At 39.1% G+C, this 72,089-nt stretch overlaps 2 protein-coding genes across 6 annotated transcripts in view; one reads left to right on the top strand and one right to left on the bottom strand.

Annotated features, from left to right (window-relative positions):
* GUF1 (GTP binding elongation factor GUF1) overlaps nt 1-13,602 on the bottom strand; it is a 21,092-nt gene extending 7,490 nt beyond the window's left edge. Inside the window, exons 1-12 of one of the 2 annotated variants that reach the window (XM_076336191.1) lie at nt 13,399-13,602; nt 12,248-12,359; nt 10,516-10,664; nt 10,219-10,299; nt 8,203-8,280; nt 7,879-7,962; nt 7,319-7,383; nt 6,069-6,272; nt 4,339-4,478; nt 2,421-2,544; nt 1,922-2,054; nt 140-283 (exon numbers count right to left, since the gene is read on the bottom strand). In XM_076336191.1, the coding sequence (XP_076192306.1) occupies nt 140-283; nt 1,922-2,054; nt 2,421-2,544; nt 4,339-4,478; nt 6,069-6,272; nt 7,319-7,383; nt 7,879-7,962; nt 8,203-8,280; nt 10,219-10,299; nt 10,516-10,664; nt 12,248-12,359; nt 13,399-13,536 (1,452 nt within the window). In that variant the 5' untranslated portion in view covers nt 13,537-13,602. Of the gene's footprint in view, nt 1-139; nt 284-1,921; nt 2,055-2,420; nt 2,545-4,338; nt 4,479-6,068; nt 6,273-7,318; nt 7,384-7,878; nt 7,963-8,202; nt 8,281-10,218; nt 10,300-10,515; nt 10,665-12,247; nt 12,360-12,873; nt 12,940-13,398 lie in introns of those variants that run through there. The other variant, XM_076336192.1, reaches the window with a different exon arrangement.
* Nucleotides 13,603-35,424: 21,822 nt separating this feature from the next.
* Nucleotides 35,425-68,624, top strand: YIPF7 (Yip1 domain family member 7). 4 transcript variants are annotated; one of them, XM_076336190.1, is made up of 7 exons: nt 35,425-35,515; nt 37,732-37,848; nt 38,936-39,102; nt 40,801-40,946; nt 56,055-56,160; nt 56,634-56,681; nt 67,917-68,624. In XM_076336190.1, exons 1-7 carry the CDS (start codon nt 35,478-35,480, stop codon nt 67,955-67,957), a joined length of 663 nt encoding a protein of 220 aa, XP_076192305.1. In that variant the 5' UTR covers nt 35,425-35,477; the 3' UTR covers nt 67,958-68,624. The 4 variants fall into 4 exon arrangements, with proteins under 4 accessions (XP_076192305.1, XP_076192303.1, XP_076192304.1 ...); XM_076336188.1 differs by lacking the exon at nt 67,917-68,624 and having other exon boundaries at nt 56,634-56,802; XM_076336189.1 differs by lacking the exons at nt 56,634-56,681; nt 67,917-68,624 and adding an exon at nt 46,453-46,634 and having other exon boundaries at nt 56,055-56,109.
* The last annotated feature ends 3,465 nt before the right edge of the window (nt 68,625-72,089 follow it).

Genomic DNA, 72,089 nt, shown 5'->3' with positions numbered 1-72,089 from the left:
TTCTTTCAAAAATATTTAATAATTACTGTCAAAGATACTCTTCAATAGTATCTAGTATCTTACTATCTAGTATGTCCACTTTAAGTGTGATATAAAGAGCTTAAAAATGCAAATGACAAAACTAAAACTATATACCAACCTGACACAAAGCAATTATTTTCCCAATATATTCATGAGGTGTTACAATAGTACCAAGAACAGTTGGCTCCAAATATTCTGATACTGAAAGTTTATCAGGAAACTGCACAGGGTTGATAATAGTAATCTCTGCTTTACCATACTCCTGAAAACAAACAAACAAAGCAGATACTGTAATTTTACAAATAAGTAGACTGAATAGCAAAGGAGACAAATATAGCATTGAAAAAAAAAGCTAAGAAAACGTTTCAATTGCTTGGAAACACTTGTGAATTATGCAACCCAAATTCATACCAAGCACAATTTTGAAAGAGATTTCTACATCACATACAGAAGTCCCTGATCAGCATATCTTTAAATATTATTATATAGAAAGATTATAGGAATTACTTTTCACTAGGAAAATGGGTTTTTTAAGAATTTTATCCAGTGAATTTTAAAACAGAGGAAGTGCTTAGAACTAGGACTACAACCCAGAGTTATCCACAGAAATATAAAAGCCTTTCTGTCCATCTTTCCATTTCTCTCTCTTGCCTGTAGAGCAAGGATCTTCCTTCTTACTCCATCCTGATCCTATAAGGTATAAGGCACAACTTCAACAAAAGACCTGCTCCAAGTATTCTGGCGTTTGGTGATGGGGACATTCTTCTTTAAGTAAAACATTGGGTTCAGGCTCCCTTACCAGCTGACATGAGCTTAGAAATTAAGTTTTTGATTCCTGTGCAGGTGCTTTCATGACCTATTTTTTTTCTAGTCCAACATCCCGATAGGAGCTGGAGTTACCCTTCTGAAATAAGAATAAAAGGAAGGTCATGTTTCTTACCGTGTACATACAATCCCCCCACGCACCAAGGCAAGTGCTTATATCACTTTCCACTGACAAGGCAGCGTTCTTGAACAATGTCCCAACCTCCAGCACTGTTTGAAAACAGTGTCCCACATCAGCAATCCAGAATCACTTATGCACCAAAGGTGTCAACTACTTCATTCATGTTCTTGAACAATGTCCCAACCTCCAGCACTGTTTGAAAACAGTGTCCCACATCAGCAATCCAGAATCACTTATGCACCAAAGGTGTCAACTACTTCATTCATAGCTGCTACACTGCCTAAGCAAGAAACCAAAATAACTGGAGAGAAAAAGGATCTATGCCTTACACTTTTCAAGTACAGCAACCTTTCTTATACAAGCTGTTTGGAATTTACAGATTTTCTGTAGTGTTTAGAGGTACATGTTGGATAATAAGAAGCCAACCTATTTGCAGCCTCCTCTGTCAGCAGGTGCTTGTAACTCCAACTCTCTCTCTGAACTCACCGTTATTTTCTTTGCACCCAGTTCAACGAAGTTTGCACGTGCCTGTTTCACTGCGATCAAAAACTCACTTGTCTTCACCAGCCCCTGCCAGTCTACAGTAGCATTACAAGCTATTCCTAAAAACATTAATGTTTTCTGACTGATAAAGCCTGGGAGATTATTTCACCTGCTTTAAACTCAGTCCAGTCAGTATGCACTTAAAAGAATACAACAAGAAATGTGTCCTTTATTCCCATTTTCAAGGACAGGTGTAAGACATAAAAAGAAAATGCTTGAAGCAGAAGGGGGAAGGAAAGCTAACATTCTTAAAAAAAGTCCATTAAAAAAAAGTTTTAAATTAAATACTGGTGTTTCTAATGTTTACCATAAAATAAAGTACTAGTCTACATTAAAAAAAAAAGTGTAGATGTTTATTATAGGAGGCTTTTAAGCTGCTATTTACATAAAGCTGTAATAAATTTAACATACCTTTATCAACTTTGCAGAGGAAAGAATAGCTTTATAAGGAACCGTAGGTGCAGTTAAAATAACAGACATGTTATACTCTTGCTCCAAACGCTGATTAAAAACTTCCATATGTAAAAGACCAAGGAAACCCAACCTGGAAAAAAAATACCTGTTGGTAAAAGTATTTGTATATCCCCTGGAATTTCACAGTGGGCTTTTTTTCCCCTCCAGCACGTTCACACAATATCAGGCACAGCAAACAATCTCTGAAAGACCAAATGATCCTACAGTTGAATAGCACAAGTCTTTGAGAACAAAAACTATCAATCACAACAAACTGCATACTCTGCGCAAATACAGAATGTAAAAAAAAATCAAATGCTTTTGATCTTTACCTATCATTAATTTGAATTAAAGCTCCTAAATCTTGAATTAATTTTAATTCAACCTTCAGTTGACTTAAAACTGCATTCTCAACCTACAAACAGTTCCAAAAATGAAAGCAGTATAAAAGCCTCACCTCCATCCAGCTCCTAAGGCAAGGCTACTGTCACGATGAACAGTTACACTGGAGTCATTCAATGTCAGCCTTTCCAAAGCACTTTTGAGATTATTATATTCTGTTTGATCTACAGGATACATTCCTGTCAAAACATATTAGATAGAAGTGATGTGATAGAGAGCTTTATCTAGTGCATACTTAGCTTTCAAATATGCCTTTTATGGTGAACACGGTAATGAAATCAGAAATAGTTTACTTTCAACTTTTTTAAAATGTGAAAAACAATACAAGGATTTTTTTTTTCCCCAAAAAAATTAGTTAAAATGTAATAAAGTTTTAGATTACCTCAAAAAAAACCAAGAATTAACATTCAAGCCATAATGGTAGGGATACTGTACTCATCTAATCCTTCACAGTTGTGGAAGATGCACAACTAAGTATAACCATTGTTTTGCAGGGCTGCAGTGTAAACATAAATGAATAAGCAGACAAACTTCACTGAGATGTTCCTTCAAAGCTTAAGTGTGAACGGCAAAAAAAAAAATTTGCCATATCAAAGTTGTGAATGTTTCTATAATTTTTTGAAATTAATAAAAAGCAGCTGTCTGTAAAATTACTGCCTGAAATAGGTTCTATTGCACCACTTTTCACATCACCGTGTTCAGAAAATGAAGATTGCTCTACACCAAGAAGCAACACACATGCACACAAAAAAAAAATTTACAGGATTACGCTTTTCTACATTCACTGACAGACAGCATAATCTCCATGAGACAGTTCAAGTGAGTTTTACACATTCCATCACAACAAGTCTAGAAAGTGATTTACAGAATTTATTTCTTTCTAAAGCCATTTTCCGTAGCATTTGTAGTACTTACTGAAGCTGGTGGCAACAGCTCAACATAACCATTCAAGCTTAAAAGGTCAAATATTTTACAGAATCATTCTGAATATTAGCTTTGGTAGTTTACTATATTTAACAAAAATTAAATAGTTGCTAATTTTTTAAAAGAAAAAAAGATTTCACAATAATTATGGAAACCTGGTTATCAAGATAAAGAATTTCAATAAATGGACTTCATTTTTTAAAGTCTCAAATCTTCTTCTCCAGCTACCAAGAATTTACTGGCACTAGAAGCAATAACTATAGCTAAAAAATACATGTTAGTCTTTGTCCTGGTTTCGGCTGGGATAGAGTTAATTTCCTTCCTAGTAGCTGGCACAGTGCTGTGTTTTGGATTTAGTATGAGAACAATGTTGATAACACACCGATGTTTTAGTTGTTGCTAAGCAGTGCTTACACTAGTCAAGGACTTTTCAGTTTCTCATGCTCTACCGACTGAGAAGGCTGGAGGTGCCCAAGAAGCTGGGAGGGGGCACAGCCAAACTGGCCAAAGGGACATTCCATACCATGTGACGTCATGCTCAGTACATAAACTGGGGAAAGCTGGCCGGGGGGGCGCTGCTCGGGGACTGGCTGGGCATCAGTCAGCGGGTGGTGAGCAATTGCACTGTGCATCACTTGCTTTGTATGTTATTACTATTGTTGTTATTAGGATTTTATTCTATTTCAATTATTAAACTGTTTTTAATCTCAACCCACGAGTTTTCTCACTTTCACTCTTCTGATTCTCTCCCCCATCCCACCGGGGGTGGGGGGGAGTGAGCGAGCGGCTGTGTGGTGCTCAGTTGCCAACTGAGGTTAAACCACGACAGTCTTATATTCATCTAAAACCAGTCTGCAACTATTATGAATCTTGTCTGTTGAGTCACAGGGAAAGTTACACAAAGCTATATAAATGATGTACCTCTGTAGCTTAACTTTGCTAAAACTCTAATCCTCACAACTCTTAATATATTATTTTAGAAGCTCTAATAACTCTCTTACTCATCACTGGAAAAAAGTAATTCCACTTTATATCAGTTTACTCCTCACCTGCAAAAACCATTGGCTTCGCTGACTTAAAGCCAGGCAAAGGCTCCACTGGCTGTTTATACAAAAACAGCGTGTCTCCTATTTGGGCTTCTGTTACTTCTTTCATTCCAGCAATCAGGTAGCCCACCTGTCCAGCATATCTAAATAAAATTGGCATTATATGGACATGCTTCTTGGCATTATCAGTATTCCTGCTGTTTTCCCCACTTGACTTAGCCCAGTCAGAAATGCAAATAAATCACCCCCCTAAAAGCCCACACACAGTCCAAAAGCCAGATTTAAGTTGTTTCTCCTCTGAGCTGTGAACTTTATCCCAAGAGACAAACTATCTGTTGACTCAAGTAGCTCTATTTCTGTTACAGTTAAACAGTACATTTATAGTTCTGGATTTTTAATTCTGTGCTACTCCCAGTTTGAAAGCTGGAGCTAGAAGGAACTTCTCAAGGATCTAAGAAACAGAACCAGAACAGTTCCCAGCTGCCACCACAGCAAGTTTCATATACTAAGTGGAAGAAACAAAAAGACAAATGCCTTCCATCAGCACATAATGCTGTTGGAGAGGAACCCATGGTAGATAAAGAGTAAAACACAGCGTACCATTTTTGGTTGGGATGGAGTTAACTTTCTTCATAGCAGCCCCATATGGTGCTGTGCTTTGGATTTGTGAATAAAATGGTGTTAACAACACACCAGTGTTTTAGCTATTGCTGAATAGTGCTTGCACAGCATGAAGGCTTTCTCTGTTTCTCACTTTGTCCCCCCCCAGCAAACAGGCTAGGGCAAGAGGTTGGGAGGTGGCACAACCAGGACAGCAGACCCAAAATGACCAAAGGGATATTCCATGCCATAGAACGTCACACTTGGCAATAAAAAACAAGGAGCGTAGTCTCTCCAAGGTGGCTGTTGCTTGTACACTAACTTGTCTGCTAGTGGTCGGTCTGCTTGTGGGAGATGGTGAGTAACTGATTGTCTTTGCGTCACTTCCCCCCCCAACGTTTTTCTTTTTCCTTCACTTAGTTAACTGTCTTTATCTCGACCTACGAGTCTTTCCTCACTTTTGCTCTTCCAATTCTCTCCCTCATCCTGCTGCAGTTGGGGTAGTGAGCATGTGGCTGGTTGGGTGCTTAGTTCTGGCTGGGTTCAATCCACCACAGAGTCTCACTGAGAATCTCCCAAGAGAGTCATTGACACATACTTCGATGCAAACTGATAAAGCTTCTCCGCTAATCCTAAGTACCTGATTTTCTTCCCAATGCTGCCATGAGGAGCCAGTTTCTGGAAGCTGTTGCAGTCATGGATTTTAAGTTTTCCACCCTCAAAATATGCTGCAGCAATAACTAAGATGAAGCCCCATGCCCTTCCACTCTCAAACAAGGTAGTTCCTAGAAATAAATTGGACAGCTGAATAAGAATATCAAATGCTAGTCTTAAAAAAACTAGCTGTCCAGATGTTCCATGTACTATAGATGATAGAATGGCTTCCTCCCCCTAGCAGTGTCCAAGAAGTCCCCAAAAGCTTCTGCCTCAGCATGCCCAAAATGAAAAACACTGACATTGAGCATTAAATTACAGATAATAATCATAAAAAACCACCATCACCAAAGAACAAGAACAAAACACCCAGACATCTCCCAGCCTTTACCACTCAAAGCAAAAATCAAACAGAAATGCAGGATTTTGTATCTTATACCAATTTATGATTTGTTCCATTGAAAGAAATTTTTACTTACAGTTTATGCGTTGGCTGCTCATTTGGAGTAAGAATTCCCACTTCATTAACTTCGTATCTTTTCTTTGTGTGCGCAGACACAATTTTATGCCCTTTCTGAATCTCCCCACCAAAGAGTGCAATGTTGGCTATGACGCCTCGGTAATGGTCAAAGGTGGAGTCAAATACTAAGGCTTTCAATGGATCAGCAGTATTACAGTGGGGTCTGTCACAAAAAATTTAAAACAATATATTAAGCAGTGTGTTTTTCATTCAGTATCAAATGAGCAAGCACCAGCACCCCAAAAACTTCCATATTAAAACAGATAAAACTACTGAGTAATTTTCAGTAAACAAACACATACCAGACATCATTTCAGTGTTTCACTATTCTGCAGCAAATCTTTACTTTTTTTCTCCCATGTGCAATAGGAGTACAAATAGAACAAAACCAAATGCATATTCATCATACCCATTTCACAACAGGTGAAACTGATGCTTAAAATATCGTATTACGGGGAAAATAAAAATTCAACAGTTACATTCCAACAGCTGAGGTTTTTTTAAAAAAGAAAAAAGTCCACTGATATTTTGGTATATATATTCCATCCTTCATGGAAACCTACTCTCAAATTTTCATTGTGGTTTCTTTTAACTATCATTATTAACTAATATGATGACTACAATTATTAGCTAATAGTAGGAAAAAAGATTGAAAAGCAATACGCTGATTGAAACTGACCTGTAATTCAGCAGCTTTGTCATCAAGTTCCTAGGTAAAAGTCTATTTTAAAGGTTGGGTTCAGGATTTGAAACTCTAAGCACAACAGATTTCAATTACCTTTACCATTTTAACAATGCAATGTTCAAAAGGAGTAACAGCACACACAGATCCTCAAACACTAAGTTTCATGGAAGCTATATAAACATTCATAGAACTATCACCTTTAGTCACTCACCTCTCATCTTTCATTTCATACTGAATTCATTTTCCTCTCCCACTTCTTAAGCATAAAGAAATCTTCTCTGCTGACATTCACACATTCATTTTTTAAAAGGCATCTCAAATCTGAAGTGTCATTTTTTCTGATTTGCAATTTGAAACTGACTTAACCAGCTCAGACATTAGATTTCTCCCACATTTCTTTATAAAGTATTGACTTTAAATTAGATCAATATTAAGTGCAGAACTAGTGCCATTATACTGTATAAATGCAACTCATGGTTTCCTAATTAACCTTACAAGGTTTCATAACAAAATACAGAACTTACGGTGGAATCTTCTCAATGACCTTTTGAAGAACTTTCTCAACATTTGTTCCTTGTTTAGCAGAAATCTAAAACAAGTTCAACAACAATTTTATATGACGTGTCTTACATTCATTCAGTATCTATTAAACAGGGTCACATTTACTTAGACAGTTTTGGTGGCCACGGATAACACTACCCATAAAAGCACTCTGAAACACACTTTAGAACGCTATTACTATGAAATGCTTATTTGATTATAAATTATTCTGTAACATTTTTTTTTCTCTCCTGAATGGCAATTGTTGTTACAGTAAAAGTGAAAACAATTTACGGACCCACAATGAGAAATCATTTAAAATCTATCTGATGCCATTCATCAAGACATACTAGAATTTTTAACTAAGTATGTTCTCCACTCTTGTTTTCCAGGAGGCACTCTTTAAAGAAATTCATGAATGTCAGACAAAGACAGGCAGACAGATGACACCCTGTTGATTTACTGCGTGTACATGTCTTTCATTAGCTACAAAGAAGATACAGATATACAATCAGCCATGTTATAAAACTTCAAGAGATCTTACCCTTACACATTCATCTATAGGGATATCAAACAGCTTCTCAATTTGTTTTTCAACTCTTTCAGGGTCTGCATTCTTCAAGTCAATCTGAAAAACAACAAACTGCTAAATATACAGGCAATCACGTCTTCCATGTGATCCAGCACTGTAGTTTCCAAATATACAAGTCAAGGAACCTTTATGTATTTATGAGTAAAACACAGAATTCTTATTATATTCTAGCTATTTTTTCATTATATATTTCTATTTGAGGATACATTTCTTATAAATCTTCTATACATTTAAACAACCCAACTATTTAATATGAAACTCTAAAACCTTTATTACCTTATTTATGACAGGAATTATTGCAAGCTGTGCTTCAAAAGCAAGATAGAAGTTTGCCACTGTCTGAGCCTGAATACCCTAGAAAATAAGCATTAAAAGACTTTAACATGGAATCTTCCTTTTTTTTTTTTGGTTTTTTTTTTTTTGTTTTTAAGGCTTACTATACAATATAAGATTACTTTGCTATTCTATCCACTCCTTCATTTGGGGGATAAAATAAGTTATTAATTATACACATTGCTGAAAAAGAAAACAACATTCCTAAGTACCATTTCTCATAATCTGAATATAAGTAGACAAACTAATAATGCTGTGTGACCACATACATGCAATTATTTATAGATAACAGTATTATGCATACATTATGCACCAAGTACATATTTTTATATACGTTACTTATTTCTGAATAACCAAGATCGTAACAGGTACCTCAAAAAACAGATTCTTTGTCCACAACAAACTATTCACAAATGGACTAAGACAAAAAAAAGGGATGTTTATCATGGTAATAAGACTGTATGTAGCTACTCCAGAGGACAGGAACATACCTTCAACTTACCTTACAGTTATTTTCAAAAAAGAAAACAAATTCTAAGTTTTGTACCTCACATTTCTTTCAAAAGGATGGCAAAAGAACAGCTCTGATCAGAAGAAAAACGAAGATTACCTTCCAGATCCAAGTACCAGACAAGGAAAAACAAATAGAGAGAGAGACAGAGACGCTAATGAATGAGATTATAAAGCCTAATGTGACAATCGGACCAGAGAGGTCAAAAGTGGGTGGGAGGAGAGGAGGAAAAAAAGAGAAGCTACTTCTTGTCTTCCCCTTTGTTTACAACAGATCCAGTGGGAAGTTACTTATACGGGGATATTCACTATGGATATAGGGGCCTAACTTTTTAGGCAACATAAAGAAACAAACAAAAAATTATTAAAAAACAAAAAGAAAAAAAAGTAAGAAGTATGCAAGACCTAAATCTTGAAAATTACCTCCAGAATTCAGGCTGGCAGGAGAAACATTAGCAATTATAATGAAAAAGTTGAGTTCATGAGCATTCTGACTAAGAGGCAAATACAGAATACCAAGTAATCGCACAACATTTAAATATGATGTAAAAAAAGTTATACACATTAAATATAAAAACATCAGCACATTTAGAAAACATTTATTACTAAAGCTTACTTAAGAAGTCCACTTGCCCACCAAGCCAGGAAGGAACAAGTGTGCATAATCGTTGAAAGGAAGTTAGAATTTTTTTTTTTAATATAACAAGGAAAAAAGTAGCATTGATTTGACCCTTGTACAATCCAATCATAAATATGCCACAGAGAAAATTATCAAAATACTTTGTGAGCATGTGTCCTTATTTAAAATCATGTTCCCATAATACTCATCTTCTAGTCTGTTAACTGATTCTTCAGAATGTTCCTAGCACTGTACAAATAAAAGTACAACTAAGATCTCGAATTCCACTTCCCTCCTAGTATAGACTTTGTCTGTAAATTTATGAGTGTATCACCTTACAAACATTTTACTCCCTCACTCTTCTCCTTCTCCTGAAAGATCAGTCAAGAACCTGTTAATCCAGTGGATATAAAACTTCAAGTTTCCAGAGTAAGTTTATTCACATTCAGCTTATAGTGTCCTTTAGCTTTAACGTTGCCAGTATTGGTTTGTATTATTGACAATCAAAAACACAACAGCAATTAGTTATAACTAACAGTGTGGCTGGTTGAATCAATCATCAAGCTTCCCAACAAGAAACTGAAGGTACTCAAATGGGTATTATAGCTGATACAACAGCTAAGAGTTCTCCAGACTGCCATCTGCAAAGTTCATACTCTGTACAAAGTAGGATCTGATCCCATTACTCTTCTTCTGTAATGTAATACTTTTACGGAGATAAACCAGGGGCAAAAACCCAATGGAAAAATTAAAAACCCCTAATCTTCTCTCTAGCTTACTTAAAAAAATTCCTTAGATTCTAAGCAGAAAACAAGAATTAAAAACTCTACCTCATTTGCATCCACTACAAGTATGACACCTTGACAGGCAGACAGTGACCGTGATACTTCATAGCTGAAATCTACGTGGCCCTGTGGAGAAAATAAACGTTTACAATTCCAGGTATTTCTAGAGTCCTTTGCAAAGATTTCTGTATTATGATGTTTTCATTTGTCTATATGTTCATCCAAAACACAATTCTTACAAAAAAAGAAATTGAATAAACACAAGAAGCCAGATATCTCCTACTTTTAAATACAAAGACATTTAGCTTTGTGTGACTTAAACACTGTTTATACTTAACTTACTGGCGTGTCAATAAGATTTAAGAGGTAGTTTACACCTTCATGACTGTAAAAGAGAGATGCAGATTGTGCTTTAACTGTAATTCCTCTTTCGCGTTCCACTTGCAGTTTATCCAGCACTTGTTTATTACGGTCAGTTTTAGCAATTGTTCCTAAGATAAAAAACGGTTTTATTACCTCACTTAGTACATTAGCTCTCAAAAAAAAAAAATTCTTGAAAATGCCATTAATCAGGAGAGCATGGGACCTGCAGCTGCAAATGAAGCTCTTCCATCTGATTAAGCTAAACTTAGATTTTCATTTAGAAATAAAATTACACTTCAGCTCTTAACTTCTGTTAAATAAATTTTTACGTATGAAGTTATATTAAATACTTTCCTGAATAAGCAGGATACAAAACATCATGTAAGTCTAAATTAGAGATTAAAAAGTAGCAAAAATTCCATTCAGTGCTAAATAATTTTGATGTTTAAAGAAACTTCACCTCCTATCACTGCAGAGTAGCTCCATGGCCCACGGCTCCAACCAGTGCCAATCTCAATTGCAAAAAGAGCATTATCATAGAGCTTGACAGACCTGAATTCAAAACTCCATTCTATCACAGGCACCAGGTAAAATTGCCCAAAGCGACACGCAGGAGGTAATCATAAAGAATAACTTTGATCAAAAGCTTCTCTCCCAGGTTTTGTTTTGCTCACCCCTTAAATGAGAAAAGCAAGACTTTTCCAAAGGGTATTTCTGAGTAGCTAATTTAAGCTCCGCTCTGAAATTAGTCTCCTCTTGGGAGATACAGCAATTGCTTTACAGCTTACCTTAGAGAACCCTCTAAGGAAACCTCTGTCTCTCTCTTCCAAGGAAAGCCTAGTTTCAGAGTCACTTATAGTTATGAAGATCCCTTAGAACTTCTGCTTCTCACTTTCACTTTAAAGGGGGGTAGTTTTCCTTATCCTCAACAACACCACAGAAATAAAAACACTTAAGTCCAAGAAGCACTCCGATGAGGACAAAATAAAAACCTCTGAAGATGAAAGTAACACAACTTCACCAATACTTAGAGTGAAGGAAAAAGCAAGTCTATATAGCAGCTGAGAATCTATGGAATTTACACTTAATTACTAGCAGCTATTCTACACACTAAATCTAAATCAACACAGGGCTGCACATTTCTAAAACTTACTATGCAGCGTCATATCAGCTTCACTACCAGTGAGCTTCACCACCATGAAAGGCAGTTGTTTATGGTTTGGCTCACAAGAGGACATATCATTACTTTCATCTAAGTACAAGCAGCTGAAGTTCCTCTCTGTTTCAGTAACACTTTTGAAAACTACTCTGTCCAGAATTCCTAGGTCATGACAGTCCCCTTCTGTCTACCCCAAACACTAGCAGTAAACATCATAAACTTGCTGTGTACCGGTCTAATGGACGATTGGTCAGGAATGACAGGAGTAGCATCTTGAACAAGGAATTACACTCCTTTTCATCTCTTTCTACAACTTATACTTCCTTGAGTGAATTACACACTTCCTTACCCCTACTTGCAGGCAGATCTCAACCAGAAAGAAAGTCCATCATATTCGCATCTGTAACACTATACAACTGGCAGCCTAAAAGCACAAGCAACCTGGCACTAGAAGAGCAAAAATATTAGAAATCTTAGTAATAATCAAAGCTACAGAAACTTACACGTCATCTTACATGTCAAGAAAAGGTAGTATAAAATGAGAACGCTTACCTGTAATTTCCAACAATCTGTCTGCTAGTGTACTTTTGCCATGATCTACGTGAGCTATAATACTGAAGTTTCTAATGCTTTCAACAGGATACATCGACATATCTAATTTTTCCTGAAAAACAGAAATTTATTTTCATAAACCATGGTTACAGTCTCTACGTGCAATATGACCTGGCCTTTAAAAAAGAATTAACTCTTTTCTCTAGAAGAGGCATAAGTTGAATAGAAATACAAAAACTTAAATTGCCATCAGTGTTTAAAATACTAGCATTTCATTTTAGTCATACATACATATATATTTATTACTCTAAATAATCAGATTGCTGGAAAGTGTTGTGAAAGGTACTACGTTCTTATGAATATAGGGAGTTGGAAAACTTAAAACAGTTTCAAGTTTGTTAAACTACTAAACTTAAGGATTAAGAAAACTGGATTCAGTGGACCATTAGGACATCACTCTTCACAAGCATGTTAAGAATACAGCGACATTACCTAGCAGCTCAGGCGGCAGTAACCTTATCATAAGGAGCAAGCACACTTTGTGGAAAAGGAAGCTACAGGTAACACTTATCTTGGCTAAATTACAAAAATGCAAAAAAACAGCCTGACTTCCTTGGTTCACTCACTTGAAAGGTCCAACACTAAAAAACTTCTTTTTGTGTTATTCCTGCTCATTCCAAGTAGTACAACATTTTGAAGAAAGGTGGCTTCTTTGCTTTTCAAAGCCTTCAGCAACAGGAACCAGGAGACCCCTAATAGCAATCAGTAACACTTCACTGAAAAACTTTGGTCGCCGATTTGAGAGATGCACAAAGCTCATCTCTCTTACACAGACTACGTACGGCAGCTCCGGGCCAGGCAGAGAAGCAAGCCCGGAGTTCTTTGCTAGCATCAATACACAGCACTAAGTAGCATTATCCGCCGTGTCCTTCGCGGCATGCCTCGGCTTGGAACGGCAAGTCCTCCGACTGCCAAGGGGACGCAAACGCCCTTGCAGCGGGAAATTGCTACTCCGGGATGACATCGCCTGTCCGGAAAGACCACCTTCTACACACAGGACCACCGCCTTTGGGGACTCGTTGCAGGACAACCTCGGGCAGGCGAAACGCCTCCCCGCATCCCATCCCTCCCGGGCAGCCCTGCGGACTCACCTTGCCGCTGGAGCTGTACAGCCGCTCGCACGCCACGGGCCCCGCGGGCAGCCAGGGCGGAAGGCGGAGCGGGGCGGCAGCCCGCCAGGGGCTCCGCAGCCGGGCCCACCGCATCGCCGTCCTGCCGGCGAGAGCCATCGCGCTTGCGGCTAGGCTCACACCCTCACAGCGCGGAGGGGCGCTCGGCAGCCTCAGCCCCCATCGCAGCCCGCCTCCCCTCCGCTCCCCTCACCGCCGCGCCGGCCCGGCCCGAACGGTTCCCCAACGGCTCCCTAACGGCTCCCCAGCCGCCCCTCCCTCCCCTTCTCGCGCTGCCCGCGCAGGCCCGCTCCGGCGTGGCGTCGCCTCGCAACCCGCCCCCCGCGCGGGAGACCGGCGAGTTTCACGGCGCGAGGCGAACACGAGCGGCCGCCCCGCGCAACGCGGCGCCCCACGCGCCGGAAGCGCTCGCGGCAGGCGCGGAAGTGGTCAGAGCCCCGCCTCCTCCCTCCTCCTGCCGCGAAGGCGGTGCCGAGCGGGCGGCCGCGGTGTCCCGTCGTTCCGGTGTCCCGTCCCGTCCCGTCCGTCCCCGCTCCGCCCCGCCTCCCTCCCGCCTCTGGCCGGCGGCTCAGAAGCCTGCCGCTGTCGGGGTGCGCCGGGAGCTAATGTCAGCCTCGCCTCAATAGGCTGCGGGTGCCCGCGCCGCCCGCGGGGGCTGCTCGGGGCCTGCGGCCTGCTGGGCCGCGCCTTCGCCTGTAGGGGTGTGGCTGCTGCCCGCGCCTTTGATGTCGGCTCCCCGGCGGGGGCGGGCCTGGCTGAGGACCCAGCCGGGCGGGGTTCCTGCCTGGGTCCGAGCTGTGCCTGCAGAGTCTCCCGCAGCGGCCCCGTAGTGCTGCTTCGGAAGCGCGGACATCTCGGGAGAGCCTCCCCAGGGCTTTCCCCTTGGCTGTCTGTAAAAAAAAACACGCAAAACACAGCAGCTTGGTCCAGTTGCTGTTCTCTGATGTCCTGGCAACCGGTTCCTGGGGCATCTTCCCTGTATATTTTTTTCTAGGCGCCGTTAATGATTGACAGCACAAACGGCATTTTTACAAGTTTTTGGAACTTTGTTTTCCTTTTTGTTTTTTTTGTATGAAATGGCCCACAAGAACAGCTCGGTCTGTGATTGCAACATCTCGGCGCCACTGCAAGACATACAATACTGTTGCCTTGAAATACTTATTTACTGGCATAACAGAGGGTTCTGTTGCCTTGTATGTCTGCTGCTTTGCCAGCATGTGGCTGTTCTGGCCTTCACAGTAGTGCTTTGTAAAATTCGAGAAGCAGAAGAAGGTCATAGTCTCAGATCTGTTTTCCGTGTGTTACTCTTTGTGGGTTGACATTGTCTTTTCCAGATATTTTTGTAGCTTATATTTTTCCTAGTTTAACTTTTATTACTGCCTGCATGTTCCTCTGGTTTTTTCCTACTTGAAAATTTTGTGTTAAGGTTTCACAGACCTGGGAAAACATGCAGGCCTAGGGTCACTGCTCAGTTTACATGTATTGGCTTTATCTTTCTCATTTGCTCAAATCTAATCAGGATTTCAGCTGTAGCTACATAAAACATTTCAGAAATGCCAGCAGACCACTTAGCTAAGAAAACTGCAAATATTTTTGTCAGATTCACTATGTAGAGATGTGCCAAATAAAGCAAGACAGAGTATTTTTTGAGCGTAAAACTATTTAAAGGAGGTTTAATTTCAGGATATCGATATAAAATTCATACTCCATTTTAAGTTACAATGATTTGGTCTCAAAAGGCTGGACAGAAGTGTCTGATACGTAGTGCAGAGGGTGCAAGAGTTCTGCATGTAGCGGCTTGGGAGTGTGTGGTAGTGCATTTGCTAGCACAGTTCACCGTGCTGTGCTGATCACGTTGAATTTGGGTAGTAATGGGCAAAGAGAGTCCTTCCCCAAATTCATGAAAATACATAGGGAAAGAGAAGCGTGTCCTTCAATGGAGAATGAGCGTGACAGGAGCCATGAATCCAAAGACGTGATCCAGAGTATAGATACGAGTATAGCAGCCATATTTGGAGGAAAACATTGTTCCTGCTATACACAGATTAAGTTTGATGCACTGTAGATATTGGCTTATCCCTGTGCAATAACAGAGAACGTAAGTAAATACATAGCAATCCTGTAATTGCTAAAGGGATATTGTCTTCACTGTCCCAAGAGACAAGAATGCCAACAAATCTAAGAAGGCGCTCTATTAGCAGGAATTAAACTACTACGCTTTACAGAGTATCTTCAAATACCGCCACCGCAGAGCAATGTATATAGATAGCATATTTGAGCAGTTCCAAAAAAGCGACTGCAGAGGTAGCTAAATCGCACATTCGCACTAGCAACACACATTGTTCATTATGTGGCATGCGCAAAAGCGCGTAGTCACAAAAATACCTGCAAAAGCAAAAGTTGTTACAAACCAAATTGCGTGACTGAAGGTTGCACTTGCGCTCCATACCTACTCCTTAGAGAACCAAGGCTTGTATTTGCACCACCTGCACACCAAGCTGGCTGAATACAGCCAGGATTCAAGGAGGTGTGCTGCCATAGTTACTGAATGAGCTTATGCGCTGCGTCTTCATGCTGGAACTTGTTCCTGTCCCATTGGCATGGAGTGAACACCTATGGAGTGAGTGCTGGTCCACGCGGGGAGACAGCAGTCCTCAAGGTTAAGCTATTGGCAGGTCTATGTATTTTAGAATTCTGAAATAAATGAAGAAAAGCAGGAACGGAACGGCTTTTCAAGTATGACTCCTAGTCATGTGAACACAATATATAAGTTCAGATCGGTGGTCCATCAGTAAGCCGGAACAGAGCACAGTAAAAATGACAGTCATCTGTCTTTACCTTCTCTTTTCAGCTTGGATAAATATATGAAGCAGATGTTAAGATTTTTGATCAATTTGCTTTGAGCTCCGTATGCAATGGAACACGCTTACTAGAACAATTATGGAACGATGTCCAGTTGAGCAGAATAATAGATGTTAAAGTATTTACGGGACAGCAAATCAGTAGCATAAACATGAATTTTCAAGTGATCCATTTACGTGTCAAAATGTGACAGATGGATGTACACAATTAATATTTCCTGTACTTCAAAAGCCATTAGTTACAGTGAGGATAAATTAAATGTACCTATCATTAGCTATATTGAGTAACATTGAAGCCAACCACATAAAATGGTAAATTCAAATATTTACAGATTCATGACTGAAAATGTGGAAACAAAATAAAAGCATGAATCTCATGAATACCGATTCCCAAGTACCTTATTGTACCTACACATGAATGCAGCATTGAATGTCCTATCAATAGTTATTTCAGTTGAAGTCTTAATGTAATTCTGCCGTTATTTCAAATCACTCAGTGTTATGTGTTATTTCCTGGCAGTTGTGTTCAATGGAAACAAATATGTTCCCTAACTGACATGGTGTCATAGCCTGGGTTTTAACAGGAGTCGTATGTTTTCCATAAACTGACAAAATTGCAGAAGTAAGCATTTACACAGTCAGTGGTCTGAGTCATCCGCTAAACTTCTGTAAGTGTGACAGTCGCACAGAATGGCATGGCATACCATAATGCAGTGAATAATATAAAAGGTAAAGAAGCATTTCCCCGATAGTAAAATATGAGCTGATATGCTGCAGCTAAGATTTCTTAGCGTAATAGAGATTCCCGCATGCAGAAGGCCAGGCAGATCGATAATCAGTGGTATCTGTGAAACACAGCAGAGAGTGTACCACTTGCTATTCAATCAGCAGCGCACCTCATTTGGAAGCGATCTTTGGTAGCACTGTGAGACTCCGGAAATGTAGAAATAAAAACAGAACAAGATTCCATGGTGGTAGTGAAAAAAAAGCGGGGGGGCGGGGAGTATTTCTTTCTTTAATTTGTGAGGATTTCTGTAACAGAAGCTGGGTAAACGATATCACAGATTTCTATTCTCCACAAGTAGTTACTGTGCAGATGGAATAGCCGTGACAAAAACCTTTCCTGTCACTGGGAAGCGCTGCTGCCAGCTTCCCTGCTAAAAGGCAATGACTTCCTTAAAGATAACGTTAGCAGAAATTTCTCCCTTCTGTAAAACATATTCTACTAAGCCAAATTCACAGGCTTTACATTGCACAGTAATGAACTGAATTAAAAGGACAAAATTTACCCTGAAAAAACCACTAGACAAACAAGCAAACAAAACCAAGGTTAATGAATTTCAGCCTTGGAACTCCTAAACTAAAGACATTATAGAGCAGGTCACTAACACTCATCTTCTAAATATATGTCTATGTGGCAGAGTGAGGTGCCTGAACAGACACCTGAATTAACTAACCTCGTCTGCCAGTTTCTTTACCAGAAGAGGAGTCACCCAGTTTTCCTCAGGTTATCTATTTGAGTTTGACAGGCCCTTATTGATCTTGGGAGGACAGAAACTAGCAAATCCTTTTCCTTTCTTCCTTTCTTCCTTTCTTCCTTTCTTCCTTTCTTCCTTTTTCCCATTTTTCCCATTTTTCCCATTTTTTTCCTTTTGCAATCAAAAAATACCAAGTGCAATGTCCACATTGTACTTGCCATTGTATCTGCTATAGACCTTTCTTAACCAAAGTTATGACAAAGGGAGAAGAGCGTAAAGGGACAGCAGTGGCTGGACTTAGTATTTTGCTTCAGGCTGACAGTGAGTTTCTGTTTTGGAGCCTTTCCTTGACATTGACTTGTCACATTACCGCAGTATGTCAAGTTCTTCTCCAACTGTGCTTGAAAATGCAGCTTAAACTTTTCTTTCTTGGCACTTTGTGGTGATGATGGCCAAACCTTTCTGTTGTAGCCAAGCTGACAAAGGTAGAAGACACATATGTATTTCATCCCTTAACAATAAAGCAGAAAAGGTAGTTAGAATCTTCCTGTCTAATCTTCAAAAGTCACAGCAGAAACCAAGTGAAACAGCAGTGGTTTAGTCTGTGAATGAAAACACCTGAGATTATTGTAGTCTGTCTAAGAAAAAACAGAATGTTTCCTTTTTTCTGTAAGTGATGCCAAATTACATGCTTCTAGGCCATAGCCTACAAAGGAAAAAGAGTATACAGTGAAATACATAACAGAATAATTGCTATTTTTCTTTATATTGGAAACCTTTGTCATTTAAGACATTCATCTTCTATATTCTACTTGCTAGAAAGACAGTATTTTAGAATTATATTCTGTTTACTTTCCTGGGTTCATAATTCCAACGTATTTTAATAAGTAGTGATCAAGAATATTTCTTCCCCCTCCTCTCCCCCATATTAAGTTCTCAGTATATAGACTGTGATTAGCAGCTTTGCGTGAGTTTACCCATCTAATGGCAAATTGCCTACTTTAAGATTTTCTTGAGAAGGCTTAATGACTATTGGATGGATTCCTATTAGCTTGATTTGTGTTTACAAAATAGTTCAAACATGTTTAATAGGTTGCATCATTTGAACAAACTGCATATTGAGAAAAATGCTTGAACCTTGAACAGTAAAGATTACTGATGAGAGGAGTTTTATTTCTAATTAAATATTTTCTGCATAGAAACGTGGCATTTTAAAGTGTGTTTTCACCCTTATATTATCCAGTTAGTTTTACAGGAATCTTAGAGGATACTTTGTAAGTGATATACTATAGCATGCTGAATAGATAAAGCATATGTTTAATAAAGTAAATTGTCTTACGGGAGACATGATCCTGAACTGAAGTTCAGTCCAGACATTTCGAAATACTGAAAAAGTGTCGTATGCATCTGGATAAAAAGACCAAAAAAGGGAAGATGTCCTTTATGATTCACCTGTACATAATAAAGTGTCTAAGACTTTCTGGATTTAATTCTTCTTTGCACTAGAATATGATTATTAATAAAAAGCAAGGAGTCTTGATTTAGAAGGCTGTCAGTGATGCAGAATCTTTTTCCACATGGGACGATTACTCTAACAGCTGCCTAGTTTTAAATCTTTAAAAAAGTGGATTTATTTCTATTCTGAAATACTCTATTATCAGCTGCCTGTTGCCAAGACTGAAAAGACCATCATGAAAGTTTTTCTCCCATATAAGTTCTTATCTGACGAGTAGGCCTCCCTTAATCTCTTCTTTGTAAGCCAGGCTAAGTTCTCTGAGTTTTTGATGGAAGGAATTACATTTCTTTTATTGCTTTTCTTTCTTTATTTCCCAATTAATTGATTTTCCTATCATATTTTCATCATTCTCTACAAATGATGTTTTAATGAGAAAAGGCTAGTAGCATAGCCTTCCCTTTCTCATTATTGACCTATTTATGTGTTCAAGGATAATTGTTTTCCCACAAAGTTTCTGAAGCTGATGCTGCCACCATGTAAGTGGAGACCGCTTTCTTTGTTCCTAACTGTGTAACATTACCTTTGGCTACATCATAAATACCTGGTTTTATTATGGCCACCTTACAATACAATTCAGATTGCTTTGCATCAGTGACTTGTCCTTCTCATTATCTAAACAATCCTCAATCTTTGCCTTATTTTCAAGTCTATTAGAAATGACTTTGTTTCCCAGAGGTACTAGACAGAAATGTTAAAAAGTATAAGCCAAGGAAAAACTCTGCTAGACTTCTGCTGGGAACACAAGTACTTGACGATCATTTCCTCTCACCATACGTCTGAGACCTAACAAGTAGGCTAATCCATTTGATGTGCAGTGTAAAAGTTGTTTTGTTGCAATTTCTTAATTACATATTGCATGTTATCAAAGTCACGTACCGTATAGAAACTGACATATTTTATATTGAGAGTGTTATCTGCCACCTCTGTCAACCTAACTTGTAACCTCATTTTAAATAAGGAATCAAGGTACTTTGATGGGATATATTTTTCACAGATCCAGGTTGATTGGCATTAATTATGTTATCCTCCTTTAATTCTTAATTATAGTCCTGTAGCATCCATTCCATTATTTTGCATATGATTGACAACCAGCTGCCAGGTCTATAATTGCCCTCTTTAAAAGCTGAAACACGTTTGCTCTCTACCACTGTTCTGGAACTGACAGAGTGTTTCAGGAGTTACTGAAAAGCAATGTTAGTGGTGCACAGAGCTTGTCAGGCAGCACTTTTAAAAGTTTTGTATGCAAATTATCTGGAGACAGCGCTTTTAAAATTTAAGTCTGCAACATTTTCTGGTATTGCTATTAGAATGTAAAGAATTCAACCCTCGTTATCATGTGACATACCTATATAAATATTTCCGGTTTGTATTTTGACAGAAATTAAGTGTTCTGTATAATATGTATTATTTGTCATGTAATCACCTGATGGATCAATATGATTGGAGGTTTTTTCTCCTGCGGAATGGATTTCATTCCCCGAAAACATTAAAGAGTCAGCACTTACCATCTTTAACTCTGCTAAACAGCTCTCTTAAGTATCTATACTTCTTACCTCCTTATTTACAGTAATTATTATCAACTTGCATTTTTTTTTCATTTCTGGATTATTTTTTTCTTATAGCTTCTGTTCCCTTCTAAGACTAATGGTTTGTGTAACCAGCGTGGCCTCTGTCTTTCTTGAGTGCCCTGTGGCTCTTCGGGCAGCTGGCAAGATATTTGTCGCTGTTCTGGATTGCAGTCAGAGCTCTGTGTCCTAGGCCCATATTTTTGTTCTGTTACCGTTAATGGGTATTGAAGTCATAGTTCCCTACAAGTTACTTTGTTTTAAAATGTTTAGAGTAATCTTCTCTCAAAAACAGATCAAATCTATGAAATTGCCATGTCAAAGCAGCCCAGCCTTAGTGATTCTCCAAGGAATCCCGGTTTTAGGATGCCACCCTACATTTTTTCCCTTCCCTGTCCTTTCAAAAAAGGTACAAAAAGACTGTTCATTTCCCAAAAAGCCATTTGCTTTCTCCTCCAGGGAAGAGTAAGTGGCCCTGGCATAATTCAAGAGCCCAGATTCACCATGTGGGCCACTAGTAATCAGGTCATGCTGAAGACGATACAGTCTGATTAATTTTGTAGTTCTGGCTTCTGTTAGTGTAAAGAGATGAAGGGCAGCAAAGTACTTTTCAAGAACCTCTTAAAATGCCTCACAAAAGTAGTATCTTGTCTTTACACCTTGTTTTGTTTTTAAAAAGCCATTAATAGTTGCAAGGTCATGAGTTACATTGCCTGAAGATACGGTGAAAGAAAACTAGTTAAAAAGCCTAGCAGGCTGATGAGTAATTGTAGAATTGTTATGTTTTAGGAGGCCTTGACTAGGTAAATGATAAATCAATAAATGGAATATTATTTACCTTGTATTTTCTTCCATTTATATGATATGGACCAAAATATTGTCGCTTGTTTAGCACAGAAACCATTTTTGCTCTCTTTCCCTTTGTCAAAGGTGTTCTGTTTCAGCTGATGTTTTGCTCTTTCTATAATTCAGCGAGTGTTTTTCTGAGCTAATACTTAATAGGAATACTGGAAGAGACATTCTGTAATTAGGTATGAGTAAACAGTTAGGAAAGGCAACAGACTGGCTTGTTACTATAGAAGATTGTTTTTCTGTGCTTGGGTTCCTAGCTTGTAGAACATAAAAATGAGCTTTTGTCTATCACCTCCATTTATTTTAACCATTTAACAAATATGTTGCCTAAATGTTTAAAAAATAATAACAACCTCTTTTAAGGATGGGACCTCATAAACATAAAAAACCCGCTCTCTTATCTTTTTCATACTGCACATATTTTCCTTATCTTCCACCAAGGTGGAGAAAGTATATAGCTTTTGTAGACTACTTACAAGTTGACCTGATTTTTTCCAAATTAGTGGCTCTGATTCTGCTTTGTCATAGGGACATTCAACCAATATAAGTCAGTGTGAACTGACTTTCAGGACAAAATTTAGTTCTTTCTGTGAAAACACCATGTTATTTTACATCTATATCATCACAATAGTTGCCTGGAAAACAGGTGATTCAATCGTTAATAGAAAACAGCAAAAAAGAGAGCACAGATTATTTTTTTAAAAAAAATCAATGCTGTATGTATGAAAAGATCAATTAAATAAATAATTTTATTTTAAAATATTAGCTCAGTCAGGCAAAGAGTGGATAAGTCACTGAAGCAGCAATACTTTTCAGCTACCAGCAGTACGTGAGAATGAGTACCTACTAGTTATAGATGTTTTGAACAGTACAGAACATGCAACATCAAAGTGATAATAAATTCCACATTTTTTGTCTTATTTTGTACTAAACCTGTTTTTTTTTCCCAAGTTTGCCATTGATATAAACCTGTAAGTGCCTCTGTACATGGTGTGATTTTAATTTCCTCTGCTTTAGTGAGAATAAACATTGCTGCTAAACTATATTATGCTGTATGCTCTGTCTGTAATATGCAAGGCCTGGAGATGCATTTTCAGGATGCCAGAGGTCTACTCAGGGATGCGTTGATCAGTCTATTTTACCCATTCCTAAAGCACCTTTTCCATGGCACTAAAAGAATTAGATTATGAAGAGTGAGTCTACAGAGGAGATAGTTCATTTGCATTATTGTTTATCTTTGAGATGTCGTGGAAGACAGATAGGTCTCATTAGAGAAGGACAGACCTAAAAGGGAGAAGAGGAAGACCTGATAATCACTCACTATGATACCCAGAAAAACATTAGTGTTATTTAATTTGTAATGTCTATAAAAAAATAAGAAAACAGATGGGATGGATTCATGGAGAAAATTATATCAAGTCAGATAGCTATCTTTTCACAGGCTGCTTGGACTGATGAATATGGAGGGGAAGTCAGAGGATGCAGCTCACTTTCAACTTTAGCAGGGTTTTTGATAATCCCAGCTTCTTATAGGAAGCTACAGCTACATCGTCAAAATCATCAATTCCCACGTTCAGGTTTGAAGGCAGGTGGGGAACTTACTTCCCCAGTTTCCATGAGCCTGCATATTTATAGTTAATATTGACAACCATACTGTGAAGTGCTCCTGGTCTAGTTCCTCCTTCAAAAGACAATTTCTGAGCTACTCCAGCCTATCGAGCGTTTGGTATCTTTTCAGTTTCTCTAAGGCATTGGCCTTTTGGCCCGACTTGCATTTGAAGTCTGAGCAATTCCTGTGTTACTAAGCTTCCCAGGGAAATGGGTATTTCCTTTTGTGTCGCTGTAAATAAGTCAGTCACTGTGTGCTGCAGCTCCTAGACCATTAGGCTTCCTTCCACGACACACATCTGCTCTCTGTCCCCGTTTCAGGGATTCCTTGACTGTGTGCTGTAGGAACAAAATCTCTGTGTGCCATGTGTAGTGTGGCATGCTGTGGCATATTGTCACCTCCCCACTTCTCCACACCCCAAGGTCTTTTGTCTTCTATGGTTGGATCCATTCCCTTCTGCTGCCCAACTGCTACCTGAGGTTAACCCTTCCTTCGTATTTGGTAGTTATAAAAACAGTCAGAGTCACAATTGCATTAACCAGGAGTATTGTAGGAATGCAATACTGCAGTCGTTCTGCTTCCCTCAATATGGATGTCTCAAGGACTCAGTACTTTCCCATGACAGGCCTAGAAAAGAAATAACATTTTCTCAAAACTAGTGTTCAGTTTGGAGCAGCACAGCTTGTGGTTTAACCCGGCAGGCAGCTAAACACCACACAGCCGTTCTCTCACTCCCCCCCAGTGGGATGGGGGAGAGAATTGCCGGGAAAAAAAAGAGCAAAATTAGTGGGTTGAGATAAAGACAGTTTAATAGGACAGAAAAGGAAGGGATAATAATAATAACAATAATAATAATATACAAAATAAGTGATGCACAATGCCATTGCTCACCACCTGCTGACCGATGCCCAGCCAGTTCCTGAGCCGCGGTCACCGCCCCCCAGCCAACTCCCCCCAGTTTATATACTGAGCATGATGTCATATGGTATGGGGTATCCCTTTGGCCAGTTTGGGTCAGCTGTCCTGGCTGTGCCCCCTCCCAGCTTCTCCCTGGCAAGGCATAAGAAGCTGAAAAGTCCTCGACTAGTGTAAGCACTGCTTAGCAACAGCTAAAACATCAGTGCGTTATCAACATTATTCTCATCCTAAATCCAAAACACAGCACTGTACCAGCTACTAGGAAGACAATTAACTCTATCCCAGCTGAAACCAGGACACGCTTCAAAAGGTTTCTGACCAAATGTAGGAACTCCAGAGGACAGGAACAATAATACTAAGAGGTTTAGAAAATGCCTTTGGAAAAATGTTAAAAGAATGAGTTTAGATTCTTCTAGAAAAGGGAAAGCTAGCCAGCCTGTGTTTGCATGGCCTGTGCACTTGGCAATACGGTTGCCCATGCAGAACATATCTGATGGGTTTCTGTAGTGCAAATCTTAAGTTTTATCATTGCCTTCCCGCCATCTCAGCCACCTTCACAAACATAGGATGCCTCTCAACACTTTAGTGAACCGGGAGCTGCTAGGTGTTTCTCTCAAAAAAGCATCTGTCAAATCTTGCAGCCTCATGCCTACTTTGTAAATACAGCATACAGCGGTAGTAGGAAGCTGGGGATTGATGGGAACACTAGCGTTTCTTAAAGTCGAGAAAATCAAAGAGGACATATATATGGGTTAATATATCTAATGTCATTATCCACAAAAAATGACCTCACTTTAATTTCCGCATACATCTAATAGAACAAAACCTTTCATAACTCGATAGACCTAAATCGCCACTATCTTTCCATTGATTAAATGTATACTTTAAGATAACTTACCACAGTAGCTGAAAGCAGTAAGAACATAAGAAACACCTCATTGGGTGAGATGAATGGTTTGCCCAGCCCAGTATTTTTCCTTCAGCAGCAGTAGCAGGGGGTACTGTTTATTGGGAGCATGCAGGCTTGGGGAAAGACTCCAGTGCATTCCCCTTGCCCTTGGTCGTGCCCCTGCTTTGCCTTCTCTCCAGCGTGAACAATCCCAGCCTCCGTCTCTTTCATCGTTTTTCTTGCCATTTCTTACATCCTCTTTAACTCTAGTTCTCACCATCTCTTCTTAACTTCTTATTTTCTGCAAGCAAAAAAGATGATTTAGCACTTTATACTTGTTTAAACATGAGGTCCCAATGTATGGGACAGCCCTGAGAATGACAACATTAATTCAGCAGGGCATATGAACCATATCTGGAGGAACAAAATCCATGTTCCTTGCTATTTCTATTCAGTTCCCTCCAGGCATAGATCAGGCCAAGGTCATTAATCCCAATTTTAATTGCTTTTCTCTCTCATTAAGTTGTCTGTGTTAGAAAGCTAGACCCACCCAGCTATGGAGAAGGGACAATTAAAATCTTTTTGACTGTTATTGCCTAAGAAGAGTTGCAAGTAAAGAAAATGTTTCTGAGCAGAAGAGAAAGGATTGCTCATGTTAGACATAAGTAGTAAAGGTATCCCAAAAGGACAGCTTTGAGGATTTGATTTTTAAAACACGGTATCTTGTGAATGACAGTTGTATCCCTGCTTTTTATTTTCAATGACAATAGAAGGATATGTGCCTTCTGTACCATTGTACTTAATTTTTTGGTCTATATAAGTTTCCCATGAACTAGCAGTATCTATGTTGTATGACTTGTCCAGCCAGATAAATGAATGTCTCTGTTTGAAAATTACGTTATATATTTCTGGGTACTTCTTCAATCTGTAGCGATAAATAAGAACTGCTTAATAATACAATTCATGACAGGCTTTTCTTTTTTGTCTTTCAGAAAGGAGTTTTAAAAGGAATAAACTGGTATACAGCAAGCACTCTAATAAACCTTGCCATAAAACTTTTACATTTTTTCCTTTCTTGGTTATCCTAGCAAAACTGTTTTGATTTTTTTTTTTCTCCTTAGTGTAATGCTAAAATAAAGTTAATAGCAGTGATCATTTTAGTAAGCACTTCCAAAAGCAATTCACCCGTTAGAATTTTGGCTCTGATATTTGTACACCTATAGTTGTAGTATTTATTTGTTGTTTATTTATTCTGCTGTGGATCTTTTCTACGTTGAGAGGAAAAAAAATACCTTGGCCCCATGTTTGCTGAACTTCTGCTGTTGGCTTTTAGCCAATAAATTTTATCTTGTTTCTATATCCATCTCTTATAATGGCTACTATGATATAGAGTAACAACACATAAAACCTGTGCTAAGCACATGTTAACTATGAAGTCTGAAAAGTTTGAAAGCATTGGGAGTGAGATTCTCTTTACAAATAGGATTTGAATTAATTCTGCTCATTCATTTTCATACTTGATCAAATACTTTTTCTTTCATAAACCATATCTTTTTATTCCTAAAATGATTCTCAGAAAACAGCGAGCATTTTTTTCACTGAATCTTCTTCACCTTGAAAATAAAAGGCATGGAGAGTCTAAGCCCAAATACTTAAGATTTTACAAATTTATAAGCAACAAGGTTTTTATATAAAGCCTTTAATTACAGCGTGGGCTACGGCACTAATCTATTGCTTGGATTACGACTGAGTGTACGCTCTGTGTCACGACAAGCTTGTACCCTGGATGACCTTGGCTGGGATGAATCCTGAATTCACAGATCCCTGTCGCTCCATTTTGGCATGCAATATTGTGTCAGTGTGTGGAATTTGCTTCTGGACAAATGTGACCTGTATATCTTTTCCTATTCAAATTGGGCTGGGCCCAGAAAGGGCTCGTTTGCGATGGCGGATTTTGCTGCGCAAGGGAATAGACTGTGCCACTATCCCCTTTCTTCCTAGTAGTAACTTGCAGGATCCGTGTGGCATCTGTCTGACTTTTGGCAAGGTCAGGATATACTCAGCTAAATAGAAATTCATTAGGAGGCCAAGATTAATTATTAGTAAAGGCTTTCTCTGGTGATTTAGGTTTATTTCCAAGATTTGGATTTATTTCCTCTTCCCTTCCCTCCTGTGGGAGCAAAATGGCGACAACCAACAAAGGCTTTTACTGTATGCTTTTCTCTTAGTTTAACATTTCTGTCCTATGCAACCCCTGTGTATGTAAAATAATACAAGCAAAGCAGCATATATCTCCAGAGGTCTATTGCATGTTTTGCAAATCACCAACACCTTTTTTCTGCTCTTTATCTGGTTCCAAGCCTGGCTACACTCCTCTGTACATAATTACTCTGGGCACAGAAAGGAAGCTGAAATTTTGCCTGAGAAGCCCTTTAAGGATGCCAAACTCATCTATGTGTTTTTCCAAACAGTGAAACTCACTTTCTGGAGTTAACATTCCCTTTAGGCAACTTGTGATCCATAGATTATTGACACAAAATGCTGTAGCTGCTCTTTTGAAACCTTTATAGCTTACAGAACCTGTGTGTGCTTATTCTAAAGAAATAATTACAGTTTGTCCTTAGGAGCTTTGTGACCTCCACACAGAAGAAACTGTCACAAAATGAGTGATTTAGATTGCCTAAAGAATCACTGTCAAAGGTATTAGCAAATATGGTTTCAGTATGATGTTGTAAAACTGTGACTTAACAAAGTTCAATGGCAAGGTTCACTCTATTAATTACTGCATGGAAGAAACATACAAAGGAAAATTGAGTTACACTCAAGTTAGAATGATTCACAGAGAGACTGGAGACACAGAGGGTAAGGAAGACCCTCCTGTTGAGTCACGAAGTTCAGAGTGGACCCCCTTGCTTTCTAAACTCCTTCTCAGAGAGGAGTCTAGGTGTGGCTAGGTCCAAACCTAGTCTCAGACATGGTCAACAGTTTATGCCTAAGGGACTGTATATGCAAAGTTTCATTAACATCAATTCAGCATGCAATCAAAGTTACCAAGACAAAATCAAAGTTACCATACTACAAGGATATGCATGATATCGGTCGCTTACCAAAGATCTACTGTTGGTAAAAGGTCTCTCCACGTTGAGGAGCAACCTTGAGAGGTGTCCCAGCTCAAGGGCAAATTACCGCCATGCAGCCACGCTGCCTAGCAGGGAGAACTCAAAGAAGGCTCACCTAGGCTGTCATATTTATGGGATAAAGTGGTTGGCTCATAGTCAAATTACCTGCGATGGAAAAGGTACGCATGAGACTTCTTGTACCCACAACATTCTTTGTTCCTTGGCAAATGAGTCTTGGAAAAGCCACCCGCTATTCACGTGTTAATTGCGTGATCGGTGGTCCAAGCTCATACGCATGGATGCTCACTGTGTCACTCTGCTCCTTTGTGGGTTTTCAGACAACAGATTGGAACTAGCGGAGTTCCTGGCCCGGCTGCAGCTCAGGCCTTTACCTCCTTTGGAGCCTGTACCAAACTACCGCCGGTCTGGTCAGGGGTCGAGCACATCCGTCACAGAAACTTTTTTGCTGAAATGTTACCACCTCTCCTGTTCCCAGTCCAATTTCAGAAGAATCATGATGATGCGGGATGCAGTGTTGCAGTTTTGTTATTCTGCTAAGAGCCCTGTGAAAAGTAGATATTGTGCAACACACTTCTCAAATGTTGAATATCTTTATTGTGTTTGTTTAAATAATGTTATATTTTATTTTAAAGCTTGTCTGTAGTCTTATATAAGGCTTGCCACAGAACCAACATTTCTGTAAATAGTAGAAAAAATTCTGTCCTAGGTCTCAGAAGTGTAAAATTAATTCACAGCTATATTGCTGGCTCAATGAGTTTAAAAAGGTTGCCTAAACTCTCTTTTCAATTGTATAACAGCAACAACACTGACTTTCTGCATAAAACACTTCACAATCTATTGAGCAAACACCCTACGAAACAGTAAAAAATGATTGTATTTTCTATATGTAAACTATTGTTTCAGTGTTCCTGGAAATTATGTTATATTATTTTAATGCAAGGATAAGCCGATATAATTACATACCTACACTTCAAACAAGTATACCTCAAGAAACAAGTTTTCTTTATCATGATTTATTTTTATTTCAAAATGAGCTCTCCTGGACTGTAAATACATATTGTACTTTACATGCCTCTATATTTTAATCTCTCCACAAGAAGAAAATTGGAAAGAGACTGCACTAGACTGACACAAGAGAAAGGATACAGCAAAAAATGAAAATAAAACTAAAATTAAGATGCTACTGTCTTTCCTATTACATAAAAATCTTTATTTCCTATAGCAAAAAGGCTGCTGCACCGTGCTGCTTATCTACCTGTTTTCAATTTTTGAATCTGTTGGCTAATTTTGAACATGTTGAACAGAGAGGCAGAGCTCTTAATGCTAATTAAGTTTCTACAAATTTCATGAGAATAGGCAACTACTAGGAGGTAAGAAATCTTGTTAGTACCTCCACTGAGAAAAAGAGTAAAACACATCTCAGGCTTATTAGACACCGAAGAATCAACCTGAGAACAAGCTATTATGTGTTATTCAGCCATAAAAAAAAGCTTCAACTGAAGTTTCTGTCTAGGTGGGTATTAAATAGCAAAGAATTCAACCACAAGATATTAATCTATTGTCAGTCAGGCTCTGTTAGTTCTGATACCATAGAACTAAGGTTTCTCTCAAAATTATCTTTCCTCTCATAAGAAACATCAACAACATAAGCAGACTTGTAATGTTTTTTTGGCATATCCATATTCAGGCAGTGTCTCCAAGGAATAGAAACTGAACTCTTCAAGATATTTTGTACATAAGGCAAAGAAGCACATAAGTTGTGGAGTTTTTTCCCAGCAATCCTAGTACAGAAGTGTTATTCAGGAAAGAGATTATTTAAGTTGAGAAACTCTGGAAAAATCAGTAAAATTTCCTTCCACTTTTTTGGAAGTCATTAATCTGAGCAGGTCAGTAAACCCAATTTTAGATTTTTTTTCTGCTGCTTCCAGCAGAAAAAAAGCTGGATGGGGAAGATATGTATTATGAGTCAGAAGCGGAAAGGTAGCTAACTCAGAACAGAGACATGAGAACAAGGACTCCAATCTGAAGTAAAAAGCTGTGTGGAAGGAGAGGTATAGTTGAAGGCATACAAAGCAGTAGTTTTGGTAACCTGGAAGTCAACAAATCCATCCCACACAGAATTAAGGACGTTATGGTCTCATGCAGTGGGTTTCTGCCCTTTTCTTAGATTTGAATCTATGTTCTTTTGGGTCGCTTTCCTCCTTCACAAACATAAAGTATATGAATGGCCATATAAGTCAAAACAGAAAGTCTTCTCTTCAGCAATGACAGGGATTGAATGCATGGGGAAGAATATGAATGCTTCCCCCAAATATTTTCCTAGTCTTCTACTATTACTAGTTTATGGACTTCTTGAGCTGCATACTGTTTCTATGCATTTAGTAATTCTTGGTGGATTTATCTTTCATGGACTTCTTCCAGATCCACGTCAATATTCAACATGCATAACTTCCTTTGGCGAGGAGTTCCACAGGTCTGTCACCCATGAACCTTTTGTTTCTTTGCTTTGAACCTAATACCAACACTGTGGGTTTTCTTCTTCTTTCAGGAGAAAGAGTCAATAGTTTATCCCTGCCCACCAGTCCATGCCACTGATAATTTTCTAAACCACTACTAATTGTTGCTCTCCCAGCCCAAGCACCCTTCTGATGTGCCCCTCTCTCCGCACATCACCATTCTGCTAAACACTTTCTGAGGTAGGAGAGCTAGAACTGCTCACAGTATTCAAGCCATCAGATTTATACAGTGATATAGTAATGATCTCTGTTTTATTGTCTTTTCCTTTGTTAATGATTCAGCGGAATCATGTTTTTGACTGCGAGTGGGTATTGATAAGTAAAACTATTTGTGCAGGAACCTGTAACTTCTCCCTTGTTTGTTCAAGTCTAACAAACTTGTTCAGCAGAAAAAAGCAAAATGCTAATAGCTTTGGATTTCACTTTCTTTTTGGCCTCTTACCCGCCCTCTGAAGACCCGTCATAGGAAAGAATTAGGGTGTTACAGTAGATGTGTCTGAGGCTTGTATGCATAAAATTCATTTAGTAGACACTTTATATAATGTAAATAATTAATTTGGTAAAAAATTATTTCGTAGAAGTAGTAAATATATTTCATTGCAATTAAATTTTCTTCTCTTCTTTAGTGACATATTTTAATAATGTCCCACTTATAAAATTATTAATGGGGCCTGTAAATGTAAGTAGTTAAGCTTAAGGCTTACTGAATTAATCCCTAATGTGATTAATTTTTACATTTGAAAAAAACCTATAGAATAATTGAATAACTACTATAATGGATTTGTTGTATTCATCAGTTAACTTTGAGTAATAAATACAGGGTTATATAGCTGATTCTATAGCCAGAATTCTATAGTCTTTTCTATCTTACCCCATTTAATCTTGTGCTATCTATTTTTTAAAAAAAAGGTTTATTACAAATTTTTAAAATATTTTAATGACCGCATTTTGTCAAAAAATATGAAAATGAAAATGCAAGCTTATGAAAACTGATGATATTTCATTTTTTCCTGCTTTGTCTATTTTCCTTTTCAGGAAAGATGGAAAAAGTAGGTAAAAGAAACCCTAGCAGTTTAGTTTAGAAAAAAGTTTTTAATTTCTTGTAGAAATTCTCACATTTTTCATCAACTCTGTTCATCTTTTTTATACTCATCAGCTTCAAGTCTCATTTTCATTTTTGATGATTAGACCTCATTCAAATGATTTTTTCCCTAAATTATTAACATCCTCTGTACCTGTCAATCAAAGAAAGTGAGGTTACATTCTGTTCTAAAGCCTTGAGGTGCAACGATTTGTTTTTTCCTGATGTTAACGCATGCGTGACAGCCTTCTCTAATGTGGTGTGTCAATGACGGACTGAACATCAGGTACCTGAAGAAAAGCTCAGCTCAGGCGTGCCTTTGCTCAGTCTACTGACTTGTACCAGTAAATATCGAGTGTGTGCTGCTTCCACACCAAACTTCACCATTTAATATTGGCTATAGCTATTGTGATCATGGACACATCCATTTTTCCTAGCCCCTCTCTAATCCTTTTCAGCCTTATAATTTTTTTCACCTCAGAATGGTTTGTTTAGTCTTCAAGCCTGCCCCCGAGTAAATTAATTTCCTATTCGTAGATTTAAAGACTAGAAAGGACCAGTGCTATGTAGTTTGTAGTCCTGGATAAACAAAGGTCATGGAGCATTACTGAATTAATTCCTTACCTGAACTAAAATATAATTTCTCGTCTGATCATCAGAGGTCCTATTACAGGAAACTTGCTAGCAGTGTTGGGAAACTGCTCGTGTGGTCAATTGCTGCTGTCACTGTGAAAGTTTGCAAGCTCTTCTGCTCTGAGTTTTATTTTACTGTTGACTAAGAGCTTCAAGGATCTTTTTGTTATTTGCTGTCTGTTTTGTCCTAACAGCTTGTGGTCAAATCACCCTGTGACTGGCTCTGGTTGGTAGATTTTGCTTCAAAGTGTCTGCTGGATAAGGTTTATAAAGCTTCTGTCCTGTAAGGCATTAGAAATCCTCCCCTCTTTTACAATTACATTTGAGATACATCAGATAGCACTTATTTAATCAGTATAATGGTTGTCCCATTAAGCAGTGATGGTTCGATATTTATTGAAGCAAAATCAAGTAAAATGCCTTGTATAAATATAGGTCATCAGTGGTTACCTTTCCCAACTACAAATCTTGTTAGAAAATAAATTAGTTTGAAATGAGCTAGTTTCCAAAAGCCCACGTTGATTGCATTCATCAATTCAGTTATTTATTATTTGAGCACATAATTTGCTAGGATTAATCTCATGGTGACGGGCCAGTAATTACTCAGGGCATCTCATTTAGCCTTTTACAAAATGGCGTATGTCCTTAGTTTTGATCTTCTCAGACTTTCCTGTTGTTTCGCAACTCAAGCGTGTAGAAAGTTTTTGACCAGTTCTTCTAAAAATTTTAGATGCAGAATTTTAAAATGTTGATTTGAGCATTTCTAATTAAATGTTTCTGTCTTTTTGCTTTATTGATCCCTTTACTTTTTCATCTGATATAAGAATGGCAGTACTGGTATGATTCTGTCTGCTTCTAATACGCTTGGACAGCCCTTGTTTCTATCGGTCACTTTTCTATCATTAACTACTTATTCTTATCTTCTTTTTATTTTGTAATCAATTGTCTGCATCATCATTTCTAACTAATATTATTTTCCATTTTTGTATTTTAGATGTCCATTTATATGCCTATATTCACAGGGATATTAACATAGTATACATGTATAATTCATGTATAATATGTATAATAAAGTATATGATATTTTATTTTTATATATAGAGAGAAATATATGTTTTGATTTTAATTTCTTTTTTTTTTTAATTTTCAGCTGGCTTTCTTTTCTAACTGTGAAATTCCTTCTCTGAAGTGCCTTGTCTGATAACTATTCCCAGTTCTTATCTGGCAGCCAGTATGCATATATGTATATATATTTGTATGCAATATATATATATGTATACAACTTTTCCTAACTGAAAATAGCAAAAGTAACCAAGTCAATTTTGTAATTAAAATAAACAGGCATAACCCTACCAAATTAGGATTTTTCTATGCCTAAATTGTTTTTTTTTAGTTACCTTCCTGAAGGACAGAAGTTAATCCTATATCATTCCCCCCACTGATTTGTTATAAACAAGATCAAACCATATTGTCTAAACTGAGATGATTAGACATTATAGAGATTAGCAGTTTGCTAAGAACTGAAACTGAAAATTCACCTTGGTGGGTGTTGCAACATGAATTGTTATTCTGGAAATGGCAGGAGAGAAATTTAACAGCATGAGGAAGGTTTAACAGTAACTGTAACAAATACCGTAGTCAGATTACCCTTAAGTAGCAGCAACAGATGTCATATTTTTCTACTTCTCACCATCCTTCAGTTCTGGGCTCTTTTGGACATATATACTGAATGAAAACTTGGTATACTTCATTTTTTCTTATTTAAAAATGCACCTATATTATAATTCTTTCATAGCATTGTAGGTCATGTACTAACAGGGCATGATTATTCTCCTAATGAAATGGAAGTCATTTGACCTTCAACCTCACAGAATTTAATATGCACCCGAGGCATAGATTAATGGCCTGATAATACATCCCATTTAATGTTGCGTTCCTTAAATTAACCAGCCCAAGCACTCATTGGGAATCTATCCAATAAATAACTGAAAAAGGCAGCACCTATTATGATTGGTTAAGTACCTGATACTAAAGCATGTGTAAATAGAAAAGCTGTCTTTGAAGTTTAAACACTATTTCAAAATCCATGCTGTGCTACAAGTTTTCTAGTAGCCAGGACTATAGAGCAGAAGTTCCTGATGTTTTATTCATAACAGGTCAGGTAACAAAGGGGATATCATTCTGAGCATTGCATGAAAAAAATTAACCGTGAATCTGATGGCTGCATGTTCAATAAAGGCCCTCAAAGCGCAGAGCAGGGTTCCCTGTCTTTTCAGTAGAGACTTGCCCTGATCCTGGTGTGGTGGGTGCTGTACTGCAAGAGACTGCTTTGCAGATAGACAAGAGCTCCTGGAGAAGTGATGGGGAGGGGCATGTGCCTGGAGAGTGGGGCCCTGGCCTTGGACCAGAGAATGGACCTGGCCCCACGGTACCTTCGCCTTCCGTCCCTCTGCTATTGCGGTCCCAGGGAGCATCACCTTCTCCCCAAGAGGCAAACGATTGAAAGCTGACTCTGCCAGCCACAAGGAACGGCTCTAAGGCTGCATGTGGCTCATAGTCCACACTGCAGAAACATCTGCTAGAAACATACCCCCAGGTAAATGTATTTACCCTAGTCATTTAACAGGTATTACTACATATTGTTAAAACTTTTTAATATTTGGCAGCTCAGCTCATGAGGGCTCCACCAGGACCTTTATAAATACCTACTTCAGAAAGAAGCTCTAAACTACAATCTAGATTATTGGGTTGAAATATATGGAACAGTATTTGTTCATTTTGTTCTGCTTTCCTTGAAGATTCCTATCCTCTTCTGCTTATTGTTGTTAGCTCTTGTTAAACGCTGGCCGTGATATTGACAGGCTGGGGGGGGGAGGTTCTTCATATGCATCTGTTCAAAGATCAAATTTAGAATCTTATAAATAGCACTAAGCTCATCCCTGTTGAAGCAAGAGGATATTTTAGGTGTTCTCCAACATGTAAATGCAACAGACTGGAGTTTTCGTCAAATATCTTAAAAAGTAAGTAACCTTAACTCCAAATTCTTCCAGAAAATAAATTTATCTTTTCTGAACTCTATTATACAGATTGTAGCATACCTGGTTAAGTAATTATTTCGTTCCTTATAATGACAGCAAAGAATATTAAAGACTTACTGGAATTGAACTGTTGGGGTAGAGATACCAACTAAAGTTTTTTAAAACATATTCCATGTAAAATCTTTTTTGAACAAATGCGTAACTGGTGTGCAATTCCAAATAAAACCACAGTAAATAGCTTAGTAGAATTAATTTGTATTAATTCATATTTACAATGTAAAAATTATTTCTTTTCTAAATTTGGAAATCCTGCGTGATTGGTCAGCAGTTAAGAAAATAATATAAGAATAACTTCTAATTTGAATGCTCTAGGTAAATGAAGGAATTGGGTCCCCACAGATTAGTCTGATTATGGGATACAATTTAGAAACTTTAATATGCAGCATTTCAAGGTCTCTGATGAAATACTAATCTTTATAACTTTTACCTTACAAGGAGATTTGCAAAGTTCTTTTCCATAAGCAGTGTGTCCCTGATAAATATAGAGAGAACTGTGAGAGTAACCGTGAGAGGAAAAGCATATTTTTGCCAATGCCATTTGGAAAGTTGGAAAAGAGGGCAAAAGTGAAGAAAACGGGAAATGTTAGGAGAGATGAATATCTTACATGAACATCTAAGTAAATCGGATATGGTTATGGTTATCAGTCAGGCTATGTAACTTCTCTGTGTGTTTTAAGAGTTTAACTACATAAATGCTAGTCAAGTGGTGAAACACATGCATACATCTATGCATTTACAGGCAAATCTTGCTCAGACCTTTGCCTAAATCACTGAAGAACTTTAGCTGGCAGGAGAGGGCTCAAGGGGATCTCATCAATGGATATAACCACCTGATGGGAGGGAGTAAAGATGACAAAGCCAGACTTTTCGAAACCCGATGGGGCACAGCCCTGAGCAGCCTGCTGTCGGTGACCCTGCTTTGGGCAGGGGGTTGGACCAGGCAGTCCCCAGAGGCGCCCTCCAGCCTCCAGTTTGGTGGTTTGGGGGCTCCCTGAACCGATGCACTGCTCTGAGCAGGTGTAATGTCTTTGCTGCCTGTGGCTCAGCATAAAGGTAACACTGAGGCGAAACAGGGTCGGCCCTTAATCTTGTGGGTACTCTTACTCAAGGCGTGGAATTACTTGTCTTGCTAGACCTGGCAATTTTGAAGCTGTTTTGTGGATTTATAGTTAGCCGTGTTAATAAGAAGCACCTAGACCAAATCTAAGAATTAATAAAATACCTTTGCAATTTAAAACACTCTATAATGCCAAAAGGTACATGATGTTTTACAGAACCAATGTGCTTCATTTCTTATGCTGCTTATATACAACCTACACAACCAGTCCTGCCTACGCACCAGATACGGGAAATGGGTCCAGTGTGTGCAAAATTCAGATAGTTACAAAAAGAGGAACGACCCCATCCTAGGTTAGTCACAATGTGGAAGGGAAAACAGACAAGTTGTTCCTTTCTTAGTCTATGAACTATGGGTCAGCAGGAATGAAAGACGTGTTTGAACGTGTTTTCTTTACTCTCCAATCATTCAGTATGCTGTCCTCTTCAAACTCGTGTAGCTAACCAGTGAGAACCTTCATCTGGTACTCCTAATATGCCAGTGTCCTGAAACAGAAATCACAAATTCTGTGAATATGTTTGTATTTGTCTGTTGTTTTATGATAGTAATATATAATATTGCAAAACATAAATAGCTGAAAATAGTAATTGTTTTTGAAACCCAAAAGACTTCTTAAAAACATTAATTTCTAAGCATTCAGACATGGACACAGTTGTTGGGTTTTTTTAAGTAGGAAAATGGATTGTTTAAAACAACAGTTTACTTGATATGTATCTTCTTTCAAAATGACTTACATTATTTTTGGTAACACTGACAAGGCAGGAAGTCTTGTATACCACTTGTAAATTAATATACAGTAATTAACAGTAACAGAAGATTAATTTCTCTTGTTATGACAAAAGAAAGTAAAGAGTCCATTTTTGTCACTTCAATTTATCATGAGTTTCTACAGAAAGATTCTCTTGAGTTTGTGGCTTTTGAGGTTTACCATTTTCATTTCAGTTTAGGACAGTTCAAAGTATAGAAATTGGCTTGTTCCAAAGGCTATTTTATTGATATTTACAATCATTTTTCCAACCAGAATGTCAAATTTCGAGCAGTTTCACTTCGACTTTTACCAGTCCAATTATACCATAGATGACCAGGAAGAAGGTTACAACAGTTATGGGTCTAATGAAAACCTCTGTGGAAGCAGAAAGTAAGTATGCTACAAAAAAAAAAAAAAAAAAAAAAAAGATAAAAAAGTCAGTCTCAAAGCTCAAATGAAATTAATGACAAAAACCAGCAGGCAATTGCCAAAAAAGGATTGCATAATCAATACAGGGGAAGTTTTAGTGGAGAAATACAAGCCATAGCAGTAGAAAGACAGGAAGAAGCTTATTCTTTCATTTTTTTCTTCTATTTTTTAAACCTGTTGGTGACTTCTTCCCATGGAAGAGGGACACTGAGGGAAAGAAGTTCTGAGAGTTTCCCCTTAAGGAGATTTTGACACGACTGCAGTAGGAGGCTGGGTGTTGCTGCAGCTTCCCTGTTCAGCAGCTGATGGATCCTGCTGGCTTTGGGACTTGCAGGAGCAGGAAAGAGCTTCGAGAGACCATCTAGACTTTCCCCAAGGCAGAATTACTAATAATTGAACTTTTCTTTATAAAGGATTGGGTTTCATGCTACTTTTATACGTACAGATGTTACATGTTGTTTACCTAATTGTAAAATTGAGTGACTAAGCTTCATGTGGATTTTAGGGCACATGTTCCTAGAAATTCTTTAAGCTCCTTCTCATATTCAAGGAAGAAAAAAGAAATCTGAATATATGGCTCTTTCATTAGCATTATGGACATATCTGAGGAATGTCACTAGGCTGCTTGGTGGAAAAGTCAGCAGTGCCTAAATTTGTGGGTGCCCTCACAGCTCCTAAATTCCCTTTCCCCTCACTCCCAGCCTGGGGGCCTGCGCTGTGCCATTGCCTGAGCTGGATGGGCACAGAAGTGGGTGTGATGGGCTGCAGGGAAGGGAAGGGAAGGGAAGGGAAGGGAAGGGAAGGGAAGGGAAGGGAAGGGAAGGGAAGGGAAGGGAAGGGAAGGGAAGGGAAGGGAAGGGAAGCAAAGCCATGGTCAGCAGCTTGGCATTCACTACACACGGCAGATACTGTGCCCAGAAAATTTCCAGGTTCCCCACATTGAAAATAGGTGAAAATTTAAACCATGGCACGTGATGAGCAGCTCTGAGCTGTTGTGAAGTTGCTCATTGGAGTTACTTGTTTTGCTGTGATGTGCTTCTTGTCCCAGGAGCCAGACGGGAGAGCAACCTCCAGCCAGTGGTTTTGCCCCGTCGGAAATGCTTCTGTCCTCTCAGAGTTACACGGGTCAGATTTTGCAGCCAATGTACAGTCCCGACACTCTCTCTCATCTTAGTTACACTGACGGATTTGATGAGGAACCTCCTTTGCTAGAAGGTAAAAATAAAACCACGGATGATGTGCGTGGTTCCTGGGGGTGCCTTTTGCTTTTCTTTGCCAGCTAGTGGCAGTCACTAGAGAAACTGCAGCAGAGCTGCCAAACCTGGCTGTGCCAGCTTCAGCCAACAGCCCCTGGCCCCCAAATCTACATTTTCTTGATTTTGCCATGGATTCATTCAGCCTTACGGCATATATAGCATATACTTTACTACCACTAGATGACAGCATAACAATAAGTTTTGCATTCACATTTCCAAATTTTTTTTCCCACTCTGTGTTTATCCTGCGTACGTATTGGAACATCTATAACTAATAAATACTGATAATAACCCTTTTTGCATATCTAGTAGTAAATTTAATAGTTTGAAGATGCTAAATAGGTTGTTTCAGTGGGAAAGAAATTGAGAAAGCTGCTTTCAGCTTCAATTAGTTGATAATTTAACTACACGAACAATATCATTCTTTATGATGATTGAATCATCCTAATACTACTGGCTGATTTTGTAGCTTACAAAATACTTGCGCTACATTAAAAAAAATCAAATAATTTGTTTGTGATTATTTCAGCATAATGTAAAAAGAACATATTCAGCCTGCTTTTGCATACTGGAAGGCAAGTGGATTTTTTGCTACTTAAAAGATACTCCTACTGCCTTAAAAACAGCAAGATCACTCTATTTGATATAGATAACTGCTAGATCTTTACCTCTCAGACCTCCAAGCGTTTAACTCCACAGGCAGCCCACCCTGTGAAAAGGATGTTGAAATACAACTGCTTCTGATCCTCAGGGCTCCAGAGATGTTCATATCTTTGTGCCAAATAAATCTGACCAAAGACACACAATTTAATACAGGACAACTTTATACAATGTTTTGGCTCAGCTCAAGGTGGTGGATTGGTGGACTAAGGTAAAGACTTGGCTTTCCAAACAGATCTAACACATTGTCAGTCTCAGTAATTCTGGCACCCAGTTCTGAACCTAACTTTTCCCTTGCTGGAGCATCTCGGGGAAGATGATTACTCTTGCAAGCTGAAGTGTTTCTGCAGAAGTTACAAGAGAAATCTTTGCCCCAGTAAAGTTAATGGCAGAATTCCCATTGACTTTAATGGGGAAGAATTTTGTTCTGTTTCTAGGGGTCCTCAGTAATTACTTTTGAAATGCAAAAAAAAGCTTATAAAGCACTGCACAAAGTAGTAGTAACTTGCCTTGAATGGAAGAATGTCATTTTTAAGTGCCTCTGGCAGTTCAGGCTTAAGACACATCTCTTGTCAGATTTGCCAGAATTAAAGCATATATCTCTGTCCTTGGTGTTCTAGAGTATCTTGAATTCTGCAGTTACTGCTAATTAGCATATTTTTCAACATCTAAGTTAGTGTGGCATTAGATATATGTGTTTTAAGTATAGGAAAAACAAATATTAACTCAAAAATGCTGAGGGCATTTTTTGGTTCACTGCCTAAAATTGGATTTAATAAATTAATATTCCAATTTAGAATCAGAGCTGACTCTCAAATGTACTGTGTATATAGCAGGGACAGCATGTTCCTACTACAGAATACGTCATCCTACAATATTATCTTCATTAAAGCGATTAATTTGTTTGCTTGTTTTGGGTTTTGTGGTGGCTAATGGGTTTCTGTAGAAGTGTTGTTTTCTTGTGAGCAATTAACAGTCCTGTAATTTCTCGTTGCAGAACTTGGGATCAATTTTGAGCATATATGGCAAAAAACATTAACAGTTCTAAATCCAATGAAGCCTGCGGATGGCAGCATTATGAATGAGACAGACCTTACCGGACCTATGGTTTTCTGTTTGGCCCTTGGAGCAACATTGCTGCTGGTAGGACGTGGCAGATATCTTGAGAGATTTCTTTTCTAACAAGTTAATGCTGAGGTGATAATGCATGTGAAGTTGCAGAAAATGTAGCATCGGCATAAAATGAGTCCTTTGCTGCCATTTGTTCTGAGATTATGTATTAAAAAGTCTCCTTGCTTTGAAAGTACCTGCATAAAGTTTTAATGTAATATAGATATAATACTGGTGAAGTGATGTATTAATTCCAGTGGAAATAAAAGACCACACCATTTTTTGGGGTGGGATTTAATACGAGCAAAGGACAGATCTGTGCTGTGTATTTCCTGGGGAGGCTCTGCACCCGAAGCATGGCAGTGTGCGCTAGGTAAGGACCTAACAAGGAGGTTCTAAAGGAGGGAATAAAAAAGCATAGCAGACCAGCCCAGTTCTTCTGACACTCTTTCTACTGTTTTGAAATTATCTTCTCTCAATGTTACTTTGGGAGTGCAAAGATATAAAAAAAATTATGTAACTAAAATAATTTGAAAAAGAAAGTGGAAACAGCCTCTTCCCTCCTGCCTCAAATTTGCAATACCTTCCTATAAGTTTTGCTAGCGCTTTCTTAGTTTATATTCTTTTTCTACATCATCTGCTAAACAAAATATGGTAGCCTGTGTTTAACCTCTTTCCTCTTTATAAATATAGCTTTCCTATAGGAGGAAAGCTGAACAGGGATTGTACACTACTCCTAAATTCATCTATTTATCACTGACAACAGGGGCTTTCCAGTGCTGCTGAAGTACAGCTCTGATTGTCGGCAGCAATTTATCAGTCAGGGGTAAGGTAGGACCATTTTGGGAAGGGCTTTACTGCTCTCGCAACTGAGGTGAGAGAAACGGGGCTCTAATTCTCCATTTCCTCTGTGATAAATAGTGCTGAATCAGAAGACTCTTACAAGTTCTTACTCAATTTGTCAGTGCAGTACCCTGAATGTGCAAACTGCAATATAAATGGCAAGTATTATTATTTATGTCCCTATAAAAATAAAAATCCTTTAAAAGGGTGGAAGCAGCAGGAGGAAAGGGAATAAAAGGAAAAGAAGGTGGGAAGCTAGAGAAGACAGGCTATTTTCCACCTAGAGAAGTAAAGGTATGAGAGGAATAAAAGGAGAAAGTGTTGAAACGATTATAATCAGGAAAATGGCAGGAAAGCTGAAAGAAAGAATGAAAAAAAATGGATGCTGTTGATTTTGGTCCCTGGATAGCCAATAATTATAATGACTATTGAACTACTACTATTATTGAAATAAAGTACTTTAATTACCATATTTATTCTAGGATATTAAGCGTTTTAAGTATCATTAGAGAAACAACTATTTTCAGTGCTCCAGTTTTAGGTCAGCAGAACTCCTCTGATACAATCTAGCGTTTTTGTGCCACAACTTCACAGCAATAGGTCTATGGGATTTCCATGGGCCATCTTATAAATTCAGGCTGCTCATTTTATCTCAGATGCATTTGAATACTAAAGTGGCTCTTCAGCTGTGTAAGCTATGATATCCTTCTGTACTTGAATAATTCTCTTCTAATAGCACCAGGAACATAATTTGGTTGAGAGCTTGTTTCCAAAAATAATTTATAAATTTTATTTAGTTTCAGCTTTTTAACTATGGAAAAATATGCAAAGATATTCTTCAAATGGTAGCAGTTCTTCCAGAGCACAGAGAAAAAGAGGAAAGGATTGTTAGCCTGGCAGCAGGACTTGATCTTCCTCATACTGGCATAAAACAGGGCAGCTCCATTGCAGATAGAGAAACAACAGCAGTGCGAAAGTTAGCAGAAGCCTGAGTCTCAGCTGCTTTGCATTTTACATAGTCATTCATACGAAATCAGACTTCCCCATCCACTTAAACTAAGGATAGTAGTACCCACTCTAGGCAGATGCAAACAAGCGCACAAAGTCTGACTTTCTTCTGACCTTGTTCCTTCCGCAGGACAAATTTAGCTCTTTCCATTCATCAAAGCCTGCCAGACTAATCAAGCCTGATTCTGGTTTTGCTTACATCACTGTGAATTGAGAGTATTCCCGTGTGTGTGAGTCAATATATTTACATATGTTAAGAAAGACTAGAATTGGAACCAACATGTTCAGCTGGGTTTTTTTTCTCTCCCATTCTCCTGCACCACAAACCAAACATCTCACCAAGTGGAAATTTCAGTTAGCTGCTAGTGCTAGTTCTCCCTTCACCTCTGTCTCAGTAATTTCGTAATATTAAACTAAGATGCTAAATAGTGCTGTGTGGAATAATTAAATACACTGAAACAAACAGTCTAAAAGCTTGTAGTTGTTGTTGCATCTGTTTGAGACAGAGCTTTTCTTAGTTGGTCTATAGTAAAGGCTGCCCCAAACTGTTGCGGATGTTAAACTTACTACAAATCTTTAAGGACTGAAATTGTAATTGATAATAATCTGAGCTAGTATTGCTCTCCCACACTATCTCTAGCGATCATTAATTTTATTTGGTGAAGCAATTTTTCTTTATTATTTTATACCAGTAGTATGCAAATGCCAGCAAAGGACTCTGTACCTAAATAGGAAGACTTTCTTATGCTGTTGGTTCAGGAATAGAGTATTTCTTTACAGTGGAATGCACTGGCGGGGGAAAGGCCAACACTCGGGATGTTGTGAGGATATAGGCAACCTGGCTGTACCTGACCTAACCTTGAGGACTGGAACCAGAGGAGAGCTCAGCAATGATCCAGGTCAAGCTGAAAACAGGCTAACGGTGCTGATGTAGAGGCAGGTCTTACTAACTTTCTCATAAGCATGCACTGCTCTCCAGCTGGAGCTGGTGAGCTGTCAGAGTCTGCAACATTAGGACTTTCAGGTTGTGTCATCTCTAGCTTAGGCTCTCTCCACTGTGTTGCTTTATATCTGTCCAGCTCAAATACCGCTGGCATCCAGTGATCAGTTTCCACCCAAATGGATACAGGAGGCAGAGAAGCAGGGTCCTCAAAGACAGTTGGTTTCCCCCAGGTTTTATTAAAATGTATGGATGAGTAAAGTAGGAGATCTCACCTAACCATCGTGGAAGAGATACCTGTAAATATTGTAAACCATGAAAAAAGCTTCAATAATATTTCCACCTTATCCATCACAAGAGAATCCAATCATAAGCTAAAACATTATTAAGAAACTGGGACCCTCTATTAGTTTTCATTCTCATGTGGTTTATCATATGCAATATATAATGTGGACAATATATAGATGTGTGTATGCATAAACACACCTGTGTTTTAAGTATGTATATCGTAGAATCGTAGAATAGTTTGGGTTGGAAGGGGCCTCTAAAGGTCATCTAGTCCAACCCCCCTGCCGTGGGCAGGAACATCTGCAACTAGATCAGGTTGCTCAGAGCCCTGTCCAGCCTGACCTTGAATGTTTCCGGGGATGGGGCATCCACCACCTCTCTGGGCAACCTGTGCCAGTGTTTCACCACCCTCAGTGTAAAAAATCTCTTCCTTCTATCTAGGCTAAATCTACCCTCTTTTAGTTTAAAAACATTTCCCCTTGTCCTGTCGCAACAGGCCCTGTTAAAAAGTCTGTCCCCATCTTTTTTAGAAGCCCCCTTGAAGTACTGATAGGCGGCAATAAGGTCTCCCCAAAGCCTTCTCCTCTCCAAGCTGAACAACCCCAACTCTCTCAGCCTTTCTTCATAGGAGAGGTGTTCCATCCCCCTGATCATTTTCATGGCCCTCTTCTGGACCCGCTCCAACAGGTCCATGTCTTTCTTCTGCTGAGGGCTCCAGAGCTGGACGCAGTACTCCAGGTGGGGTCTCACCAGAGCAGAGTAGAGGGGCAGAGTCACCTCCCTCGACCTGCTGGCCACACTGCTTTTGATGCAGCCCAGGATACGACTGGCCTTCTGGGCTGCGAGCACACGTTGCTGGCTCATGTCCAGCTTTCCATCCACCAGTACTCCCAAGTCCTTCTCGACAGGGCTGCTCTCAATCCCTTCATCCCCCAGCCTGTATTGATACCGGGGGTTGCCCCGACCCAGGTGCAGGACCTTGCACTTGGCCTTGTTAAACCTCATGAGGTTCACACGGGCCCACTTCTCGAGCTTGTCCAGGTCCCTCTGGATGCCATCCCATCCCTCTGGCATGTCGACTGCACCACTCAGCTTGGTGTCACCTGCAAACTTGTTGAGGGTGCACTCGGTCCCACTGTCTGTGTCATTGATGAAGATATTAAACAGTACCGGTCCCAATATGGACCCCTGCGGGACACCACTCATCAACCTCCATCTGGACATCGAGCCGTTGACCATTACCATATACCATATACCATATACGTATTGTTATGTGTTAGGAAGGTGATGCATTGTGGCCCTTCATTTGGGAAGTTTATTCCATTATCCTGAGTTAAGGGTTGAGTCCCAGGATTGAGCTTTCTCCTTCACAAATGCACGTTATCTTTAGGATACAAAGTTTCAACACAAAGCAAACAAAACCATCTTCATCCCAACCACTGTTTATTTCTGATGTACAAATGTTTATTTCTGACGTACAGATGTGAAAATGACAGTATTGCATAGCCGACATTCAGTATTTCATTTGTTAGAAGCTGGAATAGAGAGAAAATATTTAACAGTCTTTTGTGAGTGTTCATTTTTGGGAGTGAACAATGGCCTCATGCCTGGAGGTGATCCTTCAAAATGATTGTGGAGATGAAGAAATCGGTGGTGCTGTGGCCACTGTTGCCTGTTGTACTAGCTTTGTGTATAAATTAGAAAACATGAGGCTCCAGGCTGTCAGGCTGGCACCTTTCACAAGCACTAAATTCACACAAAGGAATAAAACCTGGAAGAAAAAAACACCCGGGAAATTTTTCATTTGTTGGAACAAAAAAAGAACACAAGCTGACAGTTACTACTAAGCTTTATGTTGAAATGAACATGCTGTATTGATCTAACCACAGAGATGTGTCTTTCTCGTGATAATCAAGGGGAAGAATGGACACATTCACCCTGAAAACCAGCATACTTTCAGCAAAATTTTACTTATTTTTTGCAGGCCTGCTTAAAGCTGGAGGTTTGTAGTAAAATGTGAAGCATATCAAGTAAGTGGGGTCATCATTTTACTTAGGACACTTTTCCACAGCCCCATGCACACCTATTGGAAAGATTTTTCCTGACACTAAAATGTGCTTTCCATAATTTCTTCTCAGTTTGTTCCCAGTTAGACCTTCCTAAGTCTTCCCAACCAATTCTTGTCCTGTTCAGAGCCCAATGACAATAAGACTGAGAATCAGCCATATAACTTTAAATTAGCGACAAGCACATTCTCACAATTGTACCTTGGAATTTTTTGATGCAAAAATCACCCAAAAGTATCAGCTGTGGCTTACAATTGAACTGATGTAGGTGAAGCAGAGAGAGAGTGTCAACAAGAAAAAGTAACAAACCTAGTGCTTGCCTTCTGTCTTCTCCCACCACTTTGCAATCGCTTGCTCACTTCTGACGCTTCATGCTTACTCATATTTATTCCAGGCAGGAAAAGTTCATTTCGGCTATGTGTATGGCCTGAGTGCCATTGGGTGCCTTGCTATGCATGCCCTCCTGAACCTGATGAGCGTCCCAGGAGTCTCGCACGGCTGCGTTGCAAGTGTCTTGGGCTATTGCCTGCTGCCCATGGTGATCTTGTCCTCTTCTGCAGTCGTCTTCTCGCTACAGTAAGTACCAGTCTGTGGCAACAGGAATCATACAGAGGACAGTAAGTCAGAAGGCAGCTGTTATGCAAAACATTTTGTAAATGGTTATGTAGTGAATTTTGGCTTCCGAAACTGTGAAGAAAAATACTATTTTGTTTGTGTGTGTAGGTGGATATGGACAAAACTGGACTGGTTTTGAGAGGGGTGATATATATTCATTTTAATATGGGTCCTTAATTCCAGTGTTTCCCACTTGGACTGAGAGTGCCTTTGATTTTTGCAGCAGCCTCGGATGTGATTTTTGTTTTGCAGAAGCAACAGTGGCCAAACTCAGGTATCAATTTTAAAAGCGACTGCCGGACTTTGGTTTTATATAGCTGGTTCTCCTGTTCCTTTTTTGTTCATAGTATCAGGCTCCCATCCTTATGCTTCCTTTCCTTCTGTAGACCAGCTTCTGTGTGACAGAGTGAAATAAGCAACCCTTAATGATTTGGAGCATTAGAACAAGTGTTTAAGATGTAGTGGAGTCATATACTCTGAGGTATAGATGTGGTGTAATTGCAAACCTGAAAATAACTGAAAACTTTGAAAAAACAAATGTGTGGTGGCATATATATCTGTGCGTGTGTGGGGGGGTGTTCGGTAATATGCCTATGAATAGGAAACTTGTCTGCAAGCCTCTCCTTCCTCCTCATTCGGTAAGCCTTTTGAGATACAGACTGTGTTTACCTCCCTGTTCACATACAGCAAAGTACAAGGAAGCTCCAGGTCTTGCCTGAAAGCCTTGAGCAGTACTTTTATCCCTCGTTAACACGTTATTAATAATGGTTCCCCTCCTTAGTCTTTGTTGTTCACTCACATTTTTAACTCTCCAATCTGCAATGTACGGAACTTGGCAGCTGATGAATAAGAAAGTGCCCCTGTTTGTTTTCTTTGGAAAAGCAGCGATTTTATATGTGTATATATTATTTTTTAAGGAAATTATATAGTGGAATGAAGATTTTGGCACAATCCTTGTTGCATGTTTCTGTGGAGCTATGATGGGTTAACCTGACCATATTGCATGTATTAAAGTGTTTCTGAGCTGTCCTTGATGAGATGAACAGTAGTGACACTGAAGAAGCCGTTTATTCTCTGTTCTCCTACACTTCCCATATTTTCTTGATTAGCCTGTTTAATAATCCACCCTAATAAAAGGTGCAGATACATAATCGTAGGACAGATGGGGCGAACTCCAAACCAGCTGTTACAACTGTGCAGGGTACTGTTGTCTGTACAAGGAATCCCCAAGCACACGCTGCACATTTGTAAAATGCTGCAAATTTACAGAAAGCACATCTTTTGAAAATCTATAAATACTATACTGTGATAGCCTTTACAAAATTAAACCATTATTTCTGAAATGAATTGATAACGTTAAGTGCCTGTCTACAGGATTCTGCAGCCCTTTCTCATTCACTATATGAAACTGCTTGAACACAGCAAGTACCAAGGTTAACTATTATGAACACGCTATGAAATTAAGTGGCAACTTTTAAATCCAACATACATTTCATTATTTTTAATTTTAAAAAGTATTTAAAATGGCAAAGGAAAGACAGCAATACATTCATGATTTTTTAAAATATTTGTAAAAATGTTATTTCTGTCTATTTCAAAGTGTAAAGAACTAACTTCAATGTTTGTTTTCACAGAAAAGATACCTAAAATAATGCACCCATCTATTGCAAAGATACATACTAATCCAACAATTTTCGATTTTCATTATTAGCTGTTTCACTGTAACTGAATAAAGCATAATATGGAATGTTTTGGGCACTGAATAGTACCAAAGAGAAAACCAGTTCTCTTATGCAAATGTGCACGGAACCAGATTTGTTCGTGCCCATCTATGCTGATATCACGTCTGAGCCCAAGTTGATTAGGTCTCCTTTTGGGGAGAAACTTCAGCAGACTTTTGTCCTGGAAAAAACCACAATTCTTTACTATCAAATCCCTGAACAGAGTGGTTAAGCCATGTCCTTGACTAAACAGTGAAGGAAATGAGAGTAAGAGTGGAGAAAGGAATTCTTAGACCCAACTGATGCAAAGGACCCATTTGGTGACCGCATCTGCAGGTTGTGAGAGAGAGGAGTGGAGAGGGTCCACTGATGTCTGTCCCCCCAGCTCAATCTCATGCCAGTACACCCCCAGTCCTCTTGGTCACTGTGAGCATGACGTCTGCCTTTTGCCCCTTTCCCGTGCTTGAGGATTTGGCCCTCATGGACATGCCAGACAGAAGCTCTCTGCTAAAGCTAAACCATTCCTTTTGGCAGTAACATGCTGTTAGATCAAGGACTGAATTTATAAGTGCACAGAAGTATTTCTTGGCTCCAATATGATTTTATGTTACCTTTCCATCCTGCTCACTGCCAGTCGTGGAACAAACCATGAGAGGCCATTGGACTTCAGTGCAAGGCAGAACAGCCGCAGCTCTAAATTGTACTGCCTTGTGATAGCCCCCTAAAGAGTCATTATGCTAGCTGAGAATTGTCATCACACAGTATGTTCCTGTTACGTCCCATCCCTCTGCCAGCATGGGTACCTGCTCAAAGAGCCATCCATACCAGCTCTGAATTTCTGGCTAGCTGTTCAAGTGAGCATCTTAGCATCTCCACTTGGAGCAGAGGCCAGGAGCTTGGTTCACAGAGCCCAGTGTAATTTCCCTGAATGCCACTGTATAGGTTTAAAGAACACTTAAGCTGAGGATATTAAACCACATAGTCTTTAATGTTTTCTTTTTAACGGGTTGAAGTCGCAATGCGGTGCTGAGTCACCTTAAAATCAGTTCTCTCCTTCCTCCCCCAAAGTCCCAAGAGCTGACAACACCAAGTACCTTACTGGCCTGGAGACTGGACTGCCAAGAAATGAACTATTTTATGTGATGTGATTGCATTAAATAAGTCAATTAAATAAGGAGAGCTTAGTGGAGATTATTTCTGATAAATGGACCTAAGTAAGTATATGTAGTCTGTTTCTCACTTCTGGTTCTGTTTTGCTGATACTTTGGAAAAGTGGGGCACCAGGAAGTCCTTTAGCAAGTGGCAGAGGTTCATTCATTCTCCATGTCCTTGTGACTGACACAGTGAAAGTGTGTGATGTAGCCAACCTCATTATGTACTTCAGCAGCGTATTACGCGCATGATCTCATGCATTTTACAGAAGGAGGCTACAAATACGGAGTGCAAATAGAGCATATGTGAAACATTATTTATTGGCAAGATTTTGTTCCTACAAGGTTTAATAGTGAGCTCTCCGTAATATGCAGGAATATTTCAGTGGGTTTTTGACCATAGTCCCATAATCATCAGTTCTCCAGGCCACCCTGCGCCTGAGAGGTGGCAGAATGTAACTTCAGAAGGGCCCAGCTGTCACCAAGGGGCAGTGTGGAAAGCCACCGTCCTTTCAGTGTGCAGAGAAGGATGCCAGGATGTTTTTCCTCAGTGGTTCTTTTCCCAGCCCTTACTTTCTAGTCAGTGTGCACCCTTTTTTAAAAGACCAGTTGAGCTTTCTTCTGGGAGGCAGTCAACACCTTTCTGAATGGTCAGCTGCAGTGTAATTCTTTAAGAGCCTCACTGAGAGTCCAAGGCACACTTAAAACCTGTGCCATGTGTTACAAAAATGCAGCCTCTCCAGGTCATCAGGCTGCCTGATGGAAGATTAGGTCTGTAGTGTCATTTTAGATCCTAACAACTTCTACAGGATGATTTTGGCTGCAATAGGATCTTTGCTAGCTTTAAAATTAAACTTCAGCTGCTGCCTCTGCTGGAGCCCCAAAGATTTATTTGGAAATGCACTTGTCCTTTTAGCAGTACTACTGATGAAGCTGCTGCTTTTATCCATGATAAATCCATATCCATGATACCTTTTGTTTCCTGTTACTATTTTAATTTGTTTCTCAGGCTTGACTTTCATTATGTCAGTCAGTCCTTGGTTCTTCCAGTGGCTGTTACCTTATCAATAACAAGTTGCTAGACATGAACTTGAGTTTGAGAAGATTTAATGCTACACTTACTAACGAGTGGATTCTGTCGTGTTTCCTTTGTTTTTTCTCCTAGGGGAATCCTGGGAACTTTGTTAGCTCTGCTTATTATTGGATGGTGCAGTTTGTCAGCCTCCAAAATTTTTACCTCTGCATTGGCTATGGAAGGACAGCAGCTTCTCATTGCCTACCCGTGCGCTTTACTCTATGGACTTTTTGCACTGCTAACGGTTTTCTGAGATGTATTTTCTGTTAGCCTTGTTACAGTCTGTTTATGGTTGTTGGAGGGGCAAGGGGTTATTTACTTATTTTTAGATTGCCTAGAGTTGCATTATGTTCCATTAACAAAATTAGATTATATGACTTACCTTTTATTTGCCTAATGGCTGATAATGAAATAAAAAATCAAGCTAACAGGTAGATGACTGCAATAATGGTGTTTTGAAAGTCTTACAGCTTTACGAAAAACATTTGTATTGAGAAGGTAGTAAAAGTGAAAAAATATGAAATAAATGATAATTTTAAAAAAAATTTTCTGAGTGTTAATATATAATACATATACTAGAGAGTAACTGGAAAGCAATAATGTAAATATTTAATAGACCTAGTAAATCAAGTGAAAATACAAATTTATTTGTTTCAAAAAAAAAACAGCTTGCCATCTTACATGATTACTAATTACTACCCAGAATTTATGTGTGTGGGTTTGGGTTTTTTTTAACAGAAGAGTGAGTGGCCCTGCTTTGTGATGTTGAAGAATTGTCCAAGAACAGGTTGCTACAACAGAGGGAGGGAACTAGGAATGTCATCTTGTTTGGCTGGTGTTTTTTTTTTAAGAGGTGTGGCTGTCCAAAACACTATTGTACTGTTTGTAATGTGCAGTAATGTTATATTTTAAAATTGCCACTAAACCACCGCCTGCTGTCACTGCAGAAAAGATGATGTCATAGACAAGTCAAATTACTTACAGGGAAAATGAACACCTTGAAATTTTGCCACAATATTTACAAAGCAAATGCCAATCTAATTATAGTTTTATGTTTATTTTTTCAGCATTTATAACTTTTTTCTTTTCTTCACTGAGGTGCGTCTTCATCATTTTGAATGTTAACTTCTTCATTTCAATAACTTCCCTTGCTTTACTGTTTAGTCATGTGGATTTCCTTTTACCTGTTCCCAAGGGATTTCCAGCAAGCGGTATGCATTGGTGCTGTGCTCCCAATATGGTGTTCTTCAGGGGTCTCTATGCTGCCTGTGAGGATTTAAATCTCTTAGCCATCCTTCTTCGACTTCTTTTAAGCAAGGTTCCTCATTTTTACATAGCTCTCCTTTCTGAAGGTCAGCACGGCCATGGTGATGCTTTTGACCCTGTTATTCCTGTGTGCTTCCTGAATCTAAAAATATTATGGTAACTAGTATAAGCAGTTACTTCCTCGAAAATAAATGTTATTTTGGTCTAAGATCAGTTCAAAACATGTATATTCGGTAACATACTCTTGTTCTGCCTCTCTGGACAGGCCTTCCCAACACCACCTAGCTTTCCTGTATTGTCTCTTGTCTGGGCCATCGTATTTCACTCCCTCACATCATTCCATGAAAGTTTAAATACAAGCCTGGCAAGCTGTTACTTTCAACTTACCAAAGAGAGGATTATAAAATAATCGTAATGAGTAATAGTAATGAGTCACAAACTGATTTTTAATTCATGCTTCCCACCCCGAAGAGTTAAAAAAATCACAAGACTTAAACCTAACTTCAAAGCAAAAGGGGAAAAAAACCTGCACAGTTTTGGAGGGTGAAAGTTTCTAATTAGTCTTTGGTTTCTTGATTTTCATAGCATGCACATGAACGTTCAATTCTGAATGTGCATTCACACACAAAAATGGGCACTTATTTAGCTCCTTTCTGTTATTTCAAATGGTGATATCAGTGTTGGACACAGGCAGTATAGGAGAGGTATAGGAGACAAAGTGCTTGCCTGTCTTCCACTGCACTTCTTGTGTGCCAGATGTACTCAAGGTCACCCTCAGAAACGAGCTTGCAGCATTCTGCTGTAGTCTAAACATTTTACTGTTCTATTGCAACAAAATGCAGGCGAGAATGGAAGTGAACATACTCCGAGTGAGAGGAGACCATAGTGTGGGTCGGAGTACGGAATGACGATAAAGTGGTTATCTGAACAGCAGCGTCTGACAACACGTCAGGTTGCATCCAGAGACCTGCTCTCCTTGGCAAGCCAAGGGCCACATTTGTAGTACCAAGTTTCCACTATTTATCAAAAATCATCTTGCCACACGTCATCTCTAAAAGGTTATAATACAGGCCTTGAATAGTTTAACTGTTGGTAAACTGAATTGAGGATTGAAAGCTGCTGACACATTGAATTGGACACATGCCATGCTTCCTGGTGAAATAGCTCCATTAGCAAAGGGTAATATTTTTCCATTTTTTAGCATGGAAGCCACAGAAAGCTTATATACAAAAGCAGTGAAACTGACTTTTTCATGACTGCATTGTTTATGTCATTTGAGAATGAGACATGACAGCTCTGTCTTGTCTTAGACTTCTCTTGCCACCACATTTATTTCAGGTCCTTGCTAAACAGCCATCTTCACATGTTGGCTTTTTCTGTCCACTGAAAGATCTTAAGTGAATTTTGCAGTAATGTTGAATTACTGACCTTTATTCATATCAATAATGGGTATAAGTGAAGCAAGAATTCAATAAATTGTGTCTGGTTTAAATGTCCTTTTCCTCCCTTACTGTCAGGAGCATACTTAGCGGTCAGGCTGTTGTGGGCTTGTTTATGCCTGGTAGCCAAAAAAATAAATATAAATATATATGATATACATATACATATGTAAAAATAAAAATATACATATATATGATGGGTTGCAAGACACTGGGGCGGCAACAAGTTCTGGGCAGTACATCACCACTTTCTGAGGGCACAATATTAGCAATCTGGTGACCCAGCCTGGGAGCTGATATATATCCTTTCAAAGAAATCAGCAGTTGCAGCATCTGATAAGCCTTATGGAGAATCACTGCACATAATGGCAAAGCTCACAGTGACATGATGCATTTGGTGGTTAATGTATTTTCTGACAGACAACAAAAGGCTACTGGATCAGCCAGTAGTGGGTTACTGCAGCATAATGGCTACAAAAATAAACTGGATAATTAATGTTAACCTGCCTAGATCATTGTAATATGAAATTGATCTCTACCTGTGTTGGCATTACTTATGGATATGTTCCTTTTCAAAATCTTCTCTCTGTCAAAATTTGCCCTTCACCAATTCATTTAGCCTCTTGCATGTTTATTCTAAGTAAACTGCAATGGCACTGTTAGAAGTACCAATTTTGTAGCTGTAGGCCATGACTTGTCTGCTTAAACAGTCTCACCTCCTCAGTGCTCCTGATGGTGCATTCTTAGGTCAGAGCATGCACAAGGGTTGTGTTTTAGTTGTGTTTGCCAAGTGATTTTGAAAGAATAACATCTGAGACAATGCCAATATGTTTGCTGTGATTACCAAGCACATTTATTAGACTTATGGTCTCATCATTAGCTTAAAAATGCCTAGTGACCTTGGTGCTGCATCACTGAACTAGATGAACGATGCAATTCACAGTGATCTGCATACAGTTGCATAATAAAGACCTTGGCCAACACATACCCTCTGCTATGGTAGCATTTTAGTTACAACTGCAAAAAAAGAATCATTACCCTTCTTTTGCCATGATGTTAAGTGCAGCGGTAATGAGTGAAAAGAGGTCACAGAAACACCAAACATGCATAATTGTAAACGTAACAGACCACATGGGAAGCCACCACTTTGCAGAGAACAAGGGGTAGATTTTCAAAGGGACAAAGGCCAGTCCTATCAAAAGCCACTGAGATCTGAGCTCAGGTGTGTATTTCGGTGATTTTCCTGACAGCCTCTTGACAAGCACTCCTGAGCAATCAAAGTGCAGCGAGCCACCAGGCTACCACAGGCAGTCTCCCAGGGGACTAATGACCCACATATAATTCTGGGTAGAGACAGCTGTAGCAATCAAGCATAAGAAGCTATCCCAATGCATGGATGCAAAATGTGATCCCTGGCGACAACATTGTTCCTTTGTTTTATTCTAGTTTATTTAACCTCCATCTCTGGACATTGAGTGGCTGCAGGTTGTCTAGCTCAAGTGCTAACTGCTCCTTATCTCAGCTCTAAATGTACGATATGAAGTTTGACTGGGCTCCGGCTTTGCTCTTCACTAGTAGATTGTTGGTTGCTCTCGTTTCTGACCTTTAGCCCTTCTCCTGACTATGCTCCTTAGCCAATACTTCTTCTTGTTCCTGATTTTTGGTTTCCCGGTTTCTGGTTCCAAGTTCACAGTTTTAGTCATAATCTTAGCCATTTAACAGTCTGCATCCTTGTTGTATTTAACCACGACACTTTGATACTCCACTGACCTTGTAGAAAATAAAACACACAGAGGAAGAAGGAGTGCTAGTGTACAATGTGAAAATATTTCTGAAATAAAATCCTGTCAGCACTTGGCCGTCATTAGTCCTTTTGGTCTACAGCTGACTGTGAAATTAACTGCGGTTAGGATTATACGTCATCTAAACAGTAGAGTTGAGAGAGAAACCTCTAATACGTTTTATGAGTAAAAGTAGTATTTTTAATGCAAATACCTTGTTGAAACCCCAAATACGATCAGGGCCTTAGGAGTGATACAACTGCATATCTCAATGAAAAGGCTCCAGAAAAGAATACCCTAACATTTGAAGAGGCATAAAGTGATGCACTAGATTTTATCTCTCCATTGTAGAACAGTATGATATTCATGCATTACTGTTCAATCGCTCTTCTGAATTGCTAACTGAATGGAGGAAGTACACTGTTGATGCACTGCAGAATGTGAAACAGTTTAGGCAGTTACTCCTTGTGAAAAGTAGTAATGGCACTTGGCTCTTCAGAAGAAGTAGGCGTGATAATGTGATCCACTTTAAAGTGCACTTGTGCATTTTGCTTGGTGAGTCAATTTGCTGGAGGAAGATGATACTAAATGACACTAATAACCACAAAAAGGATGAGTGCAGCATAAATTTGCTTATATTTCAGACATTGTGCACATGGTGCATAGAGATCTGCAGAGTGTTGCAGAGTAGCAGCACTGCGATATATCTCACCTGCATAATGAGTACTGCTGAATAACTGTTGGCACTGCATAGGAAACCCTTTGACTGCGATATGAGCATACCTAATGCTTCCTGCCTTGTAAAAAGGACCACTTCTTAAAAGAGAAATTCACCCTGGAGACACGTGAATTTCTGAGGACAGATACTGAGGTGATATGTTTAACGGAGAACTTTGCAGTTTGCTTCACCACCATTGCTGCCTATATACTTGTATATTCTCTTTCCAGCGCACCAGTCTGATTATTGATTGGGTCCTGCTGCAAAGGAGGAGGCTCAGATCAGTTGCTAAGGTCGGTTGCCAAGAGTACCCTGAAGTGCGGCAAGGATCTCCGCGTAAGTGTCCACCAGAGCCACAACCTGTGTTCGGTGAATAATGTAGAGGTATTTTTGCTAAGATAGATCACACCTATGTTGCTGATGTCTCTCTCCCTGTTGCTCTTGGCCAGAAGATATATGTATGCACAGCAGTTCAGCTCCTGTGCTATGGCTATAGCTTACCAAAAGCTATGGTCCCCAGATGACCACAGCCCTTACAGGTCCTTCATCTGGTTCCACCAGCTGAAATATTACATGTGTGTTACATCATCAAGCAGAATGAAAGACATTTTCCTATTTCAGACTAATTAAAACTGAACTTTCTAACTATTGTAGCAGCTGAATAATCATAGATTCATAAAAAATCAGTGTAGAAAAGAACACTGAGAGGCCATTTAGTCCATCCTCTGCCTCAAAGAAGGATTGACATAATTTCTGACACGATGATATGACAGGGTGACTTTCCTTTAAAACTTTAATCTTTCTCTCAGTAGATCTTTCAAGTGACTATGCTAAAGATCTGCGCCTTTCTTTTAATGGTAGGTGGCATATACTGGACAGTTATGGTTGTTTTGTGTGTGTATATATATACACATATATATATATGTACGTACTGGTAGGGGTGTTAAAGGTACACTAACAATAGACTGTTGGTTATCTGGTTTTGAGTCATTAAGTTACAACAGAGACGATGATGCAAATCAGACTGCTAGAGGACACATACAGAGTCTAGTTTCAGATTTCACACACATGCTGCTGATTGCTGGAAACTCAAAGGCCATACCAGGGAAAGAGTCACTCTATGCATGCCCGGTTTCTCACATTATTTGCTTAAAAATATAGTTCTGGTCACTGTCCGAAAAAGGATGCTGAGCTCGATGGGGCTTTGGTCTGACCAAAGACCATAATTCTTATGTTTATAATTATTATCCTCATCCTCATGATTATTATGTAGTGCCTAATGGCTAATCAAGAATGATACCTGGGCAAGGTACAAGCAGAGAACAGTGCCTCTTTCCCAGAACAGCTTATGCTGGTAAAATATGACTGCTGTAGCAGTACACAATTGATGGCAACATTGCATTAAAACATTGCAAAGCTTTCCCTCTCTATAGCCTGACTGGTGCACCACAGAAAGCATTTTGCTCTGTAATCACTGCAGTATGGTACTAATGAGCTTGTTAGGATTTGTGTGCTTTACTGCACAGTTTGCATACTTTGTGTACTTGGGATACTTTGATGTTTTCTAGCTGTGCCAGTGGTATTTGCATTCTGATTGCTTAACAAAACAATGCTGCACATTTAAGGAAGGTCGTAATGCAAATACAATACATGGCAACAATAATAATATGCTGTGTGCCTACAAATCCCAGTGCGTGCGATGTCATGCATTCAGATGTGAATGAACTGGACAATGTGAAGCTACAGGCATCAGTTTATACATAAATTCTGTATACATGTGTTTACCAACATTTTTTAAACAGCTCAAGGAGTTAAGGGAAGAAGGGTTTGTCTGTAAGAAGAAAGGGATTGTGGTTAACACACTGGATTGAGACTTAGTCCACACAGGTTCAACTCAGGCATTTTGCTGGATTTCCTATGGGACCCTGGCCAGTGATTTGGGCCTTGAATCCCAAAGGTGTTTAGTGACGTATCCCACTGATTTCCTTTAGAGACAGGCATCTTTTAGGATCTGGCCCCGTGACTCCTCAGCAAGGATAACCATACTTTCACATTTCACAAATGTGCCATGAGGAGAGCTTTGCTCCTTAAAGATTACCAGGCACTCAGGAAATGGACCCTCAAGTCAACTCTCACAAAATAGTCTAAGTGAAGTGCCACTTCCCAGACTAGCAAGTTGTCTTTTCACTGGGACACAAGCTCCCCATACGCATGGCTGCCAACTTTTAAACCCGATGGACTGCGTATCAGATGGGATGGCCCTTATCACGAATGACATATTTGCTTTCTAACCTGGTGGAGCCAGATGGGCAGCCTCCGGCCAGCAAGATGCTCTCCTGCCTGCCATGTTCTTCTCCTCCTCTGCCATTTCCCTGTCACTGTGCAACACCTCACTTCTTTCCAGTGGCCACATCTCCCTAGTGTGGGGAAGAAAAAAGAAAGACCTCAGAGACAGAGGCCCTCTCTCTCTACCTTTGATGATCCTTATTAAAACCTCCAGGGAGCAACCTGAAGAGTGGAAAACACAGACTTCCCAAGGCCAAGATGGGTATGAACAAATGTCATAACTCGCATTCCTTGCTTGGGAGTCTTGGTTTTAAACTATGGGGGACATAAACTACAGCAGGACTGGGAAAGGGTTACACAGTTTATTGATACAAGGGATGCATCCTATATGGGGCAGCTGAGAGCACTAGAGGTGTTTATGCCAGATCTAAACCCAGCACTCACACCTGTGTACATTGGCCAGTGTACTGGCAGGCAGGATGAATTGCAGGAAGACTTAGCTGTCTGTCCCACAATAACTACGTGTTAAGAAATGGACTCTACCAAAAATCAATACTGCTGAAATCCAGGCTCCAATTCTGGGCTACCGAGTGACTCTTACCCAGACGTGCAGCATCCCCAACATGTGATGGGTCCTGGTTTCTTGTGGGAAATTCAGTATGTCCTGCAGGTCTCCTGACTTTTCGGTTCACAATCACTGTCCACAGCCATGGTTCCCAGCCATGCAGCGTCAGCCTGGCTGGCAGAACTGGATCCCGCACACTGCTCCCTGTTAGATGGAGTTGGTAAATGGCCCAGGTGACCTCAACAAGGTATTAGTTCAGTAGTTGTGAGCTAACTCAATGAAGGGCTTTATTTTATGAATGGTCTGTAATGTTTTAAGTAATCAAACATCTGTAACTCTGTCAGTCAGTCTGTTTCTGCAGGTAGTAATCCGTTCAATGAGTTCCAGAAATATTTTTGCAGTAAAATCCACTAGTACTTTTATTCTGCAGTCCAGTGTGACAAGACAATGTGCATGGTCAGCAATAACTCTTTACAACAGTTAATCCATCATATGCTGTTGATATTCTGTTTATTACTGACTATTTATAGTAACTTCTTTGCCCTTGATAGGGCATGCTCCATTTTAGCAAATAGATGCATGTGTGGTTTTTTTAACAGATCTGGTGGAAAGTTTTTGTCTGAGATCATTTTTTCTGACAAGTCTGCCTATTTGTTCAAAGCACAGATACAAATCCGTCTGAACAAACAGCAATACAACCTGAGTGCTGGAAATTTGAGGGGGAATTAGGGTTTCAACAGTCATCAAAAATTTTGAAGAACTGGAAAATCTTTCCCTCTCAGTATGTCCTAGAATGTGCTTAACTGGACCACATTTACAAAAAAAAAAAATCACTGGTGGACAGCAATTTTGGTGCAGGCATAGGCACAAGTAGATAAGATGACCAGAAAGAATCAAATGACAAGGTTGGGCTGTTTTCAGTTTCAGGAACACAAAGCTGACTTAAGCTGCTATGTCTCAGATTTCAGTTGACTTGGATCACTGGAAACGCATTGCGTAGCTTTGTATTACTTAGAAGTATGGAGAAGAGGAAATTGTGCTATTTTCTACACTTTTGAAGACACACAAAGAACTGGGTCAATGCCTTAATCACAGGAGTGCTTGTATTATTTTCCTTATCCCTTTTCTCGTGCAGTGGGCATTTTATAAAGTTGCATTCCATTATTAAGTAATTTGAACGGAAATCAAATAGGAAGGAAAAGGAAAGATAAGATTTTCTGTCAGTCCAAAATGTTTCTTTCATACCAATTAATCTGATCCTAGACAAATATTTCTATAACGTCAGAGCAATAAGACTGAATAAACTATTTTCATTATTTTCTTTTTAAGTCAGCTGTTCTTTAGATAAATTTCTAATAAACAGCAAGCAGAGAAAATAATTTTCTACCTCATTTCGATCCTGATCCATCACCCATCAAAGTCAATAGAAATCCTTTCGCTAGATTCACTGGTGTCAGAGTAGAGCTTTTACTGCTCACTACGAAAGCTGAGAACACATACATTCCTGCTAGTGATGGTGGATACCATTTCAACTGTTCATAAATAGTACACCAAACACAGTATAACAGATATCATCACATATCCCAATATTATTAGAACTTTTGCACAAGGAGTCAGTGAACTTTGGGAAACTGCACAAGGGAGGAAAGGAGGTTTGTCTCTCTTTTTTGTTCCGCTTGCTAACCAGTCTGGTGGATAGGCTGGGGCCAGTCCTTAGGATTTTTATACTGGTGATGACTGGTGATACTCTTGTAACCCTGCCGTACCGGGTCATTTTGTTCAGGCACCATTAGGCATGCACAAAGAGATGCTGTGATCAGGATATATTTGGTTTCAATGAATAAAGCAATCGTTTCTTGTCTAATGGACCTACGAGATGTCTAGGGCATTCAGTGAGCTGCTAGGCTATGCATGCTCACTACCCCAAGAAGACATCTGAAAAGTCTCTGCTGCCCAGAGTCTTTCTCACTCTCCAGTTGCTGTCCTCCAGCTCCTTGTGTTTCCCTATAAGATTTTATACCTTTCTATTTTTGTCCTTATGACTTTGCTACAGACTTCCTCACAGCTCTTTCTTGCAACAATGAATTTCCTCAGCCATCTGAACCAAAGTTTTGCAGCTAGGCATTGGGCCATTCAGGTGAACTACTGGGGAGGTAGGTACGCTACAGTTGAAAACACAAGATGCTGCTAGATGCAAAGGAAATTGGATCACTTTTTCACCATTCCCTCTCTTCTTCCACAGTTCTTTATCTCCCCACTCTGTCACTGCACGGCCCTCATCCACTGTCCTCCCTAGGCCCACTGGTCCCCTTCCCCCTACCTCAGCTCCCCCAGAAAGAAGTTCTTGGCAGGGTTCTGCATTATGCCGGGGAGAGATGTGCCAGCAGCAGACCGAGAAGGAAGTAAGCATGCCAGCCACCTCCCATCTCTTCTCTTCCCCACCGCTGGTGGGTGGCACTGGGGAGCCATTTTCATTTTCAATTTCAATGGTCATTTTCACCATCCCAGCTCTGGTGAAAAGGATAGAGTGGACAGGAGTGGAAACAGAGCCAGAAGTTCAGGGAGTCTGGGCAGTAACAAGCATGGCTAGGCTGGGCGCCCAGGTACCAGATCATTTGGCATTGTTCAGTATCATATGCATTTACAGCAGAAATGCTACTATGGTAGCAATGCCTCACTCACTGTATGTTCTTACAGCTCAGTCCTCATTATATGTAAATCAGTGTATTCTGGTAACTCTGGTGAAGCCATACTATCTACACTGCTTCTCAATCCAGCTCATAATTTTTAAGTAAAAGGGAGCACTGAGCATGTAGGCTGACCTCCAAGCTGGTGCAAAATGTACAATTCCATCCACAGGCTCCTGCAGTAAGGGGAATTACTCTTCCCTCCAAATTCAGGAATGATACTAAACACCATTTCTAGTGCTTGAGAAGGGAAACTAGTGCAAAAAAAGATCAGCTTTTACTCTGAGTTACACTGCAGTAAATTTGGAGTCGGGTCAATAACAAATATCAGTTGGTGGATCTTAGGAATACCTGACATGTCTGGCCAACATCATGTTCCTGGGCAACAGCGGGGTTTAGCTTTAAGGACAGAAAAAAGGACAGTTTTCAACTTTCTGTGGAGTGTAAAATAGCTGTGACATGCCTGACAAAGAATAGTTTGTGTTAGCAAAATTGCTTTCACATTTTTAATGAAAAAACTTGAAAGCAGATTCCTTCTGGTTCAGACAGACATTAATCAGTAGAAGCAGGTACTTGTAAATAAATTAACTGATGCCATACCCTCATCTACACCTTTTTCTCTTCACAAGCAGAGAAACCACAATATACCTCAGGGAAAATGGTCTTATTTGGTGTTAGAATCTAAAGAGGTCCTTGGGAAGAAATAAATTCAAATCAGAAGTAAAATAAAATGCTTGTCTCTGATGAAAAGAGGGAGACTGGTTGGTTTGTGATTCTTAGCATCTACAAAATTGAGGTCACTATTGTGAAGGGGATCAGTCAGTTTCTAATCTATTTCTTTAGTGCAGTACTACCAATTCATCAGAAATGTATAGGGGAAAGTCCAACAGAGCTTGAGGCTTGGGCAGAATTCATTATTCAGTACCCAACTTTCTCTTCATGAGATGCATATTTAGTGCAGCAGCTACATTTTTATCCACCAAAGATAGCAAGTCCATATATATCCTTAAGGGAATCATGAAGTATGTCCTAATTTACTTTTAAAGCTATTACTGTAAACTATCAATGCAATGCAAAGATTTACAAGCATAGCAGGTAAAGTCTGCTTACTGATCCCATAAATCACACCTGTAAAATCCCTTCCCCAAGCAATGTTTAATGTACAAAGTACATATATTTAGTCCAAGGAAAAATTAATTATTTAACCTGATGATTTTTGCCATCTTGGTGAATGCCAGCCTTGATTTCTTCCTGTAGGTTTTATTTTCTTCTTCACATGAATCTTAAAATACAGCACATAAGGCAGCAAACAGACACTGCTCCCAGCAGTGTGGGCTCAGAGACTGGCCATTTCATGCTGGGCTACCCCTGGCTGCGTAGTTGCAGGTAGCTCCTCTATGGAAACAATAAAATATTACATTATATGGCTGGAGGAAGTGGATGCAAGAAAGGAGGGAGACTGAGAACACATTTTCATTGCAGTATTCTGTCTGTCTACTGCAGTAGTTTGTATTAGGTATGACTGTGGATGAAAGGATTCCATTGAATGTTCCTTTACTGGTATTGTCTCTCTCCACCCTTTAATAGAGGGCACAAAGATTTCAGTTTTAGTTAAGAAAGGAATTATGATCATTGGCTAATAAGTCAGTCACGCTTCTTGAATAATGGGAGGGTAAGAGGCAAAAGAGGATTTTGGAGAGAGAATAAAACATCCCTCATAAACGTTCAAGACTCTTAGTGTTTCAGTCTGTATTCCCTTTAGGACATAAGGCTCCATGTAGCTAATTCACAGTCTCTGCCTTTCCATCATCACCATGTTTTTCACATGCAAAATGAAAGAATGGATTTGAAGCTTTACTGTACAACCAGAGTTGCTCTTCATGTATGTGCTTATTTTTTGTAGAAAAAATGCAGTTCTGTTAAACTGTTTTAACAATAAGCGTAATAGTCCGCTTAAAAAAAATTAGTTTTCCACATGCATTTCCACTGAATTAAGAAGGGAGAATGTCAGAATCACATCACAGAGTCATAGAAATGTTGTTTGGAAGGGACATCAGAGGAACACGTTGTCCAGCCTCCTCCTCAAAGCGTTACTATCCCCAGCACTGGGTTATGTCAGCCATGGGTTTGTCTAGCCAGGTCTTGAAAACTTCCAAGTGTGTCCACATCATCCATGGGCAACCTGTTCCAGTGCTGCACCATGCTCCTGCTGAAGTTTCTCCTGATGTCCAACCTGAACCTCCCAACCCACGATTCATGGCTATTGCCTCTTGTTGTGCCATCTGCCACAGCTGCGGAGGGTTTGGCTCTGCATTTTTCTGTCTGTCCTTCAGAAAGGTGTAGGCTGCTATTAGGTTGCTCCTTAACCTTCTCTTTGTCAGACTATGCTGCCTCCACCTCTCTTCATGGGGCATGTGCTGTAGGCCTGTGAATACCTCTTCTGTCTTCTAAAATCAAGATAATTCTCAACATTTTGTTGAGAACATTGGCAAAACTGCCCAAACTTGGCTAAAGTAAACATCTGAGATGAGACATAAAGGTTTAACATCAGGGCCTGTACAGTATACTGAAATATCCGAAGAGGTCTAATTTAATGAGTCTAGCCTTACCATGTTTTAGTGAACACTTAAAATTAGATTGTCTGCTTGTCTTACGGGACATGGTCGTACAACACAAAATGTTGTTGGCTGAACAAAAAGCAAGAAAGAAACTATGGCAGATATATAAAATGTTCAGATCAACACAAAAATCAAGCCTCTGTCCCAGGAGGACATTATGAGAAGACTTCAGTTTTATCAGCTTGTAGACAGCATCATGGAAGCCACTGGGAACATGATAGCAATTCTACAACTGTTTAATTTAGCAGACAATAAATGAAGTGTTATTTGGTTCCCGTTACAAGTGGAAGGGGGAAAACTTAAAACGGAGCTTGCTACAAAGTATGCTCTTTCTGTAATTTCACAGCAGGACAACCAGAGACCACTTAAAACCACAAAAGTTCTGGAAAACCTCAGTGCTTCTAAAGCACATATCACTCGCTGGGGCCTTATTATACTGAAGGAAACGTAAAACTGTAAACAGCATATGCTAAGCTTCTGTATTGTACAACAAATTCTGTGTTGTGTATAGTCTTCTGTTTCAGAAAACGGCTGTAAGTAGTTCAGCTGTAATCAGCAAGGTATAAAATTCCTGCAGATTCCAAAAATGATGAACCCAACCCAAAAGTTGCCTGTACTCAAGACAAGGTGTTCCATGGGGTCTTTCACATTACAACTGGAACTTTAACACATACAAAAATCAGACACGTGCTTGAGTTTCGACAATGAAGCTTGCACATTCAAAACTTACATACTCCAAATTTCCATATAACCCTGGTGAGGCTATCTAAGCAACTGTAGTCATAAACAAAAGACTGGTAAACATTAATTCTGATCCAGTAAGTATATAAGTATTTTGCACAAAATATATTGGAAGAGATCAAGAGACTTCCACGTGATATAATTTCTTATTACGCTATGGGAGACGTGGGTCTAATCCAGGTGAGGAACAGAACTGCCTCTCAGTTTCCCCCTCCCATATAACCATTACAGGATTGAGTAAATATGTGGCATTACTAATCCCATGCTAATACTCTGAGCACGGGTAAGTGACAAGTGGTTTTGGCAGCTAACAACCATACTGAATACTGAATTCGGCTTAGCATAAGGAACCAAATGTTTCTCAGCATTTAGGAACGGCTTGTTTAGCTTGCTGGCTTTCATGAGTCTATTTATTGTGAGCATAGATGCCTAACTCTGAATATGGATTCTGCTAAAAGTTAAATACCACAGCTATTATGATTAGTCCACCCCCTTCATGTATTCCCTCACCAGTTTTAGGGAAAACACTTTATGTACCCCCAATTACCACAGAAAAAAGTCAGACACACATATGATCAGAGCAATAATGGATTTCTTTTCCTTCTCCAAGCAGGATCAACAGAAGGCCGCCCAATAGGTACCCCTAAACAGCTAGTTAAATTATACACTTCTGCTTATATTCCCTTTTTCTCCCTTTTTTGCTTCCCAAGTTCTTCCTTTTACCACTCTCATCCACTCCCAAATAAACAATCTGTCCCTATTTACTCTTTCCTGTTGTCCCTAATTTTGGTACTTTATACCTCTTCAGTATTTGTGATATCGTTGCACTGGTAAATGCCAGTTAAATGGCATTTAATGGTTAAATGGCCTCAAGTTGTGCCAGGGCAGGTTTAGATTGGATATCAGGAAAAATGTCTTTACTGAAAGAGTGGTTAAACATTGGAAGAGGCTGCCCAGGGAAGTGGTGGAGTCCCCATCCCTGGAGGTATTTAAAAGACGTGTAGATGAGGCGCTTAGGGACATGGTTTAGTGGGCATGGTGGTGTTGGGTCGACGGTTGGACTCGATGATCTTAGAGGTCTTTTCCAACCTTAATGATTCTATGATTCTATGATTCTATGGCAATTTCTACCTCCATCAGCAATTCCTTTAAGCTAGTGACCCTCTTTTGTTATCAACAATATTTCTCATTTCTACTACTTCTTATGTTGCTATCTTGTTAGTGTAGCCACAAGTCAGGGTTAGATGTCTGCATATATATTACCCCCTTTTTGCTCTCCGTAGTATCTTATAAATTCTCATGTTATTTTATTAGTGTAGCTGCATGCCAGGGCTGGCCACCCTAACAAGAGTGCTAGGCTTGTCTGTGTTGTGAATCTAGTACATTTCACATACATTCCTTACTGCAGTGGAAGATTAATTCCTGTTACACAAGCAGTACTCTGGGAGTGCTCAGATAACATCTCTTGTTGCTGGTTAGCACACCAGGAATATTGCCTCCTTTGTACTAATTTTTAGATGTGAGATGTTGGTGCACACACCTTCAGAAAGTTTCTGATGGAGACAGGAAGGTTGTATCACCGCAAGCTGCTGTGATACATTGAAATGAAGTTAAAGTTACTTTAAGCTGATTTTCCATATTAATTCATATATAGCAGAAGATCATATTCAAAGGCCCATTGACTTTGCTTCTAAGTCTCTTCCGGATTTGCCCAGATTGACAAAAAAGCTCTGAGGTTAGCCTAGGGAGTTAAAAAGAAATTAACCGAGACCTGTATTTGGCTGCAAATAATCAGTTTCTTGTTTCTTTTTTAATTATTATTATTTTAATAATAATAGAAAAATATTAGCAGCTGTCTCTGTCATCATTGAACTGTCTCTGCTTGGAAAACTACTGCTGCTGACTTTGGCTCCTCACAATTGCCTGTATGCTTGCATTCGTTCAAGCCTTGGGACTCTGTCACCCTAAAATGTCTCCCCTGAATGCTGGAATGCCCTTCAGAAATCAGTCCTGATGCCTAGCTCCATGAGGAGGACTCCACCTAAATTACATGGATCACTGGTAGAATACAGATATCTCTATCATACATATACATATATTTTTCGGTAGCAGATGACTCATGTAAATGGCTTGAATTATTCCATGTGCATTCAGCTAATTCAGCCCAGATGGTGAATTCTTAAGAGTCTTGTCTTCAAGGACGGAGAGCTTCTGAACAGATTGTACATGACAATGGAAATCAATTCATGTTCAAAGAGTCTCTATTATTTGTCAAAAGAAATTATATCAAACATGTCACATCAGCTTTTTACTGTCCTGCCACAAACGAGTTGACTGAAAGATCTACCCAGACATTTCAAGCAAGCTCTACCAGTGGTAAAGCTCTCCTGGAGATAGCTTGTACTACCTTGTGGTTTGAGCTGTCTCTCTTCTCCTGTAGAAAAGCAGTAGATAATTAGACAAATTATGTCTCAGAAGTGTTTTTATAGAACATAATTTAAGGGTTTTAACATCTGATTAGCAGAGTGAGCAGCAATGTGTTCAACTAGCTGAACAACTGCAGGAAACTGAGTATTGTAATTTACTGGTCCACTCTCTTGTATACTTTTGTCATGCAGAAGGTACATAAAATATGTGGTTATGTTATTTGGATACTTTCTTTTTTGTAAAACAAAAAATTCCGTGTTTCTATTCTTTGTACAGTATATCAAGTATGCTAAGGTATGTATTGCTATTGTAAGTAACATTGGTTGATGAATCTACTGTGAATATATTATGTGAAAAATTTATTAGGGTTTTTTTTTGCTCATGATTGAGCTTCTAAATTGTTCAGTCTGACCCCTAATATATGTGACTTCAAAGCGACAACTCATATGCTTAGATTTTGACATACTTTTGCTGAACTGCAGTTTTCTGTGACTACATCATTCATGATGAGTGTAAAAATCATAATAACATCATGAATGAGTGAGTGAATGAACAAATGAATGAATGGTACTGTTCCAGTAAATTAAAAATATACAGTGCCTCTCATTATGTCTACATGCCCTCTTGAAGGACACCGACTTTTATGGATAAAAATTTGAGCACAGACTTAGCCAAACTGAATAAAGCAGTTGCGGGGGGGCGGAATTGTGAATGCTTTTTTGTTGTATTTGATTGTCTCCAATAGAAAAATCTGGTGACATTTTATAGATGACATGATAGATCTCTTGACTGAAACAAATGTAAGATGAACTTTCCTCTGAAGATGAACCTATGACCAAAGATCTTCAGTAGCAGAAGAGGAGCCTGAATGCTCTGATGAACTAGGTCTGCTTGTTTTGAGGCGAGTCTAGCAGATTTACATTTATTCCTCAGGATCTGCATCATCTTGAGAAACTGGGGCCACTGAAACCAGCCAAATTGTCTGAGACCTGCTGAACTATCAAAAAACAATAGTAAAAAAATGCAGTATCTTTTAATCTTGAATTTTCCAGCTCAGCATTCAGTATTTTTTAGTAAAAATATTAGTTAGAAAATTTATAATTAAAATAGTCATTTAAACCATCAATCTTGCCATTGTTTATATGACTATGGACATTAGCTGAACCTGTCTGGACATTACTTTAGTTGCTGAACCATAGTGTTTAATGGGGAAGGGAAGGGATTCCACTGACTGACTAGAGGGAGAATGGATGTAACATATACTGTTCTAAGAGCTTATCTGAAATTGTCATGCAGTGTATTTTAACATTAACTGTATAAATACAGTTCAGTAAATGGTGTATGCACAAAAGTAGAGTTTTACTGATTATAAGTTATGAATTGAAGTACCTGCATTTATGATGATTCCAATATTATATATTGCATCACTTATAGTAAAAATGGAAAGGAAGCATCTAACCCTGAGACATCAAACTACTTTAATTAAAAGTAAATAAAACCACAGTTATACATGATTTAATTCTTTCAGGCAGTCAAAAGCTCCATCCAACTGTAGCACTATACCATCACTAAAACAAGATACCGAGAGGCATTAAGTCATGACACACTCCTCTGCAAAGACCTCTTCATGCTGGCACTTCCTGCAACGGGAGGGCACGGGATAAAGAGCTTGCTCAATCTCACTATGGCACTCTAACAATCAGATTAATTTCCATGGGGATGATTTTACTTCCCATCACTTTTTCTCAAGGGATACGTACACTTATAGTATTTTTGGGAGGTCAATCCAACAAGATCTAGGCCTTGGTTAGCAAAGAGAAGTAAGTTCAGAAGAAGGAGGAATCAAGTGGGTATCTCAGGCTGTATCTGCACCGTGGGATATGGGAACCCTGCCCAGCCCTTGCACTGTGAGGGATGAGCTGCAGGCTTTCTGACTCCACGCCAGGATGAGACCTGAGCATATATCCCCCGCATTTGAACACCTTCATTTCTGCAGGGGCTGGCCAGGAGGGAGCTGCCAAGTGCCCTGCTGGGTACTGGACTCGAACCATCAGGGATCTCAATGGCACATCAGGGTCGTCTGCCCTGAAGGATGAATAGTTGTTTCCTTCCCATTTGTGGGCTCCCTTCCAGCAAGATTTTTAAGTATATGAATGCATTCCTCCCTATTCTGAAAAGCCTATGAACATCACATAGCTGTGGATTGCTGAACTGGTTTTCTGTATAAACATTCCCCATCCTTTTGTCAGCTGGGACAATGTAGCATTCCCTCAAAGGGAAGGAAGATAGTGTCCCATAGAATCATGGAATCATATCATAGAATCACAGAATGGTTTGGGTTGGAAGGGAACTTAAAGATCATCTAGTCCAACCCCCCTGCCGTGGGCAGGGACACCTTCCACTAGACCAGGTTGCTCAAAGCCCCATCCAACCTGGCCTTGAACACTTCCAGGGATGGGGCATCCACAACTTCTCCGGGCAACCTGTTCCAGTGCCTCACCACCCTCAGAGCGAAGAATTTCCTCCTTCCCATATAGGGGGGAGGAACTAAGGAACGTTGGCTGGTTCATAGTGGAATGTTTATAACATGATTTTGATTGGTTTGATTATAAATTGTCAAAAGATTTGATTAAATGGCTTGGGTCTCTTTGTTGTCTTGATTTAAACAATTTGTTTGCTTGTTTTTTAGTGGAAAATACATGTTAAATAATCACCTATTTCTGTAGAAAAAAAACTTGTCAAAACTTCATTATTTTAAGGAAAAGTTGAGAAAAAATAAAGCATGGTATTTAATAAAAATATAATATTTAAAAATATTCTTTTAGAGAAAAACAAAACCAAACAATACTGATCACCTCTGCTGAGATGTGATTCTTGGTGAGAATATGAAGTTCTTTTTTTGTAAGCATATTTATACTGATAATATTTGAACATGGCTCATTTCATAAAAGCAAACATTGAAATAAATCATTAAAACTCAGTCTCTCTCACCAAAACCCATGTCTGGAAAATTATAATCTACTGTAGGATAATTTTGCAGACAGTATATAACGTAAGGAATGTCATTCTTGTTACAATAACTCTTTATAGGAGTATTTTAAAGACAGTTACTTCTGTCAGTAGTTACTCTGTCCCCTTTCACTACCAGGTAAGTCAGGTTCAGAAATATAAAAAATGGCATATATACGTAATTATTCATCTTGCAGTTGCAACAGAAGTGGTACATAGCAGCTAGTTTATACTCTTTTGTAGTGGAAATTGATGGAAAGTACATTTAATGTGGATAATTAGATTGATTTGCCATTTTAAATATCTTGATGGATTTTTTTAATCTTTGCAGTAATTATATGAAATAAATGACAAGCTGATATAAAAAATAATGCTTAAGGCAGGACCAAATAAATAGTTAAAAGCTAGTTCAAGGAGAGAAAATTTGTTTACAAAACATAGCTGTTTTTTTAATTCAGAATTATTTTGCTATCTATTCTTTCCTCCGGTATAATCGGGGTATTGAATTCTGCCCTGCTTCTGTTGCCTTCGCAATTGTTTTTTAATGCAAAGCCTATGAAGGCACACACTTATCTTGCAGGGGATTAACAAAAAATATAACAAAAGGCAAAAAGCAGTAATTTGTGTAGTCATTTCATTTTGCTCAATAGAGCAAAATGGAGTTACTAAAAACTCCTATGTAATTTGTGGTGTGTATCACAAGAATAGTATGTGTCACCATAACTACATAATAGGTAATGCTCTGGCATTGTGATGTTGTAACTGTCAGCTTTTACATAACCCCCGGGTTGTTCAGTGTGTTGCTCCAAGTCATGAATTATTGGTGCTAAAAAAATTAACAAATTAATTTTTGGTTATTAGCAAAGCAGAACACATACCAAAATTGCTTTTTTTCTTTTCCTTTTTTCTTTTTTTTTTTTTTTCCTACTGAGGAAATGGCATAGCAGGAACCAATCTAATACTTATGCAGAACAGCATCTATTTTTAGTAAAGCAGTTTTCACTAGATATAATTTGGGCATCCTGAACAGAGTATGTGAACCATTGCAAATTTAACTCCTCTGGGTTAGGAAATAAAGCTCATAGTGTATGTGACTAAGGTGATTTTCTAACTTTAGGATATGGTCTTGGTTTTGATCTGTTGTTGCAAGGTCACAAATTATAAGACACTCCTGTATAAGCAAACAAACACAATATTCAGGTATGTATCCCATACGGCAAGAACACAGATAAACCAAGTGACCCAAATTCATGCAAATTCATGTAAATTGTTTTCATTGGGATAGACTGGCCCCAAATATCTGTGCATGGAGGAGGCATCCCAGCAAAGCATAGATATTGTCAATTTGCACAGCATGAGAGTTCTATGTATTCCACATCTGTTTCTTCCATCCCCAACTATAGTGTAAAAGAAGTGATTTGTGTTTGTCCATTGTGGGTTCAGCCTATTAACTCTCATCTATTTATTTGCCTGTATGCGTAGATTTTTCAAATGAAGCCTGTGAAAGTAGTATCTAAGCAACGGCCCGAACATTTCAGCTTTGTCCTGAGGACTCTATTCAGCATTTAGAATGAAGCATAAATGTAGGCAAGTTGTAATGGCTACGGGGAGTTTAACCACTATGTTATCTTGCCTTGGTTTGTGCTAAGCAGCTGTAAGCAGTGTGTTATTTAAATGGTTACTATTTCCTGCTTGAAACAGCACTCTCACTGTTGTTACCACTAATGAAACTACCTCAGAGGTGCTCATCTAGAGAAATGTTAGGAGAAAGATGATACTAGAAGCAAAATCACACAAGAAAAGAAAAAAATAAATCAATGCTATACTCTGTTATAGTCTCTGCATCTGGTTGCAGGCGTATGTGGGATTTAGCAGGATTTAGGTTTCAGATATTCAAAGCAGGCTAATAAGTTTTGAGAGTTTATGATGTTA

The sequence above is a fragment of the Aptenodytes patagonicus genome, chromosome 4, assembly GCF_965638725.1.
Source record: "Aptenodytes patagonicus chromosome 4, bAptPat1.pri.cur, whole genome shotgun sequence".
Lineage (NCBI taxonomy): Eukaryota > Metazoa > Chordata > Aves > Sphenisciformes > Spheniscidae > Aptenodytes > Aptenodytes patagonicus.
This window is presented reverse-complemented; position numbering and strand designations above follow the sequence as displayed.

Excerpts from the sequence above, each read along its gene's own strand:
- YIPF7 (XM_076336187.1), top strand. The coding sequence starts at position 35,478 with ATGCAACAGACTGGAGTTTTCGTCAAATATCTTAAAAA. Across the intron at positions 35,516-37,731 it reads TTCGTCAAATATCTTAAAAA|AATGTCAAATTTCGAGCAGT; the intron begins GTAAGTAACCTT and ends TTTTCCAACCAG. Across the intron at positions 46,635-50,710 it reads GCAGTCGTCTTCTCGCTACA|GGGAATCCTGGGAACTTTGT; the intron begins GTAAGTACCAGT and ends TTTTTCTCCTAG.